Raw genomic sequence first — 69,969 nt, forward strand, 5'->3', positions numbered from 1 at the left:
TGCTTGTACGTCGTCTTGTCTTTAAGTTGTCCCAATCAAGAGATCGCAGAACATCAGCAGATCTAATAATTATTGTAACTCGCACCGACTATGATTCGGGCTGTATGATTTTGACATTTTTGGAGTTTATCCCTTAAATTTTGATCACAGACACCCCAAATACGAGAACAATAGTCAAAGTACGGCTGAATCAGAGCCCGGTAAGTTGTTTGAAGGGAGGCTGTTGGAGCGAAGGGTTTAATACGACTCAAAGTACCCAGGCCTGTACCAAACTTTTTGAAAATCGCCTGAATATTTGGATTCCAGGTAAGATTTTCATCCAATTTGAGCCCAAGACGTGTAAAAGAGTGAACTCTAGAGATCCGTTGGTTATTTGATATCAGTGAATAATCGAAGTAATTGAATTGACGATGTTTAGAGCCAATCGATGTTTAGAGCCATGCAATAAACATTATTTTGGTCTTAATTGGACGGTGTTGTAATTTATTTCAAGAAGGCATTCACTAGTTCTATTTAAGTCATGATTAAGGTTTTTGGTTAACTCAGGCAAACTATTAGAGTTACAACAAATTTGGGTATCATCAGCATATAGGTAAGAAGTAGTTTTCTGAGGGCAATCGAGTAGGTCATTGATGCAAAGTAAAAATAACAGCGGACCTATAAAATAGAAATCCCTCGGTTATTTTTAATTTATGAAGCAAAATATTATGATCAAGTGAGTCTTTACGAATATCAAGAAAAACAGTGCCGCTCAATGGACGATTGTTCATACAGGGTGTATAAAAAAAAGGTAATCCAACTTTGGCGCGTATATAATATTGTTCACGTACAATATAGCGTGTTGAAGTTGGATTACCTTCTTTTTTATACACCCTGTAATGTATATTCATAAAGAGTATCGCACATCTGAGTCAGGGTGGTATGAGTTGAGTGTTTAGGCCGAAAGCCATGTTGATATTTCGAGAACAGTGAATTGTCTTTAAGAAATTTGTAAACTTGATGAAAGATGCATCTATCGAGTATTTTACTGACGATAGGTAGTATTGACATAGGGCGATATAGTTTTCGCATTTTAACCTATCACCAGATTAGTAGACGGCTGTAACCCAGGCTGCTGTTGTTCTTGTCGTAGTCGTTGTCGTTATCGTTGTCGTTGTTTTTGTTGTTGTTGCTGCTGCTGCTGCTGTTGTAGTGATACAATGATTTGACTTGACACAATGATTCTAAACATTATTCCACATTTGGCATTACTTGGCCGATTGGAATGAAACTTGACACAATGATTCTAAACAATATTTGACGGTATTATTTAGACCTAGAGCGAGAGGGACTCGGTTAAAATATCATGAAACTTGTTGATCTAGATGATAAATAATTAAAATTTCGAGCCAGTTAAAATTTTCTGCGCGTGTACGCGTGCGTAGGAGAAACGAGATAAGAGGTGGTTTACACCACCGTCAACGTTATTAGCAACGGAATCTAAGATAATCATTCTGGCGGAAGCATGGCTTGTTTTGTTTTGTTTCATAAAGACTTATAAAATCATCCCACGCTTCGTTGAATTTCGGGTAGCCAGGCTCATTTGAACAGCCCTTAGATTAGTCAATTATCGTATTCTGCACATGTTTTTGCATGGTGATTTAAGTTGATTGAATCGAATCCTTAAGTACTTTAGTTTTGGTATTTACATCTGTTTCGTCAAATATCGATCAGCAGGCAAATAGATTTCGTAGCCAGATCAGAGGAAAAACTGTCAGACTAGAATCAAACTTGTATAGCTTCTCGCCGTAATATATGTAAGGGGTACCCTAGGGACTTAGGGAAGTCTGTTGTGGTGCAGCCCCGTTCCCAGGCGCTTTAAATAAAATAAAGGAACACTACAGGCTTTTACATAGATCGGTGGCTAAGCTGAGCGACCGCGCAAGGAACTTTGGGGAGGAACGACGGGAAAATGGAGCGCCTAGCAGAAAATGCAAAAATTTTTGCCAGAAATACGACAAATCGAGCTTTTCGGCGTTTTACTCGTGCATTCTTGCGTTTTTGGTGGTTTGTGGTCATATGGATGACCTGGAACAATCGCTGAAGAAGTTCTTTACAGAATTTTGTTGCATGTTATACAATATTTAGTACGTTTTTAAAGTAGACTGTCAGTGAATCTTTCGTGTTGTTCTTAAATATGCTAATAATAAAATTATCCTTATATCCGTCGACCATCATCGTATTCTGATGATAAAATTATCCTTACAATAGCATTTTTAAGTTCTGATGTTGATTTGGATATATCGTCGCTTGGGGAAAAAATGTCCAAGGTAAGTCACTTGGTAAGCGTTGAAAATTTATTCTCTTTGCTGAGTACATTAAGCTGATATATTTTCCATTGACATTAAAATATATGTATGCGCATGTTTCTATGTTTCTATTTCAAATACTTTTTATGCATGAAAAGTAGTACAGCTCTGCCTGTCATCATTTCCGGATAAAGAATTCAATCGAATATTTTTCCTTGGCGAAATTATTATTTGATAAGAGTAAATATCAACAATTTACATCCGAAAGCCATGTTAATCTTCGATTGTGCCCTAATCAGTAATCGTATCTGCCAGTTACTCTTGTCCCCGAGCCGGCGTGAAGCGCCGTGCGTGGGTACTAATCCCCCCAGAGATTAGGAACTACACCCTGACAGAACCCTGACAGAACATAGGCGAATCAAAAGTTGCCCAAATTTCATGGACATTCAATGGTCATGGTAGTTGTGCGCATGCGCGAAATTTGAACGAAGAAAGAACGGTCGTCTACAACTTGTTGATTGGCTAAGACAAAAAGAGAGCATGCATGAGAGCGTCAGCATTTTCAAACTATTTTTTAAAAGTATAAAATGAAATCATGGAGTCAAATATTAAAACAATAATAAAAGATTTAAAGATCATCACAACACAGAAACAGTTGGTGAAATAGGAACGACTCGTAGTTTATAATCTTTGAAGTGGTAGGTGTCTATATTTTGCTTATTAAGAATGCATTTTTATTTTGACAAGTACGAGATTTTAGAGATTTATTTAGAGATTTATTAGAAAAAAGGACACTGGCAGTCATAAGACTGAATTATGTGTCTTTTACATAAAAATATATACGATAATTTAAAATACATAATGAAATAAGAAACAATATATATTTACAACTTTTTAGTCCTTTTAAGTCAAAGTCACAATTATGTGTTCTTTAGAATAAATATATACAATCATTTAAAATTGGAAACAATACATATATACAACTTGTTATCAATTAGCAAAATTTGCTTCAGTACTAAAACTCATTATAAAAGAGTTTTTGAAACGATCTGTTCGGCATTGTGGCGTGTTAAAAGTTCTATTATTTCTCAGAAAACCATTACAGCTATTACGAGGGGGAAGTAAACCAGCAAGTTGATGGTTTCCATTGACAACAATATCTTTAAAAAGACTTCGTGATAGCATTTCTCGCCTGTCAAAGAGGGTGGGAATAGATACCTCTTTCAGTGCTTCATCATAACTTTGATGAGGGAAAATAATCCGCAATGCACGCTTCTGAATGCGTTCAAGATCATTCGAGAGGTAATTGGGAAGATTTCTATGAAACAATTGACAGCAATATTCCAGTACTGATCGGACAACACTACAATAAAAGGCTTTCATATCATCAACACTGAGTCCTGCTCTTTTAAGTTGTCTTAAGAGATATAGGCGCTTTGAGGCCTTAGCAGTTATGGTTTTAACATGATCTATCCACTTAAAATCGTCACGAATAGTAACACCGAGAAGTCTTGCAGCACTAACTTTATCAAATTTTATCCCATCTATCTCAATTGGAACGAAAGATGGAGGGATTCTCTTAAAACATGATTGGATTTCTTTACATTTGGTTGGTTTGAGTTGTAGATGGTTCTCTTTAGACCACAAGTTAACATAATCAACAGCGTCCTGAATGGAACTTTCATTAGATTGGGTTATCACTTCGGATAATGTGATATCGTCAGCGAACTTCCACATTTGGGAGATCTGATCTGGTAATCGTAGATCATTAATTAGAATAAGAAAGAGCCATGGACCAAGACGAGTACCCTGGGGAACTCCTGCATGGACATCAACCCAGTTAGAAAAAGTACCATCATATTTAACCCTCTGCTGCCGATGACGTAAGAAATCAATAATCCAATTAACGATGGTTGGCTTTACTCCTATGCTGAATAGTTTAGCGATCAATATATGATGGTCTACTAAGTCAAAGGCTTTCCGAAAGTCTAAGAGAACAGTTCTTATTGTGGACGATGTCCCATCAGTGGCAGATAACCAATGATGAAACATATCGATTAGTGCCATAGTTGTCGATGAACCTGGGATAAATCCAAACTGTCGTGGATCAACAATGGACAACATAACCGGTTTTAAAGCCATATCAATCACGAAGCTTTCCGCAACTTTCGACAGAGTCGACGTAAGAGAAATTGGTCTGATGTCGTTGTTAAAATCACAAATGAGGGACGACTTTGGCAGAGGACAAACATCTGCGAGTTTCCAAGCATTAGGCACTCTACATTCGGTAAATGAGGTGTTCAATATGTCAGTAATAGGACTTGCGATAATGTCCGAGAAGTTTTGAGCACCCAATTTGGAAGGTTATCAGGTCCACTGGCGCGAGATATCTTAATCGCTCTTAGTTTCCTTGCCACAGATTCTTCGGTAACATACAAAGGTTCATCATCAACCGCATCCACGCATGTATAATCTGTCAAAGGCGAGTAATCATTCATTACGCTGATAAACGCTTTGTTTATGTTATTCGTAAGAGTAAGATCATCACACACAAGATCAGGGTGTAAAAGGGATCTTAGGTCACGACGAGTGTTTTATTAATACCACAAAGATTTTTGACCTCTCTCCACCAATCTCTGGGCGTAGAGTCCTTCATTTGACCAATTTTGCTTTCATAATAGGTTTTCCTACAATGTTTACATTCCCGATTAACTTTATTTCTCAGCATTTTATATAGGATTCTATTTCCAGAAGAGAAAGCTTTTTGACGGCTATTTATCATTTTTTTTAACCGAGTGTTCAGCCAGGGTCGATCATTTTCATGCATTTTGATACATTGCTCAGGCATGATAGTATTTAGTCCATAGTTTATGATTTCAGTCAGTAGCTTGAGCTTTTCTTCACATGTTTGATAATTAGAGAGTAACTCAAGCCAAGGAACCTGTTGTAGAAATCTACCAACGCTTGCTACCTTAGTAGGCCGCGTTTGTCTCTACACAACTATTCTATTTCGTGGCTTTGAAGGTTTAGGTCGAATTTTTGCCTCAATAAATACTGTTCGGTGATCGGAGTAACCAAAGGGTGGTAAAATTCGGACAGAATCTGATAAGTACTCTTTACAATTTGTAAAAATTTGGTCCAAAATATTGTCCCCTCTTGTAGGTTGTTTAACCATGGGCTTGAGTTGGAAGTTTTTTACAGCAGATTTAACCAAGGGAAGAAGGGTTTTGTTGAAATCGCCAGCTAGGAAGACAGCACAATTTGGATATTCAACTTCTAAACGTTCAAGGGATTGTATAAGATATTCTTTCATTTCTACATCGTTCGCAGTTGGAGGTTGGTACACCACCGCTATTATAATATTTGAGAAACCACGAGGTAGTCGCTTTGGTCTAAGATATGCCCACAAAACTTCATGATCTGTATGATAAAAGTCAGATAAGATTTTACAGTGAATTGATTCTTTGACATACATACACACACCCCCATGAATTCTATTTGCACGGTCTCTCCGAGCCTGGTATATCGTTACGAGCTTGGTATATCGTTTTACAAGGAGCTAACCGACCGTTTAAGGCTTCACATCATCGCTTAAACTTTAAAAAGAGTTCTGAAAAGTGTACTTCAGAGTTTTGATAAAACAAATATCACTTAGCAGCTTATATGCATTCAAAGACGGGCGACGAAGTACATATTAGACCTCCCCTTCTTCTGTGAAATCAATTCTGACTATCGTCTGTCAACATTAAATCTATTGCCTCTTTGTTACTGGCACGAGTACCTGGACATATTGTTCCTATTTAAATCACACCATGAAATTATAAACTTAAGCAGTGACATACTACCTCAGCCTTCAGTTTCAAGCAGACGCACCCGTTCTTCAAATCATAACTGCCTAAAATTTCAGACTACAAAATGTAAAACATCTACTTACCAAAAATCCTTCGTAATAAGATCAAGTCGAGTCTGGAACGCTCTCTCAAGAGTCTTAAAAATTAGTTCAACGATGACTCTAAAGAAATTTAAAATGGAGTTATTAGATTATTACAAAGTAGCATTAGAGAAAAGTTATAATATTGACGATCCACGAACGTGGAAATCAATTTGCTTAAAATGCAATCAAGCACGAGATCTGACTAGACCGATAACATGTTGTTTTTAGTTTCAGTTGAGTAGTTGTTTTTTTTGTACATACCGGTGTATCTGTTTAAAATTAGGGAGCGCAGTAATTGGTGTAAGCTGTTGCGTTTCCCTGCCAGTTGTTTGTGTCGTTTACTTATGTTAATTTGTTTGTACCTGGCAAAGTTAATAAATAAAATAAATAAATAAATATAGTCGCTAAAATCATTGAATAAAATAAATAATCGAAAAACAACATTCGACGTTTAGTGCTTGTATGGTTATTATAATTATTTGTGCTGTTTTGATGTTTTGAAGGTTTAGTTATAGAAAAGTTTAACACTCACTTAAACCGCAACGTACTGCAGCAGGCAAACAGGTGATTTCTGTTTACCTTTACGACTGTCTTTGTTTCCGAAAAATTTGCACGAGTTATTTCATAATATTAGCGTAGAAAGTTAGGTCTGGGTAGCGCACGAAATATTTTGCTTCGTTTAAAATGGCGAGGGGTTGCTGCATGCATGTATTTCTAGTTAACTATAATTAAGATGTATATATATATATATATATATATATATATATATATAGATGAAATTAAGTCTTAAAATGAATTTATTTAGCTATCGCTACTCTGAGTTTCACGATTATCTCGATCTTCAGGCGATTAAATTCAGTTCGTTGGATTGCGTGATTAACGGTCGGCTCACGCGCACTGTTAATGTTTGCGCGTGCGTTTGAAATTTCCAGCATAAAATTTATCGCGATGGCGGCATTTAGCATATAGTTCTGGGGCCGGTTGTTCAAAAGCAGGTTAACGCTAACCCAGGGTTAAAAATGCTTAACCCAGGGTTAAATTTTAAACCTCGGTTAATTTGTGTTGCACAAAGCTCGGTTAGCGTTAGATCTATATGCTAAATGCCGCCATCGCGATAAATTTTATGCTGGAAATTTCAAACGCACGCGCAAACATTAACAGTGCGCGTGAGCCGACCGTTAATCACGCAATCCAACGAACTGAATTTAATCGCCTGAAGATCGAGATAATCGTGAAACTCAGAGTAGCGATAGCTAAATAAATTCATTTTAAGACTTAATTTCATCTACTTAATTCGCTCTATTATAACATCTTATAGTATTGAGCACTCTTTTGTCTTTTCGAACAACAAGATTATACTTATATATATATATATATATATATTATATATATATATATATTATTATATATAATTATATGTATATATAAGGTGTATTTGTTTTTCTGCACAAGTATAACCAACCGGGCAAGCAGAAAATTCTACTTGACCGCGGTGGGAATCGAACCCGCGACCTTTGCATTTCTAGAACGATGCTCTACTGTCTGAGCTACAAGGCCAAGTTAGGAGCAACTGTGATTTTACTTAAGTTGTTATACTTAACTTATTTTCTTCTTATACTGTTTTACTTAAAATCACAGTCGTTCCCAACTTGGCCTTGTAGCTCAGACGGTAGAGCATCGTTCTAGAAATGCGAAGGTCGCGGGTTCGATTCCCATATATATATTATATTATATATATATTATATATAATATATTATATATATATTATATATATAATATATTATATATATATATATTATATATATATATATATATATATATATATAAAGTCTTGTATAAAAGTGCGTGTGTGAATTCATCATAATTGGTTAAAAGTTAAACTCTGTTTCAATTTTTTTCAAGATGAAATATTACTTTGAACTCCTTTTCCAGTGTGACGTGTATGTGTATGTATATATATATATATATATATATATAATATATATTATATATATATATATATAATATTATATATATATATATAATATATATAATATTATATAATATATATATATATATATAATGTGTGTGTATATCTGTATATATATATATATATATATCATTTTACTAAATATTTAATATATTACGGCCCATTAAAGTAGCGCTATTTCGTTGTTTTATTTTGAAACACCCTGTACAGCAATGCAAAAACAGTATTAAAAGGTCCAACTTTGATGTGAGGCTGCGCGGCGGTCAGACGTCTTAAGTACAGAGAATTGTGAAGCAGGGACTTAAATAGATGATAATACTCTTCCCTAATGGACTTGAGGTATTGACAGTATTGAAGCAATGGCACACTATTATACGGTCTGACGCAACGGCAAACTATCAAGTTACGAGTTTTGCAAAATATTTATCGGTCGAAGGAGATATATATCGATGGTCTGGTTCGTTTGAAGAGTTACAGATATTTGTAAACAAATGTTTGGCACCCAGAGGGATTTGGAAGTCTCCTGGTAGCAATGTTAAATAGTTTGAAGATCAAGAATCGGGGCTGATAAATAAATAGTACGGTATCAAATCGATTATATTCTTCGCACGGCTATACAGGGTGTATAAAAAAAAATGTCCCCGTTTTTCAGGATATTTTGCAGAATTTGGCAATTTTTTGTGTTCCTAGAGATAGTTAAGACTTATCTGGTATACCTAGGCCAAGTTTGGTTTTTCATTAACAAAATTATGTTACCGGGGGGGTGGTTCCTTTCCACTGATATTGAGAGGGCTTGCGCGGGAAAATGTGAAGCTGAAATTGAGATATTATTTAGCTGTCTAAAAGTAGGAAAGCTTTTTAATAAACTGTCAAAGTTTCAGGAAAAATAATGCAAACTGGGAGCAACGCGCGACCTCTAAAAGTGACAAATATTTCATTGCGCGTAGTGAATTAAATGCATCGTTGATTTTAGCGTGACCAATCTCATGCAAGGCTGGGCAAATGAATAAATTAAGACGAAACGATTTAATAACAAGATTTTTATTCTTGATGTTAATCCTCAACACTTCCACCATTTCTTTCTAAGCAAACTGCGGCTCGTCTGAGCATGGTAAACACTGAACGGCGAACCACATTTGTCTGTCCTGCCTCAAATTATCCATTTCGTTCGAAATTCTTTCTTGCAAATCGCCTATACGCTACCACCAGCAAATCTAGGCGAATGGACAGACAAATGGTTGATTAACATCACGAATAAATCGCTTTGTTTTTGTGTTGAGTTTCTCGCTTTAATTTATTCATTTGCCCACCTTGTATGAGATCGGTCACGCTAAAGTCAACGATGCATTTAATCCACTGCGCGCAATGAAATATTTGTCACCTTTAGGCGTCGCGCGTTGCTCCCAGTATGCATTATTTTTCCTGAAACTTTGACAGTTTATTAAAAAGCTTTCCTACTTTTGGACAGCTAAATAATATCTCAATTTCAGCTTCACAATTTCGCGCGCAAGCCCTCTCAATATCAGTGGAAAGGAACAACTCCCCGGTAACATAATTTTGTTAATGAAAAACCAAACTTGACCTAGGTATACCAGATAAGTCTTAACTATCTCTAGGAACACAAAAATTTGCCAAATTCTGCAAAATGTCCTGAAAAACGGAATTTTTACATTTGGGACATTTTTTTTGATACACCCTGTATAGGCGGGCCCTGGCTATGAATGCTTGTTATAAGTTTGCAATGTCTCAAAACCTGTTTGCGATCGAGCCTATTGGAAATAATAGCAACAAAATAAAGTCAAGATTTCGATCGGAATACAGGAAAACCAAATTATGTCTTGCAAGTACGGGACAGAGTTAAACTAGTATTGTATCGTAAGTTGCACTTTTACGCGTGTTACGCAAGCCCAGTGCATACCAACAATGGCAAAGATTACGAACATTTTGCTTACTCATGTTACAGATCAATATAGACCGTCAATGTCATCATATCGATTACATCATTTACTAAAAGCAGCTTTAGCCTAGCATTTATAAACGCACATTATGTAAATAAGTAGGGTATAGTTAGGTAGGTAAGGTATAGGTATAAGATATAATAACTAAATTGCGAAACTTAGTGACCGCCTTCATATTGCACGAAAACGAGGCTTACTGTACTACAACGATTAAGAAAATCTATATATTTTTATATACCGAAAGTTGAAATTTTGGGTTTTAAATGTGATTTTTGCTTTCTTTGATCTCTTATCAATATTTCGCGCTCGATTATATAAATCTAGATAAATTTATCTTTATAAATCAGGCTTTATAAATTTATCTTCAATATGGTCAAACTTATGAAGTAACCTTAGATTGTCTTCCTTCAATGGCGTCATCAGGTGGGCCCTTTTAACCTATCGCCCGGTGACACTAATAACGCTAATCCGCCCCTGATTAAACATGCATTCCTAAAGTTTGGCTTGCTACTCGCTAATTATGTATAATTATACCCGGGATTCAAAATTTAGGTGATTCAAAGGGATCACGAAAAAATCTCTATGAAACGACGAGACGTGCTGAAAATGGCATGGGTGTGGCACGATGTATCCATCTAAGGTTAGTCACTCAAAATAGAATATCACTAATTTTTCGTGGGTGGGTTTCACTACGCGCATGCGCACGCTTTGCTCTCGACCCTAGGTGAGCAAGCTCAAATGTTGGCGGTCATTTAAACAAAAAAACACAGTGTCTACTAGTTTAATGCTTAATAATGGTAGGTACAAAATTTTCTATACGAATATTGAGATAAGTCAAGTCATCTATAGTAAAGTATGAAATACTTTTCAACATCTATTTGTCGCTTAATTCTAATCTATAATTCATCTATAATCTCAAATATAATATTGAACGCATAATCCAGGTATCCGACATCTATTGTCGCTAAATTCTAATCCATAATTCATCTATAATCTGAAACCAAGTTTTTCAAGCCTCGTGAACATCTTGAACGCATAATCCAGGCATAGATACCAGAGGGAGCGAATTGAGGGTATTTTTTTTACCATGACTGTCCACATAAGGACCCCTGACACAAAGTACGTTGTCCACCTCACGTTACGTAATCTGTAGAAGTTAAACAGAAACGATGTGAAAATGAGAGAAATATACAGTAGTAAAAAAAACTAAACAAACAAGAAATGAACAATCAGCACAATTTTGGCAAATATGGGTGGTAACTCAAGGAAATAGCGTAGTCGTCTGACGATTTACGGGCGATTTAAGACGGTTTTAAGGTATTGAAATAGGTCTTTATGAAACCATACTGGCGTATGTTTTCGTCGAGATGCACTAGTCTTAAATTATAAGTCGCAGTTATCTCATATAGGATTATTTGGCCGCCATCTTAAAAACCTAACATCATGCATAATCACGTTTAACAGTTAGTCGCCGCGGGCGAGGTGATTTGAATCAGAAAATCAATAGTCACCTCGTCTCACCCTTAACTCGAAATCATTTATAGGGAGACCAGTTGACGAGGCATAGTTCCAGTTCAATTACAACTAAACACCGGATCACGAATGGAGTAAAATTTCCACACAAATTGTTTTTCACATTTTGATTTAATACGTTATGATTTCTCTAACAGGGTAAATTTTTCGAAGAAATCTTTGTTCTCCAACTATACATAATACAGTCGTTCTAAACAAATGTATTATTTACCGTCGAAATAAAACGCACTTAATACCGATGTGTAAATATTGACATTTCAATTTCTCGTACATTTCAAAACAAAACTGCTTTGCTTGGCGCCTGTATACAGTATAATACTGTACACCGCAAAATAATTTAGGGCACTGCGTCGAATTCTTGTAAAGCGCAGCACAATTATTTATAATATATTGTAAACCAAAACATAGATAGCTACTCTAACATGAAATACCGTTTTATTTTTGACAACACCACTACCTCAATATTCTTGTATCAGTCCTTATATTAAATGCCCGTAATGCAGAACACAAATTTATAGAATGCGCACATTTTCCGCGCGGATTTACTCGACGTTCGCGTCTAAAATGTTTGATAACAACACTTCGTCGCCCCTTTCTCGTCGCATATTGATATATTATTCTCGTGAATATTGATGAGGCCCTACAGCACATGCGCATTTGCGCAGTTCAAGAAAAATCGAATTTTACGGGGGGAAATCCTTTATTAAACACACGCATCATGAGAAACAAATGTTTTAGAAATTTACAGAATATTTTTCGATACTTTTTGCTTGGAAAAAGCCTGAAGAATATTCAAGTAAGAAAACTAAAATTCCTAAATAACTTTTCAATCAGTGAATATGAACAATAAACCACAATGAAAAGAAAAATAAGGCACCCCTAGGAGTTTAAACTATGACTGACTACATGACTGACAAACTGCCTGATGTGAATTTTCGCCACTCGCCACAGTACTGCAAAGTTTCAAAGAAACGACAATATTATTTCACTTTCATTGCCAAATATACATCTCTAAAAGTATCAGTAAAAATTGCATACGTGGCAGAATCGGTCCATTATCGTTCCAGTTCAGCTAGAGTTCGCTGGACTACACTACCCCAAAAACATGTCATTTACCGTTATTTCACTCTTTGTTGAATATATATTACAAAAATATGTAAAATATATTACATTAAACGACGATTCAATACAGCAAAACGAACCTTTTGAATCTTTTTTTAGCCGCTGAAAGATCAGAAGGATTCTCTTTTAATAGATACTTCTTAATACCAATAACAAAATCTCTAAAGTAAATGTGCCACTCTATACGACGAACATCAAACGAAAACTCCTAGGGGAAAAACATCGTCAGTATAAGTAGGACGGTAAACTGAATTTAAATAACAGCCTGGTCATTAAAAATGCACAAAAGCATATACATGCAGGGATTTTATACTTTAAATAGTCTGACATCAACATGTGGTATTTAAATTCCCTATGCAACGAAATTTCACCCCTGATTTTTATAGTTGCACTGTAAAGAAAACTTTTAAGTTTCTTTTATATATCTTCCTTTGTACAATTTTGTGAACTTTCTTCATCATCAAGATGTTGAACATTGATATCCAAGTACATTAAGATCTGCAAATACACAACTAATGACGTCACACTGGAAAAGGAGTTCAAAGTAATATTTCTTCTTGCAAAAATTGAAACAGGGTTTAACTTTTAACCAATTATGATGAATTCACACACGCACTGTATACAAGACTGTATATATATATATATATGTATATATATATATATATATATATATATATATATATATATATATATATATATATATAATTGTTACAAAATATTTTGAGTAATTGTTCATTAAGACAACTGATTTTATAAAAACTCATTATGCAGTGTTGTGATGCAGTTCTGTAATTTGGATATCATAGAAAGTTCAATATCTTGAGAAAAAAGGGAGTTAACAAAATTCCGCAGAGGAAGTTATTCGATTTTAAGTGTTCTTTACAATGTGTTCTTTATAAAAATAAAGGTCAAAACCATATTCTCCTATAGGATAGTCTAAGCTCTAAAATGGTGTGAAAAACACTTCAGCTGCAAATATACCTGAATATCACGTCCTTGAAGCTCTGACAACAGCATATTATAATTTTGCGGTTTGAACTATACAACGACAATTATACATACGCCATCTTAAAAGAATGCAGTGCCATCATTTGTGTTTGGAGTTAATGTATATAACTATAGAACATTGGCATCGTAAAAATACATGCAGGGAAAAATGTGTTTATTTACCGTCCATCCTCTTTTTGTAAAATATTCCAGTGTTGACATCGCCTTTTCTAGCTTGACGTAGTTCTTTTGCATCCTAAAAAAAATCGAATCCAAACCTTTTAATTTCAAAGTGCTAAGTTGTCAAGTTCATCATTTATCATTAGCACAGGTATTATAGTCAACAAGAACGTGCAGAAATTGGATTTTTTATATTATTTGAGAAGTAATTACGGCATCGTAGGAATTAAGATAAAGTGAGTAAATATTTTGGTGTATTTGGGCGGCCTTGAAAAATTCTCTCATCGATAATTATAAATTGGAACTACTAAACCAACCAATGTTGTTTATTGATATCTTTTTCAAAGATCGTTCAAAATCAAGGGGATACGATTCCTTCATGCAGCATTCTGGATTTCTTTGCAATTATGCTTTATAAAATTAGAAGTTGCGGAAAAACGTCTAGGTAAAGTTATTCAATTCTTTCTGTTCTTCACAAACAGATCTAGCCCCCATCTGGCATGGATGTACGTTTATTTTGTCCTAATATAAAAGGGAAAGCTGTAGCATCAAAATTTTCGTACTGTTAGCATATGCCGAAGATATTTGCTATGAAAATGGCAAACATGCATGTACGTCTGTAGCCTTCATACGCAGGGATGAATATCAATCCTTACCTTGGTTTCTGGCCAACAAACTTAGCAAGAATATCCGCAATCCAGGCGGGAATTCTGTGACTGATGTACGTCCAGTAGGTAAATACAAGTCTAAAAAAGGGGGAAATCATATCAATAAATGAACGGGTATCCTATATGCTGCAGCGTAGTTCCACAAAGTTATATTATATGCAAACAAAGGCTGAGACCATGTGAAAGAAATGTGAACTAAGACAACTATAAAGTCACAGATATTTAAAAAACGTCTTCCGAATGTTCATTGTTATGCAGATGATGGTCAGTCAGATCTACATTTCGTTTTGCCCTAATGACAAAACAAGTGAAACTACTGCTATTGAGAACATCCAGAATTGTATTAGAGATATTCGATCATGGATGATGAATAATAAGTTATGGTTAAATGACGGGAAAACGAAATTTCTTATTATTGGAACACCACAACAATTAGCCAAAGTTGATATTGACTTTTTGCAAGTCGGAAACGCGAAAGTTAAACCAGTTCCTTTTGCAAAATATATTCGATCATGGTTTGACTAGAAACTCACGATGGAAACTCATATTTCAAAAACATATAGCTCGGCGTTATATTTGTGCGTTACCGAACGAATTTTATCGCCCATGGGACAAGAAATATTTGGAACAAAGTCTAAACCAAAATAGCCAATTTGTGTTTTAACGCTTTCCAACATGCCATAACACAGAAAACAAAAAGACCTTATCCATCTGTCGTATTGTTTCTATTTAAACTGACGAATACGTGCGAGAAAATACAAGGATTTGTCAACGCACTTTAATATACCATTTTTAACTAATTTTTACACTTTTCGATGATGCATATATAAATTGAAACTGTCATATCTCGGTCAAAACTGCATAAAAAACCTCATGCTACATATCAAAATTTAAAAAAACATAATTATAATGTATTAGGCCTCTTAGTTTTGAAGTTATACTCAATCAAACCGGTTCAATTTTTTTTTTTGCGCCACCCCGGCGGTATAACGAACGTAAATTTTTGTAATATTACTCCACTATTGATTGAACTGTATTGGCTTCCAGTTCAATACAGAATTGATTTTAAGATTATGCTGATTACATATAAAGCTCTTAATGGATTAGCAGCAGCATATTTAACTTCGTTAGTTTCCTATAAGCTACAGTCACGGTATAATCTTAGGAACTCGGTGAAGTGTGTTGGCTCATGCGGTTCACTTTTTCAGTGCATTATTTAGATCAGTGTCGCTTGTATTATAGCAACACCGTTGTATCATAACAACAGCTAAAGAAAATACTGGCGTTCAAAAATCACTCTACGAAATTAATTAATTTTATCGCGTTGGGGAACGCATTTAGCCGTCTTTTTAAGCTCCTAAAATGCGATGTGCACAAAGCAAGAGTCTTTACGAACCATCTTGGACGTGGACATTTACCGATGCTTGCCAACAAGCAAAAGAAATTGGAGCAGTAAGGTACCTAATATGCCAGAAGTATATACTTTCTTACACAATTTCAATCGTGAAAATATTTTTTCTCGGGAACATACTTGGGCATCTCATCCCTAAAATTTTGAGTGTTTATAGATCGATAAAATTTATGATGTTTTGGACTTGGACAAACATGACTTCTGAATTGTGGGTTAAATAGAAACCAAATTTTAATGATTCTCCCCTCATTTCTTAGGCGCGACGCCATATTGAATTTCTAAATTAGCGTTAAGTCACGCATGCTTGGCGGACATATTGGCCTGCATTTCTGGCCATGTTCTAAGTTCCTTAGCTATCCCAAAGGTAAAACAAAAATTATACTCCGTGACCGTGCCTTTGTCATTGTTGCTCCTAAGCTATGGAATACTCTCCCATTGGATATTAGGAACGCAAATTCAGTTGACTGTTTTAAGAGAAAGATTAAAACTTATCTCGTTTAGTATTTAAAAATTGTAAATTTGTATTATCTTATTGTATTTTATTGTACTATATTATTAATTTTTTACTATTGTAATGCGCATTTGAGCATTTTTAAGGAATTTGCGCAATATAAATTAAAATATTATTATTATATTATTATATATATTATCTTGGTGCCCGTAGATGCATTCGTTCCAATACGTCAAATAGAGTCTTGCCGCAAAAACCCCAAATTAGGAGATCGTAAGTAACAGATGGTAAATTACTTTAAAATAGAAATCTGCTTTAACATTTACTGGAAGAAAACTTACGCCTGTATTCAAAAAGCTCACTCACACTCATACTCAACGAGTGTGACATATAAATTTCGTTAATGCTGATCAATGAGAAAGTTTTTTCTGAATAGATGGAAAGATATAAGGTAAATCACTGAAAATCAAGCCCTTTTTCGGCTGGAAATACCGCCATTGAAACGTTATGAGAAGATTAAGATCTCCCACTCAATGAGTTTGAGTGTGAGTGAGCTTTTAGAATACAGGCGTTAGATATCGAAGTAAGTTTTTGTGAATAAGATTTCGTAAGTTCAGTTAGGTGGACGACCCATTTTAATTGGTTGTCTATCTCGACGCCAAAACATTTAGTGGAAAATACATATTTTATGTGGCAGTCACGACTTCTTAACTTCCGATTTTCCCGAATGAGGCGTGGGAGAATTACAACAACACCAATCACAAAGCCTTCCCAGCATGTTATTATTTTAGTGAGATCGTAACACTATCTACAGAGAGACCAATTGCATACATTGTGGTATCGTCCGCAAACATACTGAATAATTCCGTCATTCTTAGTCACATATCAGGGAAAATAGAGTCAGACCAAGCAATGACCCCTGGGGAACACCAAATTTGATTGGAATAGCTTCTGATTTGGTACAGTTAACAATAGTTATAGATCGAGAGCTACAGGAAATATGAACAATTCATTCTAACTTTGAAGTATTATAGTCATCTATATTAAGCGCAAATAGTTGCCACACAACACGGGAATATGTCCAGCAAAGGGCAAAGAGTGCCAAAAATGTTCAAAACCAAACCATTTTCCAACAATGTGTCGTTCTACACCCACGGCGGCGCGAGGTCAGCGGCAAGATCTTGGACGAGGGCAAGGACGTCATGAAAACAAACCTATTTGGCCACCTAATACCTCAGACAATGACAGTGAATTAAGTGACTCCTTGTTATGCAGTCAACAATACGAAGACAAAATTACACAAAGCTGAAGATTAATAATCGCAACGTAAAGTTAACAGTTGATACTGAATCCAGCATAAACATAATAGATCGAAACACTTTTGAGAAATTGGGACACTATACATTATACAAAACAAAAATTAAAGCTTACGTATTTAATTCGAAGGTCCCTGTTAAAATGAATGGGAAATTTACTACCATTGTGGAATCATGGCGCAAGATTACGGTGGCAACAATTTATGTTACGCAACAAAACGGTGGTTGTCTCTTGAGTGGGTCAACCGCAGAAGAGCTTGGACTAATCAGTTTGCATTTGAATGTAGTACAACCCACGCAACTCTCGCAAGCACCACCGACGTTTGCATCGATCAAAGATAAGGCAGTAAGACAGGTCGTACAAAAACATCCAAATGCATTTTGTGGCTTCGGAAAATTACGACACAAAACAGTTGAACTGCTTGTTGACAAAGATGTTAAACCAGTTACGCAACGTCAGCGTCGTATTCCATTCCACCTGAGAGCCAAAGTTGATGCATAATTAAGCCGGTTACAAGAGGAAGACGTCATTGAACGTGTACCGGACACAGAAACCGAATGGATATCTCCAATTGTTATTGTGCAAAAAAATGATAATATTCGTTTATGTATTGACATGAGAGCGGCAAACACGGCAATTAAACGAATTCGCCACCCTATACCAACAGTGCATGACATTTCACATGAATTAAACAGTGACAAAGTTTTCACAAAATTAGACCTTACCCAGGCATATCAACAACTTGAGTTAGCCCCTGCAAGCCGTCAAATCACAATATTCATCACACATGCAGGATTGTATCGCTTTAAGCGTTTAAACTATGGAACAAATTCGACGGCGGAAATCTTTCAACATGCTTTGCAACAATTTTTGCCTGACATTCCAGGCGTCCGCAACATTGTTAATTACATTTTAGTGTTTGGATCATCTTACGAAGCACATAACAAAGCCTTAGATCAGTGTATACATCGCCTTCACAGGCATGGTTCTTCGACCTTTTCTGCAACCTGAGCTTGACAGTGAACTGAAACAGTTCAACCCCGTAAAAGATGAACTAGCTATTGACTACACAAATGATGTGGTTACCATCAATACCAATACAATATGTCATCCAGCTGGCCCATGCATGAAGGACAGGCCTTCAAGGGCAGGCCCGGCCGAAGGCGCTACTACGAGAACACGTTTGGTTTCTAGAAATGGACAAAAGAGTTCGTGGTTCTCGATTGCTACTCTCGATTTCCGGAAGTAGAAGTGTTGTCTTCGATCTCAGCTAAAAGTGTAATCCCAAATCTCGATGCATTTTTTTCCCGGCACGGCGTTCCTTCGCAGGTTGTCTCAGACAATGGGCCCCCTTTCCAAGGACACGAATTCAACAAATACATGGGAATTCACCAAAATGGGAATTCAGCATACTACATCCACCCCTCTCTGGCCTCCCTGGCCAAGGTAATGCTGAAGTTGAAGCTTTTATGAAGCCATTCGGCAAGGCTATTCGAACGGCAAACCTTGAAGGACGACGTTGGAAACAAGAATTCCCCAAGTTCTTGTTGGCGTATGGTTCTACACCGCATTCGACCACAAAGGTATCACCCGCTCAGTTGTTGTATAACCGAGAAATTCGTGGAAAATTGCCGACACTTCCCCAGAACAGCAAGGTTATCAATCGGCATAGAGAAGCCAAGCACAACGACAAAGAACAAAAGGAAAGAGGAAAACGTATGCGGATTCTCGAAGGCGTGCGCGACCAAGTAAACTACGACTTGGAGATCGTGCTCTTGTGCGGCAAAAGAAAACGAACAAATTTTCAACCAATTTTCGGCCTACGCCGTATACAATTATTGCCATGAAAAAGTCAAAAGTAGAGGAAGGGAGGGAGGAAGAGAGTGATGAAGATGTCGTTAACATGGAACAAGAAAGTGACGGAGACAAAGTACAGGAACAACATCAGCAAGTACAACAAGAGCCTAGAAGATCTACAAATTTTTATGGGCACCCAGTAAACTCGGGGTTGAGATTTAAAATAAACACCCAAACAATAAGCGTAAACGATTGGATATTTGCGTAGATAGTTTTAACATTTGACATTTAGTTGTTGTTGGAAAAAGAGGGTGATGTAGTGTTATGACACTTCCGGTGAGCCTCGTGCGAGGCAGTAATAGACAGGGCAGCGAGGGAAAGAGTAAACATTGATGTTGTAAAGGGTTTTAAGTTATAAAACGAGTAGAATACAAAACATAACAGTTACTTACTCTTTGGCTTCAAATGAAAAATTTGGTCTTCTGAATGCTTTCTCAAAAGGATATTCCCAAAGGTATGGCGTAACAATACTCTCTAGTAATACAAACCACCATTTTAATGATTTCGTCATTCACTGAACAGCCCCGCCCTCCGTGGGAAAAAGCAGGGGGTATTTGGCTCACGATGCATGGGAGCGAGGCGTCCACGCCCACAGACGTAACTACTTAAAGTATTTTTTCACATCCCCTAAATCCCGTAGGAAATCTTCAAACACATATAACATATGAATATAGTTATGCTTACTCATTTCTCCCCATGTAACTGGATTGGTAGAACCAGTCGTGCAATGAAATATTGGGATACTTTGGGGTCTGCAAAAAGAAAGTTGATAAAACAAACCCCATTAATAATTACATACCATGCATTGAATAGTTTATTAAAGTGCCTATACTATGGTTGCAGATTTTAGGTATTTTAAGGTATTTTAAAAAACTTTGCAATACATTTTGTTATTGAAAAATTTTATCTTGATGGATTTATTGGCCTTTAAAGTTACCGGACATGACGTCAAATCGGGAATTTTGTGAAACTTAAAAACAAAGGAAACTGATTTTTAATTTCCTTTTTTGACGTCATGTCCGGTAACTTTAAAGGCTAATAAATCCATCGAGACAAAATTTTTCAATGACAAAATGCATTGCAAAGTTTTTTAAAACCATGGTATAGTCACTTTAAAACTTTTAAAAGTTTCTGCATTTCAGATTTCAAAATATATCATAATTGTAATTAATTGCCGAAATTATATAAGTTAAAGGCCTTGTTAAGGCCCTTTCACTAAGTGCAATTTTTCCTGCAACTTGCAATACCATTCTACTTTTGAGAGATGAGAATTACACAACTTTTGTATTCATTCACTCCATGGACGTTTCTTGTTTCTTGCACTTACACTTACACTTTGAAGACTCTTCACTGATTTACATTTCTTCAAAATAGAATTGCTATGCAAGTTGCATGAAAACTTTCGCCGTGTAACAAACTTTACCTTCAGTGAGACAGGGGCCGCCAAAGGTCGTTAAGTGGGATGACTAATATTAATATATTCATGTTCAGCATTATTAGTTTCTTTTCAAATTGATTGTTCTCTATTCTCTGAATATTTATATAATGAATATTAGCCCCTAACTTAAGGATCTTCCTCAGCCCTTATGAAAAGAAGTATAATGTAACGTGAATCGTTGCGTTTCGACCGTAAAACCCACCGTTTCGTTCCAGCGTACCATCCCACACACGCCAACATGTTGACCGCAACATCAACTGGAATGACATCAGCCACGGCATTAACGTCACCGATCATTGAACGTAAAACACCTTTACCGACCTGAAAATCAAATGTCGACGTTGTTTTTACCTGATTATCTTATTCAATTATACGTATATTATAAGGCTATGAATGCACGGAACTGCTGATTACTCACGGCTACAAATAAACCACTTGGTCCATTGAAATTATCAACCCAACCCTGCAAAAATTAGGATACATTATATACCACTCACATCAGTTTTTCATTTTTACTACAGACATCAACTTGTGCATTAGATATGATACTTCATCAGGATATTAAACAAATACTGCATACGCTTTTTTGGGTTTACGATGCCATCTTGCCAAGTGTTGCAAATACATATAAACGGGGGAACTGAATGGGTGAAGTAGGTGGAAATGAATAATAAACAAGATGTCTGTTCTGGTGGGTGAAGTAGGTGGAAATGAATAATAACATGACGCCTGTTCTGGTGTTAACGCCGGCGCGCTGCGCACGTGCCAGTCTTCAATATAAAGTTCCTGGACATAAACAATACAGTTCATACTCATTTAGATGCCTTGCCAACCTAAATGTTTTTCGACATTCAGAAGCACATCGTACTTTAAAAAGTTCAGAAGTTCCGCATGATATGTTTACGTTCATTTCGTCTTACAATTTGGAATTCGCGCTTATATTAAAAGCTTTCATATTATAAGCCTGTTATTATATTAGCCTGTAATATGTTCGCAAATGTTCATTGATAACTAGTGCCAATCCCTTGATTCTTTCAGATCACCAGGAGAGTAGCGATTTCAAAATGTAATGCATGGCGCATGTATATAACGCATAAAAGGTAATTAACTTACAGGCATTGGTTCTTTCAGAGAAGCTCCGACAATTGATGGACGAAAGACAGCAATGGGTAGACCATGTCCATGTTTGAACAACAGCGACTCTGCCAGTGATTTTGTGAAGGTGTATGTGTTTGGGCGTTTTTCAAGAAGTGCTGGAGTCACCTCATTTAACATTTGATCATTCATCCAGCTAAGAATTAATAAAAATAATCAATTTTAACAGAACAAGATCGCACATTCCTCAAATGGTATTTTGTTTGTTTTGTTTGTGTCTATTATTATTATTATTATTTAAAAATATTTGAAAACGGTAATCCTTCAGAGCACTCAGGCTTCTGTTTTTTAAAGAGACGTTTGCGAACTACACCACTTATATACAATTATACTACAAATATTATTTAATTATCACACTATATCACTCTATCAAAATTACATACTAAATTACAATTACTATACTAAATTACACAGTTTTTTATACTTTTTCTAAATTTAAATACAAGGAAACATCAGTTGCGGTCAAGAATAAATTCCTAAGGCTGTTCTGTTTCTTAGCTATACAATTGGTAAACTGTTCCATAAAGATGCAGCCGAGTAACTAATACTCTTTTTCATAAAATTTCTTGTTGATTATCCCAGAGAGAAGTTTATATTATTACTACGCAATTGATACACTTGGTTCTCTTCAATTTTAAACATTTCTAACTGATTGTGGCATTTTTTTATTTTGTGCATAATACACTTGTTTCCGAATAAAGGAATCGTAGCTTCCAAGCTAAAGTTTGAAGATAAAGTTCGATTTGAAAATTAACAAAATAAAGTTGAAGATAAAATTCAATTTGAAAATTCCACATAATGCTCGTGAATGCATAGTCGTTAATATTGGCATTTCAAAATTCTTCACCCATAACATATCAAAAAATTCAAGTTTGTCTTCTCGACCTCTAACCTCTTTGTGTGCTGTATGAGTACATAAGACAAAATATATAATTTTTTGTTTTGTTGCCTGCAAACCTTTTGGAAGTAGTGATCGTTTTTGAACAGACTGTTTACATTTTCCTTGCAATTTAGCCACGTCAGGTTTGTCGGAAATTATGTAAATTAGGTTATTATGACACGTCACGTGAGTTAGGGAGAATTTTAATTGAACAATTTTGAGGGGGTTATATGTATTTATTAGTATAATAAAAGAAGTTAATATCGAAGAGTTAGCCCTCGCGTGGGTTCCTAGCCGGGTGTTTGGCACGGGGGTATTTTCCCCGGGCCTTAGTATTTATATGGATTGCCTTGTTGTTTATCTGCTTATTATCCTTTCGTTCGCCCTGCCTTCCTCCCCTGACATTCCACCCGCCTGGGGATGGTTTCCCTTTATTGTTTTTAGTTTAGCTTCTCTAGGTTCAGTTGGTTTGCAAAGACTCCTACGGTATGTATCTAATTATTTACTATGTGTGCATCGTGTGTGTTCATGTTTTTCCTTCCACGGCTTTCACTTCTGTGATTCCGTGTGACAGTGTGATCACGGGATGGAGAGGGTACCGTTTAGGTTCCATATCTGATGGACGTATACGCATGATTGAAAATGACAGTAAAGACTACGCATCGCCAACCTCGTTCGCTTCGCCGAGCTCGTTCGCTTCGCCGTGCTGCCGTCTCCATCCCTACCGATCCGCAGCGGGCATAACTAGTTAGGTTACTATAGTCATAGTATTCACTAAGCCTCGCCTAGCCTCGTTGGGCCTAATCTGAGTATATTAATGTAATATTACTTGGGACTTTGGGGAGTAAACAAGACATCTAACAATTGTGTGATGTGAGACGTGTGATGTTTGGTGAGAGTGTTGGTTTAGTCGAAGTGTTCCCCACATTACTGGCACCTCTGGCGCGAAAAAATCAAATCAACTGTGCCTGTGAGTACGTTCACTTAAGTAAAGCCTTGCGTGACCAATTTAGACTGCGAAAAAAAAAGCGTAGACTGTTAACTATATCATGTCCATAAAAAAGCAACTCTCGGAGATCTCGAAAGGCGCAACGGTGGGCGATCCGAACTTCCAAACTGTCTTGAGGTAAAATTTAGCTTCAACAATTTTGGGTATTTTAATCACGACTTAATGAAAAAGCAAGTTCTTCACAGTGGCAGGTAAGTTCAGCAAGTAAATCAGGTTTACTACTAGGACAAGCACTGGACAAAGTGCATGGATAAAAACCCCAGTGGTTAATTAGATCAAAAATCATCTAAACACTTACTTTGCTATCTCCAAGACGTTCTTAACATCGACAGATGGTGGATAGAATTTTTCTTCAATAACATCTTCGTTGCAATTTGAATATGCCGTAGACACATGTATGAAAGCCTACAAATGAACCAAGAATACGTCAGATTATTCATAGATGGAGAACCCATTTATGATTAAAATGTTACACCTCCTGTTTGTGTCATTATTCATGGAGAATACCCCGTGATCTCATAGGAGCGGTTATCTTGTCTATGCACATGCTCGTGTAAGTCGTGCTCAATCGTGATGGAAAACTTGTGACTAAAGTTATCATATCATTGCTAAATAATTTGTTCATAAAATGTCACTGATGTCACGTAAGAATTTTAACAACCAATTCGGGAAAATGTACTACGCTTCGTTTACATGAATATACTAATTATTGAGAGTGGGTTCAATTGTGGCCTTGTACAGTCCAAAAAATTTAACAAATGATAAAAATAGGGCTGCATGCTTGCATGTTGGGTGCAAAATTCAGATTTGAATTATTTAAGTCCGGTAAACCACTAAATCGGTTTGGGCTATTCGAATAACAGAAGGAAAATAAAACTTATTTTCAAATCCCAGAAGTATAATTAGTTGAACTGGCATGCATTGAAATGGTATTTCGCAGTATCTACTTATGCATGCAAATTATAGTAGAAATTTTTCTTGACAAGTTTACGATAATATACTGTATATGTTGAGTATATTTTACGACAATATGATAAAATGCATGAGTATACGGCGGAGTCTCAAAACAAACAAAGATGTAAAACTTTCAAAAACCGCCCCATTGGCTCGACGATATTGTTGCGCAGCTTCCTACTGCGCAATTCCTTGTCAGGTTTTCCTTGACAGCCGTACACACGAGCATTTTTCCTTGTTGAAAAGCTGGCATGACTTTTGAACAAGGCCTCGGAGAATAGTGAGTTTTGTTTTCCCTCGAGTCTCAAATTTCCCTCGACGACTCTTGGAAAAACAATTCACTATTTCCCTCGGGAGCATACATTAAGTGTATAATGTATACTAACCTCTAGTTTCTTCACATTTCGGCAAAGTTCCAAAACATTTTCTAAACCAACAACGTTCAACGTTAAAGCAAGCCTTAAGAATAAAAAAGGATAAATTATATTTTTTAATGTTTTTATGTTTCGGTAAAACATCCATGTCCATATAATAAAAACAGTTAAGCGCATATCAAAAAATACTTCTCAAAATATTTGTTTGGGCTAAAAATTGGGACGAGAAATCCGTGGGTAGTTAGAATATAAATAAACCATTTTGAAACGCGGTTCATACCTTAGTTCTTCGTCAAACCTCACAGTTGCAGCGGAATGAAAGACAATCTCAACAGTTTCATGAAGCAAGTTCTGGTCATATTTGGATAATCCGAGAAAAGGCTTTGACATGTCCCCATCAACGACATGGACGACTTCTTTGTATCCGGGGTTGACTTCGGGGACTCTTGAAAAAAGCTAGAGATAAAGATTTTAAAAGATTATTAATTTAAAGATAGTTTTAAACATGTGCATGCCAATAGAGAGGAAATGAGCTATTCCGAGTTTCTTGTGGTGAAAATTAAAAAAAAGTAATCACATCGTGGCTAGACTATAAAATACTTAACACATCATAGGCAACAAACGTAAGTTACGAGCGTTGAATTTCAGTTGCTTCTTTCACAAAACTACAGAAGTGATATTACGCGCATGCGTGAAATCCGCACGAAAAAGAACGAAAACGGGAGACTGCATGGGAAACAAAAACATAAAAAAAAAAGTGAAATTGAAAATCCTAGAACAACGTGCATGTAGCAACAGTTTTTTTTATATCTGAATAACTTCATGAGTTAGCCTAAAATGTAAAGTTCGAATGTGGTTAATGTGTCTAAAATTATAGTATGCACATTCCGCGCCATTGTGTATGTGGGTTGTTTACAAACGAAAATATTTTCACAATATGCACCTAATAATCATACAATTTTTCATAGTTATACAGAATGGGTAATCAGAAGCCATATATGACACATGCACCAACCTCAGAATCAAGAATTTTCTCTACTCTCTCCTTGCTGCTGACATCGCCTTTCGGTCGGACTAACAAATATATCTTCTTTATATCAGGACAGCTGCGAAGTAACTTTTCCACCAGAACTTTGCCTAGGAAACCAGTTCCTCCAGTGATGAACAGAGATTTACCAGCGTAATAATCTACGATGGACTGATAAGCAGACATTTCCATTTCTTTATCAACAACCTATAACGTAGACTGGCAAATTGATATTTTCAGACTTTTGTATTGAAGTAAAGCAACGACTGGTACATGAGCAGTGACGGCAACGTATCAGGAAGTTGTGATGTTCATAATAAAAACAAAAGTGAGCACAAGACGCAGTTGAACCTATACTGCACTTGCACGGGGCAGAGGAACCACATTTAAGCATAGACAATCCAGAAGACTTCTTTTGTATTCTGGATTGTCCATGATTTAGGTTGGGGGAGGGGGGGGTATTAACTTTTAGGGCACTCCGGCTGGCTGAAAAGGGCATTTAAGTTTGACATGTATTATTGCCTACTGTTAAACTATGTCATTAAAATTTTCCGAAAACCTCAACGCAAAGGGGCACTTTTTCTGTGACTTTAAAAGTTAGAGGGGGCTTAGCCCCCATGTTTGTGGCCTTGCCATGTGAATGTGCATAGTAAATTTGCGACCAGTGTCATTACAAATCTAAAGAAGTCGAGCAGGATAGTGTTATTTGTCTGTGCAGATAAATTGATTGATCAAAATACTTCGCAAGAACTGAATTATCATTCACCCATATAGAGGTAATATTTCTTGGACCTTTACTCTCAAATAAGCTTCAGAAATCATCTTCCTAACTTTCTCTAATTGACTTCAATGTGCATGCTTTTTAGTATTTTTTGAATGAGTTATTTCGGAAAATTGAACAATCAAGATTGAAAATGCTATAAAGTGAATGAACACAATTCTGACGCTTGATCAACTGTATTCTATAATGGAGAGTTTCATTTAGATGAATCAGCATGTTTATTTACATTTTAGTAACCAAATCAGAGCTAATGTATAAATTTTGATTACTTTCAGTAAAAAAGCAAATTATTTACCATTTTACATGAAGTAATAAATATTTAAACATTCTGATTGGCTTTGCCTAAAAATGTAAACATGTAAATAGACTGATTAGCTTAAAACAAAATTCCACCGGAACTGAAGCATTATTAAGTAAATATTGAAGAATATAAAATTGAAGTTAAAATTTATGCTGCCTTGCCAAATATTACTCAACTTCCAATATCTATAATGCCATTTCGGTGACACTTACAAGTGACAGTATGTCACTAAACTGGACCGTAATTATTTACATTGATCAATTAGGATCAATATAATAATAATATATAATAATATATAAAATAAAATCAGGTATTGTTGTATAAAAGGGTGTTGAAGATTATTACATAGCCCTTGTACACAGATGGAAATGACATTTTTATTAGAAAAGTTCATGAAAATCACATGGCACCCCCCAATCCTGACCTGATTACCACATCCTAGGTTTTACTTTATCTTAGATGTTGGTATATAGTTTAATTCACATGTAGAGTAATGTATAGATAAATTTGACAAAATGCAAATTTAAAAAATCAAAACCAAAATTATTGAACAATTCCACCAAAACTAAAATAAATGTCCAAGTTGTAAGGAATAATTTCAAAATGTTACATCCAATGAGTCATTGAAGTTAGGGAAGACCATAATTCAAAATTTGTAAATGCCACAAAAACCAAGGATTCCAGATCCGAATTCCAAAAATTAAGTATGTTTCTTGATAGATTTAATCAAGTGGATCATTTACAGAGGGTAAAATAAAGGTGCATATACACAGGAGCATCCATAACTATTCACTTATTTGCATATGTCAAAAGTATTAAATTGAATGGAAAATCAAAAATTAGAACAATATTAGTTTCACCAAACTATATTTCTGAACAGTTTAATGTGATAATCAAATATCCAAAGATTAGTAAAGAGCAGCATACACCAAAAGAAAAGTAATAGAAGACACACTTCTTTGAAGTTTCAGGGCTTTCAAATTTTAAAAAATGCTCTTGCTTAGCACCACCTATGGTGGCACTTAGTGAATGTTATCTCATTAATATGACAGTCCCATTTCCCCCAAAAATGCTTAATTCATTAGGGTTTTATCCATGTAATCATGTTTATACATGTTTGTTAACCACCTTGTTGAAAAGATTCTGCACCCCCTAGAAAAATTATTTTGGGGGGATGTCAGACACAGCACCTTATCACACACATATACAGCATTCAGGCTTTTCAATTAAAACATGCACCTCAAGAGAGACATGTAGTTGCTCATCATTCTACTGTATATCTTGGTAGAATCTTCACAAAACCTAACTTAAAAAGTTAAGTCTCTAATACTATGCAACAAAGTTATAAAAAAAAGCCTAACAACAATGCCAGACATCCGCTTTGTAATGTGGGATGAATGTAAACATTTGCAAATCCCATGTAGAGTTCTTATTTATACTTTTTGCTGGTGATCGAATTTTAGTTTATTTCAGGCAAGATTGAATTCCGATAGTAATATGTATTCATAATATGTATAGGAACAAAACGTCCACACCACAGAGAAAGGCATAAATGTAATTTTAGCGTAGACATTCATATGATTGTCTGTGATTTTATCCAAACATGCAGAATAGCGTCAATTTGTGCACGCCAAAATGATAAATACTTCGCCTAATCATAAGACAGCGTCACGGGAACAACGATTCAGGGACATCAAAGTAACTTTAAAATTATAACTAGGAGAAACTACAACGCTAAATGTCTCACCTGTATTATGGTGAATCTTTGACTTTTCACAAGTTTTTATATCAATATCACACCCCAAGCATTCTCTAAATATCTTGTTTAGCGAAATGCACAATTATCAAAATGTCCACCTGTATTGAAGCAAAAAGTTTATTCATAAAATATTAATTTTACTTGAGAAGCGACAGCTTTGACGAGGCCTCGAAGACGCTATCAAAAGAATCTGCCCTTCACCCTTGCGCAATTAATGTTTGCCAGAATCTATCAACAGATTTAGGATTAAAGGTGCTATGATTAGGAATTGCATGCATCAGAAAAGTTGCTATTCCAGGCAGTTTGCAGACGATGCATGAAAGACTTCAAAAGTATCAGTGCCTTGCGTGAAATCTTAAATTTACCTTAAATAAAAACTGTTCCCTCAAAAACACTTGCTGATGAAAGCCTGTTATTCTGCAACTGCGAAAGCAGAAAGAAAGAACGCGGTGTAACAAGATGTAACCAAAGACACATGTGTTATTTTACCAATTTGAAGTACAGGGATCTCACAACATAATTGATGAATTCCTCAAAAATGTCTTAAAGTTTCTCCAGATTTCCGAAGAATTCCTTAGACATAAATAACGTAGTAACACAAAGTATAGCTATTGCGTAATTTACAACTTTAATTGGCCACATGTGACCAATTAGACCAAAATAATCATATCTAACGTAAAACCAGGCAAAAACAACTAACCACGAGTTTCAGCAACACTTCCCCGAAAATAGTGATTCCCCAGATCGCTCCCCAAAAATCTACCAATTTCCCCGTTTTGGGAAATTTCCCCGTTTTGGGGAAATTTCCCCAAAAGTGAGAACCCTGGACTGAAGTACGCACGACATTCAACACGCATTCAAAAACGAGTGCCACTGAGCTATATATAACTATGGACATGCTAAGCATCATGGGGCGAGCCTGAACAAGAACAATTAGAGCGAGGAAAAACATGCGATTTCATTTCTTGTTCCTTATTGAGACCTATTCTCACAGTTTTAAATTCAGGGAGGTAATTCGCGTGTTCGTTCTTTTTCGTTTGTTTAATAGAACTGTTTGTGCATATTAGTAACTTACATATTAACTGTTTTCGTCTCGTTCTTCCATGGAAATCAACCGTTGGTCTTCCTGTAGCCTTTGATGTAGTTGTCGAATGCGCCCGATGGTCGTGAGACGCTGTAGTGGGAAAAGGTGGTGTGAACAGTAAGTCTGTTATGTTTCTCACTCTTAAGCAAGCTAGCTACAAAGGTTAATCCTGCAGCAAACTCCCTTTTTCCAATGTGATTGCCTTGTGATTTGTGGATGGTTTCTACCCATGCTAATCGTAAAGGCAGTTAAAGGCGAGAACATTGGCAGCCAGACTTAAACCATGTTCGACGGATTGGTACGACGGGAACGGTACCGTAATCATGGAAGGTGGGGCCGGAATAATTTTCGAATTTTACCATTACAGCTAGAGGAAAATCTGGGGCCGGTTGTATGAAAGCCGAATAGCGCTATCCATCGGATAGTAGTTTTTTCCAATCGCTTTAAGATCGCCCGTTATTTGCTACCACTTTGATCAAATCTTAGTATTCCTAAATCGAAGATTCTCTTTAATAATTGTTGCTTCCAACTTCCAAGCTGAAATTTTATCGCTTTTCGAGCATTTTTAGAACGGTTGAAAAAATCACTATCCGGTGGATAGCGCTATCCGGCTTTGATGCAACCGGTCCCAGATGGTCCACCATTACAGTAGCAAATCGCATCAATGCTTCCCATTGCTCCGTTAACTAAGCCTACTTCGACCCATAGACTGCTGATGAGCATAACTCGGGCAGATTTAGCAAGATCAATTACTGGTTTTAGCCCACTTGCATCATCTGGTGAATGGTGATGCTCCAGATGCATTAGGTCCCGTATGTATTGCTTTGATAGTGGCAATTGGTTGACCATAATCATGTAATGGGCTATTCCATTTAAAATTTGTACCCCCCCCCCCTATCGAGGACATGGTCTCCAGCACTTCTGCCCCTGAGGAATTCCAGCTTGATAATATGCCTACCCTGAGGAATTCCAGCCTGATGATATGCCTACACCGAGGAATTCCAGGTTGATCAATATGCTTACCCTGAGGAATTCCAGCCTGATAATATGCTTACCCTGAGGAATTCCAGCCTGATAATATGCTTACCCTGAGGAATTCCAGGCTGAAAACTACCCACACCTGAGGATTTCCAGACTGGAAACTACCCACACCTGAGGATTTCCAGGCTGAACACAGTCCACATCCCTGAGGATTTCCAGTGTCCTCGATAGGGGGGGGGTACGCATATTAAATGGAATAGCCCAATTTGGCAACGTTGTGCTGTGTTACAGCTTCGGCTGTTGGGTAAAGATAAAGTGCATTAGCGAATGGAGAGAGATCTCGTATCTCGGTAGCTGTCCGTTTCATTAAGCCTTCCTAAGACGTAGAAGAATGTTTCGGAATTGAATTTGTTGAGAATCTTGTCCTGCTTGGCGTAAGACTTAATTTGAAAAACAGCCTTGTCAAAGTGTAGGTATGTTGATCTACCTTGGTTGGACCACACTGAACAAGATACTGTGGTGTAGAATGGAAGATCCATGAGAGGAGGGAATTGACCGAAAACTCCGAAAAGGATCACAGAACAACGACCAAGAACATGTTCAGCGGCGAACAATTGACGATAATTGGGGGATAATATTAATATATTCATGTTGTGTAAGATTGATTTCTTTTCAAATCTATTGTCCTTACTGGTCTGTTAACATGAATATATGAATATGCGAGTACCCAGTTCCAGCTGTACCAGAAATGATCATGTGGACGCCAGGATTAATTGTGGAAATAAGAGTGTCTGAATCTGAATGATCTCTTGTTTAACTGCATGTGTTTGAAGTTTTAGGGCAGGATAACTGGTCAACATTTGCGGTGTTTGGAAGCCATGTAAGTCCGTGGACATAGGGGCTGCCACGGTGTTGCCACTCAAATCTCAACCAATAATAATCTGTAGCTCCCAGGATGCCAACTTAGTAGCATAAATTCGTCAATTCTGTTATAAAAGAACCAATCAGAAACGGCGGTATTCTCTATTAAGGCTGTGTTGCCATTTGACCTTGAATCTGGACCATCTGGATTGGTAAGCTGTGTTAATTCAGGCCAGTGGAGATTGCTGCACTGTGTGTGAAGAAGATAGTTGGTAGACCAAGAGTGTCAACTATGGATATCAAACGTGTTCGCTGTCTGAACCAATATTGTTTGGTATCTCGTAGACTTGTAGCATAATGAAGTACACAATTTGAAAATAGCTGGCCCTCAGTGCCGACAATTTCACGCAATTCGTGCACTGATAACTGTGCGTCAGTGGGTTGTTGGTGGACGTAGATATGACCCGCCTAAAGTGTACGCCATTGCATTTCTGAATTTAAGGTGAAGAAGCGAAATCGGAGGTGTGAGGCAAAACGACAACCATTATACATAAGTAGATGCTTAAATTAGTTTTCTATTGTGACTTCACTGGAACGCTGCCCAAGAAAGTCCACCCAACGTTTTATTTTTAAATGCTTTCTTTATTTATTCAGAAACGATTTATTCAGAAACGCTTTTACAAAAGAGTTTACAAAGTGACGGTTAAATTGCTGACTTTCTCTTTGAAATACAAACTTTCTGTCTTAGCTAATCAGAACGTTGTTGATTACCAGTGGTTTCTCGCGCATGCGCATAACTTACTAAACCACACAACGTCAACCGTCAATGACATAGAATTTGGACAACTTTGGACTCAGCCATGTTCTTCCGGGTTCTGGGAATAATTCCTAGTCTTCGAGCCGAATTAGTAGCTACCCTCGTAGACGTTCCGCGCCCGCTCGGGGATAAGTTTCAATGAATGTTACACAATAATGGACCTTTTTCGTAATTACTTCACAACATTTTTTTAATTGCCCATATATATCATAACATGTATTATACTTAGATATATATTTACAATATGAATTTTTTAATATGGCTAGAGGTCTGCTGGTAATCTTTAGAGGTTTTTATTTAAGCTCCCTAGACCTAGTAAGTAGTTATACAAATATTAAAAATAAAGTTCTATTTTCAGTCAACTAAATTTTAGAAAGTTGATTATCATTGTAATTAGGAAAATATAAAGAGAGAAGAAAATACCAAAACATAACAAAACAAAGCAAAATTATTCAGTACAGTGCAATGATTGTGCTATATAGTTATTGTGCTAGTTATTGGAGATTTCCACGAAGTGTTTTCATTGATATTATTTGAATCAGTCAATCAGATATGTGTGTATTATTGGTAGATGGTCTGAGATATCACTGAATATGATTCCATTAACACTGTTTTCAATTTATTTCAACATTATTTGTAACGATGTTGTCATTTATTGTAGCAGTATGTTGAGTAATTATTCTTGTTGGTTTCGTAATGAGGGGGGAAAATGATGATTTAAGAAGTTGCTCAACAAATCTATTAGAATAATTACAGGATTCATATTTCAGTTAATCAATATTGAAACCACTACGTAAGGATTACGAAAAGATCATTGTCTACCAAGTAAAATTGTCTACCATTATAGGAAAGGCCTCCGACAACACCTACCGGGGAACGGGGATATAATATTATATGCCGCACAAGCCCGTCATTAAACAAAACGCCACTACGACAAAGACTCGGATGGTTCTTGACGCCAGCGCTAAGCCACAGCCAACATCGAACAGTATTAACGAATGTATGCATGTACCCAGCCCTCCCCCCCCCCTTTCTACAACCCCTGCTTTGGGACATACTGGTGCGAGCGCGGATGTCACGATATTTATTGATAGGAGACATTGAGAAGGCATTCCTACAAATTGGTCTCAGTGAGGAAGATCAGGACGCTTTTCGCTTTATCTTCAACATCAATGGGAAGGATGAGTTGTTTCGGTTCGCACGAGTACCGTTCGGAGTCGAAACGAGTCCCTTCAGTATGTTGGGTGCGACTTTAGAACATATAGAAAACACATATGTCGATAATTTGATGATGAGTGGGGAGGAAATTCAAGACCTTAAGAAATTCAAAACAGAGGTCACAGAAATATTAGAGAGTGGGAAATTCCCAGTACACAAATGGGAGAGCAACATATCAAGCCTTGAGAGTGGAAACATGCCGAATTCGGGAAGAATATTAGGACATGTTTCATGTTTGGGGTAAGCTTTCACTTCGTAAGACTTATTCGAGCACGATTCGCATAACGGCATAGATCATCAGATTTGCGTACAACTTTCAGACCAAGAAGTGTCGGTTAAAGAAAAGCAGCGGTCCCCTAACGACAAAGGATTGCGAGTACTATGGCTGAGATAAGAAGTAAGTGGTGGATTCATCAGTAAGGGCGGAGTCATCCGAGGAGCGATATTGTTGCACAAAGGGAACCACATAGAGCGTCCGATCCAATTACTCTGTCCCTTAGAGATTCGAAGTCCACTACGTGAAACGGAAGTACACAACGCAAGCACTGAAGAAGTTGGGGAAACACGAGAGAGCCGGAAGAAGAGGCAAGCTGCAAAAAATGCCGAACAAAGGATTAAGGAATGTTTACAGCAAGACGATGAGTGTTAACATGCTCTTAATTTGGGATCTGGGACGTTCAAACATTTGATTGAACAGTCAATTAACAGTAATATGTGGTAAAAATATAAAAAACCGTTCATATTTTTACGGGAGCGTGTGGTAGAGTGCTACAACCCTCCCAGACAAGGATAGATAACCCCCCGGCATGGGAGGTCATGTGACATTGTGAAGCGAGGGAAGAAAAACTGCTATTTTAAAATCATGAATTATTTATAAAAAATATACTAAAAATGACATTAAGTTGTGAGAATTTTGGCTTGAAACAAAAGTTCGGGTCATAAGTCATCAAACAGTTATCACATTGCCGTTTAATTTGGTTAATAAAAAGAGCAACTAAAAATAGGAATAACTAGGGACGGTTTGATTGACAAAACTCCAAGGACCCACTAGTGTGGCTTATATTTATGCATCTTCGGGGGCGCCTAATTTCTCCAAAAAGGCATTTTTCGTCACAACAAGGTCACTTTTGGTCTCCTTTATGGGATCACATAATCCGCACTTCCAATATCCGCATTTCGAGAGTGAAGCCACGGATCTGATCACATGACTTGTGCTCAAGCCTTGTGGCAGTTTGGAGTTCTTGTTGGTTATTTCGCTGTTTTGGCATCGCACGGTTTTGGACATTTATTGCCAACATTTCGTCTATTCGATGTTTTTACATTCTTGTTATAACATTTGACGCGTCTTGGATTCAGATGTACTTCGTAGTTTCTCTCGGAGTTTACTAAAAGCTTGAAGTAAGAATTCTCAATTATATTGCAGCAGAGACAAGAGTGGCTGCCCTTCCATCGAAGCAATTCGACATTTACACGTTTTGATAGTACTCAGGGATTTGAAGAATTATATAAAAATGCCGGCCGTCAAAGGGGAAGGGATGCGCGGTCTGTCTGTTTTTATATCCGACATCAGGAATTGTAAGTATTTAATATATTAAAGCTATTACAAATGTGTATTTTTCACGTATCCTTCGCTGTTGTAGTATACTTCCTGTAGTATTTTATAATATAAATCAAAATAAAGGCCCTTATTTTTAATATTGAGCATATGTCGAGTGAGATTTCTTCATTTTCTCTTTAGGTAAATCAAGGGAGTCGGAACTTAAACGGATCAATAAGGAACTTGCAAATATAAGATCGAAATTCAAAGGTTGGTTCAGTTCGATTAGCCATGTTTTACGTAATAACGAGAAACGATAACCAATATGAGATTCTCTCAACATTCATGAAGCCTGAACAGCCAGAAATGTATTCTTTTATACTCATTTATTTCTTCATTACCCTCCCTTGCCATAATATTTGCATAGTGTATGTTATATAGATTTTCAATCTTATATTGACTTCGATATTTGATTCCATTTCTAGCAATGATCCTTTAATGTACACTAAATGCATATATGTGATGTATTTTGTTTTAAACTATCTTCCTCTGGCGTAAACTTGAAGGGTTCTGATCATTTTTGTTTTTCAAGTTCATGCTTCTACAAATCCCATGCACAAGTACTAAATATAATATATTGATAATTTTTACGTCTTATGCCACCAGCTTGAATCTCTTTTGTTGAAAGATGGCCAGGCTCCAATTGCAGGCTTTCATAGCTAGAATCAAGTCATATCAAAGCATGAATAGACACAATGCTCATATAGTAAATTCATGGATACACAAGACTTCTATGACAGGCACACAATTTGTTTCACAACATTGGTTTGTCCAAATCCGGTCTCCTACAGAGAAAGTTCACTGTGAAGTGCTAGGTTTCAAATGGTTATGTTGCAAAACAGGTAGTCATGTCAAGTCAAGTCTAGGAGCCCTCTTGTGTAACCAATATGTGAATTTGGCAGAATTCACAGATTTAAATCATTACACTATGTCACGGTTCAGCCACACAGATAAATGTATTTTTGAAAATCAACCTAGAATAAAAAAGGAATAAACACTTTAACTGCATTTCACTGTAAGAATCGAACTTGCTACCTATTCGGTATATAAAACCAAAATAGATCTACTATAACATTTTTAGGAGTGAAAGTTTGCATTTGTTCCAGGCAGGCAAAAAAAATTGCATGCAAGCGAATTCAAACATTTGTTCTTGCAGACATGACATGTACTGGATAACAAGAGTGTATATGTTAAATAGGCACATGTTTTTATCCACAGCTTTATATTATATAATGAATTAGTCAAAACAAATCATCACTAAATGCATTTTAATGAATTATTGCTGAGGCCACAGAAGTGAACATTGTACACATATGATTGCAGACAACATTATGAAACAATTTATAAATAAATGACATACAGACACTTTTGTAGACAATGCACATGCAGTCATTGTCTCCTTCATTAGTAAATTTTGCTCCAAATGCCCCAAGACTTAGCTAAAGGCAAACAATAGACCTTTTGCATTGTAGACTACTTTTTTATTTATGCAAGATAATCCAATCCAAAATTAGTAAAAATGCAAAGTTTGGTTTGCACCATTTTGGACCTGAATGTGGTGACAATTTCTGTGCATTAAAGAAAAGTATACAAATTTGCGAACTTTTCAGGGCTCTGCAATTTCTGCATTTTACGACATACTAATATTGGTACGCTCTTTTCCGCTGTGGTGAATTGATTGGATTATCTTGCATAGATCAAAAGGTCAGCCTTGTGCCCAGGCGCTTTATTAGAAAACATAAAGGCTGCATTCAGCATAATATAGAGATCTGTGGCTGAGATGTGCGAGCGCACAGGGGTGCTTGGGGAGGACACGACAAATGAAGCTTTGCTCTCCCGTCCCGTCATGTTTTCCAATAAAGCGCCTGGGTACGAGGCTGTCAAAAGGTAGTCTATAATGCAAGAGTAGTTATCTTGCAAATTGTAGAGGTATATGTTTGATTCCTGTATTTTTTTGCAAGCAGCTACACGTTTTGTCCTCTCTTTCATTTATATGGTAAAAACGACCAAATCAGCCCATTAAATTTCAGTATAGGCAGAGACTACTGGTATTTTAGAGTGTTTCAAAAACACTACATTAAAGTATATTGTCATTTACACATGCCTAGGACAAGAAATTCAGTTTCACGGCTTCATTTTTTACAAAAGATTTAATTTCAATTCAAAATATGACAGTTTTGACCATTTTGGCCACTTAAAGGAAAGCACCCCTAGTAATCTTATGTTTTCACTAAATCATCATATAATATTTGTTTTGAGGTGTTTCTATCCTTGTGTTTTCTCCCTTCAAATGCAATGAATATGCTAATCACTAGAAGATCTCATGCCTGTGGGAAAACTGGTGCCACAAATTTGCCTTCATATCTGTGTTGACTGAATAACAAAATGTGGTATTTCTTTAAAAAAAGGGAAAAAACATATATATTGAATTTACTTCAGGTGATAAGCAGCTTGATGGTTATCAGAAGAAGAAGTATGTATGCAAGCTATTATTCATATTTCTGCTTGGACATGACATTGATTTTGGGCACATGGAGGCTGTCAACTTGTTGTCATCGAATAAGTACACAGAAAAACAAATAGTAAGTATTATAATTATGGCCGTTCTGTATATAAATTAATATTCTGTTAACTATCTGGGGCCAGTTGTTCAAAAGCTGGTTAGTCTAACCCTGGGTTAAGGCAAATCTTTACATTACTTTTTTTAATCACTTGTTTACAAAGTTGAATATGGGTTATTGTATGGTCACACATGTGACAATGCTATTCCATATTGTTACATGAAAAATATGAAGCCTGAAGAAACAGCAATGTAACATGTGTGACCAGAGAATTGCCCATATCTTTTTTCATAAATATTTTCTTGACCAATAGAAGTCATAAACTTAAATGCTTGATTAAGATTTAACCTAGGGTTAGTGCTAACCTAGCTTTGAATAACTGGCTCTTGCAATCTGATTAGTTTGAGATATTCACCATGTTGCCAGGTTTCAGTAGTTTCCTGATAGGTTTTGTGCTTGATAGTCAACAGCAAATACACCAATACTGTGCTGTTTTTGGTCAGCATTGCAATTTTATTTCCTATAGTGTGATTGATATTAGCATATAAATTGGATTGTATTAAATTATTCATGATAAATGTGCAATGTGGTGAAAATATGTATAAAGCTTACCACCCAGTCTTTCCTTTTACATTATGTCAAACCCAGAAACCCACTGGTAGTATAAGCAAATAACTAATTGTAAAACAAACAAGGTATATTTAATTTCAAGCAATTTAGTGGAGAAGATGAATAATCATGTAATTGTTTTCAAAATATTTTTGATAGCCTTTTGCATGAAGTGTGTGCATCACACTGCATGAGAGTCTCACAGTAATTCATTCATATTACTCCACTGAAAGTAAGATAAGGCATTATACTATGGGTGTATATTTTATGAATTGGCATTGTTTTTATTGCAATGCCACACTAAACAGCAGCCCTTTTTATAACTCCTAGTTAACAATATGAATCACTTTGTCCTTGATTTTATTGACACATTGTTGTACTGAACGTACTAAATCAATTTTATCGCCTCACAGGGTTACCTCTTCATCTCCGTTTTAATAAGTGCCAACAGCGACCTAATGCGTCTTATAATTCAAAACATCAAGAATGATTTAGCGAATCGTAATCCGGTACATGTCAATCTAGCATTGCAATGCATTGCAAATATTGGAAACACCGAAATGGTCGAGGCATTTAGTAGTGAAGTCCCCAAATTGATAATATCTGGAGAGACATCAGACAGCGTCAAACAGTGTGCAGCATTGTGCCTTTTGCATTTGTATCGCATCAAAAAAGACGTTCTCCATCAAGCTGACTGGACGTCAAGAATTGTGCAATTGTTAAATGATAAACATCTGGTATGGAATATTTTTATATGAATAAGTTTTTCTTATTTTAATCATTTCACTTTATGGTATGGATTTCATTGTGTTTTCTATTCCGCACCATTTTTTATTGAAAGGACAATGTACATGTTTGACTATTTTAGCCTGTTATAACGATAAAAACTATACCTGTAAAGAGCATACTAGGTAAAGTAAAAAACAAATTCCGAAAATAAAAGACATGTTGAGCTTCAACATATATTTGTGAAACGCATGAATAATCAATGAGGTTTATACTTAACGAGATTTCGTGAATTAGGTCACATTTAAATAGAATGGCTTTAGAAGAATGCCGGTGTCTTGTTTGATTTATTTATTGACGCTCAAGGTGTCTTCTATCCGTTTTCGGGATTGGTTTTTTACTTTACTTTTTTAAATGGGTGACTGGTCGTGGTTTTTGAGCATACTAAAATTGTAAATTTGGCCGCGAAATGTGGTAAGACGCGTAAAATATCGTCTTTCAAATTTGCATAGTAAAAATGTAAAGTCTGGTTGCAAAATGTCGAAATTATTGCCCGTGGAAATTATTACTATTTTCGCTCTGAATGTGGTAGCAATTTCCGTGTGTGAGACAAAAGTATACAAATTTTGCCGAGTAATGTGTTTAATTAATGATTAAACATTTGTGTAGGGTGTGGTGACCTCTGCGACGAGTCTAATACATTCACTTGTTCAACGTAGTCCGGATGAATTTCAAGGATGTGTCCAAGTAGCTGTGGGGCGCCTAAGCAGAGTACGTATAACAAGCCATGCAAATTGTAACTTTACCATAGAGAACAAAGATGCCCTACCGGGAGTTCTCGGATATAAGATTATTTTTGCAGAACAAAATTAGCGTGCATTCAGACCGTATGTCAAATTTGTCCAAATTCCTGAATTGTTTCATAACCACAAGCCACCTTAAGTAAAAAAATTAGTTTAATCCCCGAGTGGGCGCAGAGCGCTTGCGAGGGTGCTAATTCCGTCATGGACGGTCGACGTTGGGCGGTTAAGGTTTTGTAAGTTATGCGCATGCGCAAGTAATCAACAACGTTCTGATTGGCCAAGATAAAAAGTTTGTATTTCAATGAGAACGTCAGCAATTTAACTGTCATTTCGTAAACTCCTTTAAAAAGACATATTCAAGACAGAAAACATTTCCGTGTTTCTATACAGTTTTAGAAACACGCGTGGGAGTTTGGGAGAACGAGAAATAATCATTGGGAAAACGAACCCGTAAGGCAAATTTTTTCACGTTATTTCGAGTTCTCCCAAACTCCCACAAGTGTTTCTATTTAACAATTAGACAACGAGTCCGAGTTGTCTATGAGCGAATAGTCAACGAAGGCGAAGCCTGAGTTGACTATCCGCTCATAGGCAACGAAGGCGAGTTGTCTAATTGTTTTAGTATACACACTGTACCTAGATATATTAATTTCGAGGAAATAATCGATACACCGCAATTACACTGAAAAATAATTTAATTAATTCAATTTTATACGGTCGCGCGAGCGAATTTTTCCCAAACGTGCACTATCACGAATAGACGATGGTTGAGTAGCCAATCAGAATGTAGGATTTGTAATAGACGATAGTCGGGTGTATACTAAAACTGTATAGAAACACAGGAAAAAAATTTCTTTTATAATATAACTCAAAAAAAGATTTTGTACAAATATTATTAATGGATTCAATTACAAATTCTCATTGCATTACTTACAAGTTCGGCGGGAAAAGTCCTGTGTTTCTATACAGTTTTAGTATACACCCGACTACTGTCTATTATAAATCCTACATTCTGATTGGCTACTCCACCATTGTCTATTCGTGATGGTGAACGTTTGGGAAAAATTCGCTCGCGCGACCGTATAAAATTGAATTAATTAGATTATTTTTCGGTGTAATTGCGGTGTATCGATTATTTTCTCGAAATTAATATATCTAGGTACAGGGTGTATACTAAAAGCCTTCGTTGACCGATTCGCTCATAGACAACTCGGACTCGTTGTCAAATTGTTAAATAGAAACACGCTTCTCGACCAATCAGCACGCGCGTACTATAAATGTTATATTATAAAAAATATTATAAAGAAACACAAAGCGGTGTAAGAGAAATAATTCATAATCTGCGAGCTTATATAAGTATTTTCAAAGAGTACGCGTTTGCTTTGTTTATTTCGGATTTTGTTTCGCGGTAAGGATTTGTATAATCTCCAGAGGCTTTGTATGCTGTTTATTTGTTTAATTTTCTGCTTTGTATAATTTTCAGCTTTTTATGCAAACGCATAAAACTGTGAAAGGCTATTACACCTTTGCTTTAACTTTAAAAAGTGTTTTTGAAAGTTTAATTTGAATGTTGATATAAAAAATAGACACTATAAGCATAAAACGTTTAGCCGTCGACTGCGTGCAATCACAGAATAAAATAACATTGAGGTTTTTTCTTTATCTCTGAAGATTTTGTACTGTTTTACTTTTAATCATTTGAAACTTCAATTTTAAAAACCATTTCTTAATTGCTGCTATAGCATAAATCCATAATGCATCAAAATTGAACGGCCAATGTTTACACTAGCCTCATGATTATTTCTGTATCGAATGATGTAAATATTAGCTATAATATACTCGGTATAATATAATTTTAGTTTTGTGTCATTTCATAATATACGTTCAGGTCAGGTTAGCTCAGAAATTTATGTACTTGGTTTGAAATAGCGAGGGGTTGCTGCATGCATGTATTTCTAGTAATAGTTACGCAATGTTTTCACAAGTTAGAAGTTTTTAGTGAACCCTGAACCTGATGCACGCTATTTAAAACGATTAGTGTAAAATGTATGATTCAATAGCGTGTTTGAAATAAACTACATTAGCAGTTCGAAAATTTAACGTGTGCCATATTTCAGCTATCCTTGCAGGAACATTGTTTTGTTAGGCCAGAAACAGCAAAACAGCATGAATGCAAGAAAGGTTTTACTACGCAGTTTTTTAATTTCCATCTGTACGTCTTTAGATTGTGACAGCATCATACACAGATCTTCAGGACTACACGTACTATTTTGTACCAGCACCCTGGCTCTGTGTTAAACTTCTAAAATTATTACAACTTTATCCACCTCCAGGTGAGAATATTATTTTATGGACAAATTACTGAACAATTATGAATTATTTTAAATATTAATTCGTAATACCTGAGTCCTATATGCATCATCACTATCACTTCAAGATGCACGATTTATAGAACACACCATAAATACGAGTTTCGAAATATCACCTATTCGAACCGTCTTGGCCTTTTAGCTAACTTTTCAGCTGTTAGGAATTTGACCTTTATTTACAGTAGTTGAACTAACCGGAAATCAACATACTAATCTAATTAAAACTAACCAATTAGGAAGTAGTTCTTGCGTTGTGATTCCTTTTGGATTTTTACTTTTAAAAGAGAATTATGTGATATCTTATGAAAATTGATCGTAGTTTAGCGATATTAAATGCTGATGAAAGTTTTTTCGTAGTTGATGATCCTGCAACATTAGGAAGATTAAATGAAGCTCTTGAAGCCATTCTTAATAAAGCACAGGTTGGTTGAAATTGGAAGTTAAATGTAATCTCGTGGATTGAACTCGTGTAGTAGAGATTCACTAAATATATGTGGAATTATTACCAGACAGACGTTTTAAAACTGTAGGTCGAACTTATTGGGAGTACTGTATAATAAAAATGTTCCCCGGTCCAAGACTGTGGCGTGTATTTAGTACCTATATATTTAATTTACAAGTCCAGTCCGTTTTTCTCATAACAATGTGAGGTTTTCACATAAAATATTTTGCCCAAATTTCGAATGTTTCGAATTTTTCTCATCAAAAACACTAATCATATTCATTTAAATGCATAGCGAACCTAAATGTTGCTATATATTTCAGACCTAGAGACTTTTCCTAGTCACTGATCTATAAATATCATTATATCACCATCCACTGATCTATAAATATCCGGCTAAGGGACTGCGGAGGAGTCAATATTCAAACAGCACGTTGTAATTCAAAAAATGTAGAAGTTCAAAATGTAAACAAACCGATTGCTTACATACGGATTTGACTTCCACTTTAATCATCATGCAGCCTTAATGTTAGCATGGATAATAAAATCATAATGTTTTTTAACTATCCATGATGTTAGTACTCCATATCTAGTTGTATATATTCATAATTGTTCTAAGATATAAATCGCGTAACAGCATACCATCGCATACCAACGCTCTCAATTGTTCGACGAATAATAAAATTCTAAAGTATATCCCTTCTGCTAAGAACCTCTTTCAAATTCTTTGTTAATTCAGGAGCCACCGAAGTCGAAAAAAGTGCAGCATTCAAACGCCAAAAATGCAGTGTTATTCGAAGCCATCAGTTTGATCATTCACATGGACTGGTAAGATTATTCCGTAGTCCCTTATATAGTGACCATTTAGTGACAGAATTCTCTAATTTGGTGGACAGGAGCTTTTAGTACCTCTTATTTCAGAGCTACACTAGGGAGTTTAGTTCTTGAATTATCAATTTTCATATAACGTTTCCAGAAATTGCATATAAGGGTAGATTTCCACTTACAGAGAAATAGTTCGCTCGCGAAATATTTGCATATTTTCTTTTGAATTGAGAACAGTCATGTTGAACTAATTTATTTATGCTGTTAAATATCTAAAGAAAATATACAAATATTTCGCTAGCGAACTATTTCTCTGTAATTGGAAATCCAGCCTTAGCAAAGAAAAGATTAGTGAATACTTATTATTAATCACGATAAAGGTTAAACAATCTCCAGTGGTATTTTAAACTGTGTCAGCACCCTGCCCTTTTTCGAATGAGAACTTGAAGAATATGTAAAATATTGTAGTAGGGTTGATAGATTTTTATCTATATGTTACTCGCTATCTATACGCTTCTGGGTCCCAATAGAGTGCTTAGTCATTCAAACAATTACATTGTTATGGGTGATTTCAATAGTTTTCGTTTTTTTTGAGACACCTTGTATATATTACTCGCAAATTATGTTTCCACAGTATTTTCACTTTCCTTGATCTCTGACTTTAAATAATTAACCCTTACTCTTCCTTAAATTTACTGTCGAGAATGCCGCCTCCTCGACACAATCCCAAAATTTAATATATTTAATGAAGTAATATGCAGCATCACACACAATGAACACGCACACTGTCCCCCAACTACGTACGCTCCTTGTCTTCGATTGAAAATAAACCCCATATGATTAATAATTAACGGTGCCATGCAGTCTGCCACAATACATACATCTATTTATAGTGAACCAAGTTTACTTATAAGGGCTTGCAACCAGCTTGGACAATTTTTAACCCACAAAGAGACCAATTTAAGGTAAGTTTACAGTGATTTAGTGTGTGGGGTGTAACACAGGATGTTCACCACGTCATGTTTGTGCTTTAGATATTTAGCCTTGGAAGGACTCTGTGCGATGTCTCAGTCAGATTACTCGAGTGACGCTGTGAGAAAACATCAAGAAACGATTGTCAAGGCCTTGAAGGTCAGTAAATGTGTGCAAAGCCTCGTAATATTTTTGGCATACACGGTAAGGCATGCATGGTATATACAATGAACTGTAGTCCCGTTTACACTACACTCAATTTATTGGCACCGCACTGCTAAAATGGGTACCCGTGCCCATTACATATTTGCTCTACATTTGTTTTAGTAGCCTGAACACAATTAAAATTGGGTACGGGTTCCAATTTTATCCGTGCCGATAAATTGAGTGTAATGTAAACGGGACCTGTAATAAAACCTGGAATGCTAACTTGGCCGCCATATTCGAAGCCAAATTTGAAGGTAGCTTTTAAGACAGACGTAGTCTCTACGTAATTTCCCGGAAAATAACTCAATAAAAAATTTTGTACAAATATTATAATTCGATTCAATTACAAATTCTCATTACATCGCTTCTCTTGTCAAGTTCGGAAAATTCCTGTGTTTCTGTACAGACCAATCAGCACGCGCGTACTATAAGTGTTATATTATAATTATATATTATCGACGCCAATTCGAAAATTTTTGGATCTGCGTTATAATGTTTTTGTGACTTTTATTTAGTGCATTTTTTCATCCCACGTAATTTTCGTTAGTTCAATTTCTCCTTGTTTTAATTTTAGGATGAAAGGGATGTCAGTGTACGTCAACGCGCAGCTGATTTGCTATACGCTATGTGTGATAAAACGAATGCCGAAGAGATTGTTTCAGAAATGATAGAGTATTTAGAACACGCGGATTACTCCATACGAGAGGAAATGGTTAGCATTTAGTTCTTTTATAATGGTTTAGGAAATGTTTTAGAGAACACACATTGATAATATCCGTCTCAAAATGGGCTAATAGACCTTTTCGATAATTACGTGACAACACTACTGTCTTAAATTTAGAACCATCTTAAATAAGATGGATTTCAAGATTTACTCTCACAACTACTGTACGTGCAAAGATGCAAAAAACCTTCTTCAACACATGCATAAAGAATAATTTTTGTGAGATTTTGAGAGTAAATGCATCCATTTGCGTGCAATACATTTCATTTAAAGTGGTTCTAATTTTAAAACAGTAATGTTGTGATGTAATTATCGAAAATGTCTATTAGCAAGCAGTTTTTTTCATTGTTTCCCAAACTTTAAAAAACAATTCCATGGTGTGAGTAGTGACTCAAAGTAGTACCATCGCAATATCAGTTTCCGAAATCATGTAATATACACGTTTGTTGCATTTGAGGCTAGATAAGAGCCACTTCTATAACAGTCTAAAAAAGGTGTACACATACTTTCATGTAAGCGAATCCCTGCCACGAACGAGCCTATAAAGGTGGTTCTCCACCAGGCTGAATTTTTTGAAATTTTTCTCTCGGTTTTCTTTTCATTTGTGACCGGTCAAAGGAATTCGCTACGGTCGAATACTTACAATTGAAAAGAAAATCAGGCGAAAACTTTCGTTCCATGAAAAATTCGGTTTAGTAGAAAACCGCCCTTAAGAGGCACGTACCTTCAAAAACATATTCTCACACTCTTATATCAGAAGTCGTTCCAGGAGCTGAAAAAATCGCCTCACTACCTTACGGAAAGCAATACCAAAAAGCAATATAATTGGAAAATTTAATACCGAATTTTCCTCTTTATCTTCCGTACTAATTTGTAACCTATATAGGCATTCCGTACGTACTTATCAAGTTAGCTGGGACGAGCCTTGGGTTTTGACATTTTTATGTCGTGATTTAACAGGTTTTAAAGGTTGCTATTTTGGCCGAAAAGTATGCTACCGACTATGAATGGTATGTGGATACCATCCTTAGTTTGATAAGAGTCGCTGGAGACTATGTGAGCGAAGAAGTAAGTTATCCTGTTTCATTTGACTCAAAGCTTTATTCAAGCTAGTCATGGTAATGATGGTGCTATTGATCCGCCACATACTTGATATTTTGGCTTTGAAACCTATATATTGCTGTCGTGGTAAGCGCAGTAATGATCCATGCGGTTTTGTAGGGAGGGGGGGTGCAGGCCAGCCATTGGGTGGGGCAGATAGCAGCTGTAAGTGATATGAGAAATCATGGCATTATGAATGTTTGTTGAAAAAATTTCAGGAACAAAAAAGTGCTACTTGGATTAAAAATCCTGAGCTCATAAGTACACCAAATAAGTACTAACCTTCTTACATGATTCATAAAATGTAATTTGACACGTAAATTAACGATCCTCCTTCACCCTCAGTAAGTCTTTTCCTGAGTAAGTTAATCATCATTCTAATATACCTTTGACCAAACGCACAATGCCTGGCGCAATTGGATTATCCAAGTCGTTTTAGGTGGTGTCATATATATTCATTTCAGCGATTCAGTAACCCAAATGACTTTTATAATAAACTACTGAAACTCATCTTGCGTTACGTAGGTAAAAAAGGAAATGCGTATTGAACCCTCTACATTCATGCACAAAATGGCGTTGTAATGTGCGATGTGCCTTTTTAGGTGTGGTTCCGCGTGATCCAAGTTGTTATCAACAGAGATGATATTCAAGGTTATGCTGCTAAGACTGTTTTTGAAGCGTTACAATCCCCCACTTGCCATGAAAATATGGTTCGGGTAGGCGGGTATATTCTTGGCGAATTTGGAAATCTTATCGCTGGAGATCACAGGTCAAGGTAAAGTTACAAAAGTATACAGTGCGTCAATCTGCGATACTTCTTACTTCGTCAGTATAGATATGCAATCTTGGTTAAAACTATGGTAACGATTGTTCCGTTTAGTAGAATTAGGTATACATACACGCAACTCTCTTTGCAAATCTAATACTAAGATGTATACTTTGTGTTCGTTTTAAAAACTGGAACATTAAAATATTTTTAACCTCTATATTTTCTAGTCCGATGGTGCAATTTAATTTGCTGCACAGCAAATTTCCATTGTGTTCCTCGTCTACGCGAGGTCTTCTTTTATCGACGTATGTAAAATTCATTAACCTTTTCCCCGAAATCAAACAGCAAATTCAAGAGGTATGTGAATAAAATATCATGCATGGACCATAAAAAACGTCACATTTTCTTTAAAAGCTTGTTTCCATTAGACCCGCTTTGCCTCCGCGCTCTACATATCGTGATTTTATATCTGATATTCAAATAAAAGCATCGAATATTTTCATGACGATTCTCTGCATCAGACATTTGTGTCCTTCAGCTCACTCCACGTCGCCTGTATATACTAACTTAGCCCAGGATTATTTGTGATTCGACCAATAACCACTGTAGCAACAAAAGCACCAAAGACACCTAAGTTGGTCTTCTACCGGCCTTGTTGATTAAGCCCCGTTTACACTACAGTCAATTTATCGGCACGGCACGGCTAAAATTGGTACCCGTACCCAATTTTATTAGTGTTCAGGCAACCAAAACAAAGGCCGAGCATAGATAAAATGGGCACGGGTACCCATTTTAGCCGTGCCGTGCCATTAAATCGAGTGTAGTGTAAATGGAGCTTAAAATACGCGTATCTTCAAACCCATAAAAAATTTCCCGTTCTTGCTCCATGGTCCATGGTTCAATCATAGTTAATAATGTTCCGTGGTTCGATCGCTTGTCACAACCAGCTCGAAAGCTTATGCTCCTCTGGTTGCCGTTCACTAATAACTTGATTGAAACTGACAATCTTAAATGTGTGTAATCCAAATTTTTGTATATTTATATCCTTATTTTGTAAATTTCGCTGAACAGTGACGAATAAAAATTGATTGATTGATTGATTGATTGATTGATTGATTGATTGATTGATTGATTGATTGATTGATTGATTGATTGATTGATTGATTGATTGATTGATTGATTGATTGATTGATTGATTGATTGAAAGAAATATAAAAGCTGCAAGGAAAAGGGCCAAATGAAGCTCTTCAAATCTAAAGGATTGCGTTGAAATTTGTCAATACGACGATAGATCTACTGTAGGCAACGTTAGATATAGCAGCTAACGAGCTTTCGGATTTTAGGAATAGCACAGTTGTTCGAGAATTGTCTGGGATCATCTAAGAATGATGAGACGTTTACCGGTATACAGACGTCCTTTGTTTTGTCAGCAATTTCAAGACTGATTTTAGTATTGAACCACAAAATAATTGGAACCAGTTTTTCGGGCGAATTAACTTGAACTTTAATATTCTACGTTATACAATGTTCATGGAACAATTGAAACTTTAAACAATAAATCTTTTTCCCTTTCTTTCTGTTACAGATTCTTCAACAAAGCAGCAATTTACGCAGCAGTGATGCCGAAATTCAACAGCGAGCTTTGGAGTATTTCCAGCTGAGCTCCATTGCAACCCAGGACGTATTGGTAAAATAAAATTTAAATAATCGAAATAATTACGTGAACAAACGCCTTTAATCTACCTGAACATTGCGTATACTTTTATATATTCCATCGAAATAATTACGTGAACAAACGCCTTTAATCTACCTGAACATTGCGTATACTTTTATATATTCCAAGCTAATGCCGGTTTCCTATTGATACAAAGCACATCGGGTAATTCTTATATCGCGATATTTATTACAGTCGTGCCAATAGAAGCGTTCCGAAAAATGTTGACCAGTTCATTTCCTAGCTTGAAGGAACACATCTGAGCAATTCCTCAACAATTTGAAAAGTCTAAATCCCAGCAAACATACCATCAGGCATGCAATGAAGTAGACTAAATATGTTGGCTATATCGTATGTAGCTGTAACAACACTGGCTTGTATATTTTCCCAAGGTAATTATCTTTTTCCATATTTAAAGGCAACTGTTCTGGAGGAAATGCCACCATTTCCTGAGCGGGAGAGCTCTCTGTTAGCAAAATTAAAGAAAAAGAAAGCGCTGGCTGCAGGTATTACCGAGGAAGAGGAGGCGGAGGCAAACAAACCAACAATAAACGGCCATGTCAGTCCAGAGCCGGTTACCACACCTGCGCCAGCAACAGAACCCACGGCCGCGATTCCAGCACTTATTAACAATCAAAGTCCTCAACCAGTGGTGCAAAATAACGCTAGTGCTGGTTTGCTGGTTGATGTATTTGAAACAAGCTCGAGTACAGTCCACAGTAGCGCACCGACCACATTGTCCCCAGGCGCCGAGGGTAATCTTAAGAAGTAAGTTGAATGTTGCTTGCATGCCATTAAACCAATAAAGCCTGGTTTCCATATAATAAGGCAGTACTCCTGAGGCATCTAAGTTGACAAATACGAACATTTCTTACGATCTGCCAGGTTTTCTTAGCATTTCAAACACTCTTTACTAATTAACATCCCTCAACATGATAATTGCGTTACAAGGAAAATTGCATAGTGTAACACCGCCTTAAGTCGTAATTGTCGTAGTCATTTTCACCGATAAGAAATAGTCCGCGTCATTGTTGACTGCACACGCATAGAAATATTCTATCACATCAGCCACTTTGACATGTTGACCATCACGATTAAATAGAAACCAGGGGCCGCGGTTGTACGAAGGCTGGATAGCGCTATCCACCGGATAACGATTTTTTCAACCGTTCTAAAAATGCTCGAAAAGCGATAGAATTTCATCTTTGGAACCAACAAATATTAAAAAAGATCCTCGATTTAGGAATATGAAGATTTGATAAAAGTTCTTGCAAACAACGGGCGATTTTAAGACGATTGAAAAAACCACGTTGGAATTCCGGTGGAATGCGCTATCCGGCTCTCATACAACCGGCCAAGTCATTACTTGCCTTGACTTTCAATACTATATAATGAGTGCGGATGTGATGTGGATAGATGTGATTCCTCACGGCGTAGCGCCACATTTTTACTATGGCAAATTGTTTACATATATGGTGGTACTGAATACAACATGCAATATGGTATATATGGTACTGTATACAACATGGAAATCAATATAGTATATGGTACTGTATAAAACATGCAATATGGTATATGGTACTGTATACAACATGAAATATGCATATATCACTGTGCAAGCTTTACCGCTGATCTCTCTGCTTACAGGTTCGTGTGTAAGAATACGGGTGTGGTTTTCGAAAATGACATTCTCCAGATTGGATTAAAATCGGAATATAAGGATTACTTTGGTAGGTCTTTATGATGTATCACACGTCGTTATCTATTTAAATAATTTGTTTATACAATGGTTTTCAGTGGCTCTTAATAAAGGCTGGTATTTTTCATACGCACGTAAACGCTCGTAAAAGTCTAAATCCTTATACATGTTACCTAAGTGAATAAATCGAAGTAACTTCTGCATATTTTAGTATGTATTATTTGACCCAGATGTTAAATAATAAAAATTTAAAAGCATTTAGAATTTTCCGTACGTGTACGTGCGTATAAAAAACGCGTAAGTGGAAAGCAGCCTTAAGTCAATAGACCTTTCCGCGTGGGTTTTGTGTGGAAAGATTTGATTGGCTAATTTGCAGCGCGGGAAAAAGTTCAGACAAGCAAAACATTGAAAACAATATGTTTCACAAGCCTAACAATGGATATCACAGGAATAACAGATGAAACCTTGGACAATATGAATGTGTATAATCTGAGAAACTTACTCCTAGACAGATGAATAACTGCAGCGAACTACCAAAAGGCAGATTTGGTTGTGTTTGCAAAAGCAACCCTAAAAATGAAGCCTTTCAACCAATGTCGATTTCCACAAAGATTGCAATTTAAAGGCAAAATACTACCTGATCCGTTCAGTTTAGAAGCGTTTAGACGCCTTGAAAATAGTCCAACTTTTGGCACCGCGGATATATTCAACTTTTTGATATTTAAATCAAGCGCATACGACAGACACAAAATGGCTTCCTACAAAGCGTTTGAGAACTAAGAAGGACACTTTTTTCTAAGAAGGACACAGCGTTTTTGTTGGGAAAGTAAAACCAACTAGGGAATCCGTAACCAATGAGTGCCAGGAATTATACAATGTTTGGTTAGTCATTGACAGTGACCCTGAAGGCGCTGGTTCAGCTAATGTAAAATGAAGACCAACTCCAGGGTCTGTTTTTCTCCATACTGCCTTTTTCCTGTTTTTCCTGTGTTCAAAATGGCGCCTGTAAACATGTAGCCGCTTGTTTGTATTCTCTTCATGACTGCATGTCTATATCCCTCATCAGGTCCTACGGACAGGCTTTGGCATTAGTTTGCACTTCGACTCTCCGACGTTTTGCGACAACCAATCACATCCTTTCAAATCTTTCCACGCAAAACCCACGCTCCGCGTGCGGAAAGGTCTATTACTTGTTCTCAATTTTGACAAATTTTAAGGTGCTTCACAAAATCATCATTTTTGGTGTTCGTGCATGGCTATATTTTCTCCTTCTTATATGAGTCAATTGTGTATAATAAGACTTGGACACAAACTCAAAATATCAAATCTCTCGAACTAATTAGCAATTGATCGTCAACAAGTAATTTTCGTTTGTTTTTACTTGTCCGCATGTTTCAGTTTTAACGTGTTTTTATGTCTGAAATTCCACTAGCGAATTATTTTTTAATGGTGTTTTAAATATAAAAAAAAATTAATGTGCGAATCAATTCCTTTTAAAATTGAAGTCCAGCCCGTTCCGCGCATCGGTTCTGCCCGTAGCAATGCGCCCGTAGCAATGCGAGGGCCCTTTGTTGAGGTCTTCTCTTAATTTCCCATATTTTTTTTTCTGAAAATGAACTCTAGTTCGTATTATTTAGAAGCGTGGCTAACTTGAGATATTTAGACATCGTGTTTTAAAATTAAGCAAGCAAGTTCAAAATGTAAAAAACTTATATGTTTATTATATGTGTATAAACAGACTTGACTTTAAAGAAGATTGTCATCCCAAGTACACTGTATATGTACTTCTCAAAAATACTCAGTTGAAGTAGAAATACTGAAAAAAGTTTAAGTTCTCTATCATGAACATGCACTAAGAACTAAAAATTACATTTGAGATTGGTAAACAAGAGTTTGTCATATCAACGTGCAGCAAGAACCTCAAAGTTTAAATGTCCAGCCATCTTAATGTATGTGTTTCAATTTTAGGTCGGCTGGGTTTATTTTATGGTAACAAAACGTCGTCACAGTTTGCAGGTTGGCGAACAACTTTACATCTTCCTGGTGAACTTACAGATAATATCCTTTTAATAGTGTTTATAGGTAAATTAATTACTTTATTTACTTACTACCATCGAACCACACTATATATTATTTATGCTGTTTATTACCATTTTTTTTTAATACCTCACGCTCAAAATAGCCCGTATTTATTAATCGTTCGTATTTTTTGTCATTGTCTTAGAGGAGTAGGAAGGAAAGAAGCATGCTTTTTCGGTAGTGAATTTCATGTCCAGAATCCACGAATATAACCTCAACTTTTATCCAAACCCTGACCCTATTTATCCAGCGTTTGGATAAAATTAGGATTATATTCGTGGATTCTAAACATAAAATTATATTTACCGCTTTTTCAGCCAGCCATTTCCAATTATTCTTGAGTTTTTCACATTCCTTATTCAAGTTCAAGAATGAAGTCGACCGAGAATATGATTTTGCATGGTCGTTACCGTCGCTGAGAAAAATCATATTCAGTTAATCGTTTCTATTTTATATTATGTCTTCCCTAATCGGAATAACTGTTATTCTGGGCGTTATCATTAGCCAGAAAAAGATTTTTGCAAAAATAATGTAGAAAAGGCAGCAACTGCATTCAAGTGCGAAATTTTCTTAACAATGTGTTACAACTAAAAGTTGAACTAAAGCCGGTGGCTCAAACAGTGGAGGGAGGCGCTCAAATACAACAACAAGTCAGTGTGGAATGTGACAATGACTTTATAGAACAACCCATATTGGATATAAACTTCACGTAAGTAGTAATGATTTACCATAGGTTACGTAATGATGTTGAAACAAATCTGGAATTTTGTAATGGTTTAGCCACAAAAACACGTAAAACGTGCCGCACTGGTGCCCGTCGCTTTCTGGCGCCTAATTTGAACATGACGCTTCCAAATTAAATTGGGCACGATGCCCAAGAGCGGGCACTACCCTACCTCCAGAGGTGGTATTGAATAAGGGCACTGCGCTCAGCATGTTTTACGAACAAGTTTTGACTTTGGGCACCGGTGCCAGGCACTCCTTAGGGGCTGTTTACATGAGCCCGGTTACCCGAGATTCAACGAAGCGTGAGAGGACTTTGAGGTATTGAAATAAGTCTTCATGACACCAAACAAGCACATGCTATTGTTGTGGTGATTATACGACTACCAGAATCATGTTATCTGCTCATTTCAATACTTCAAAATCATCTCACGCTTCGTTGAATCTCGGGTAACCGGGCTCATGTAAACAGCCCCTAAAGGCGCTGTTACACTATGCAATTTTCCTTGCAACTTGCAATGCAGGTACCATTTTGAGAGATGTTAATTTGTATAGAATGCAGTAGCGTAGCCAGAACGATAATTGGGGGGCCCCATATTCATATATTCGTGATACGCAGGATTAATTTCTTTTCAAATCAATTGTCTTTACAGTCTATTAACATGAATATATGAATATGGGCCCCCCCAATTATCGATGCTGGCTACGCCACTGATAGAATGTCCGAAATGCTGAGAAAATGTGAGCAGTTCGTATTTCACAACTTTAGATGCCTCATGCAGGAGTAGAATTGCATTGCAAGTTGCAAGGGAAATTGCGTAGTGCAACAGCGCCTTAAGAATTCCACGCTTCGTTAAATCTGGGGTGGGGACTGGGCACATGTAAACAGCCCCTTTAATTTCCTGCCTAATTATAAGAATATCTCTTTTTTAGGGTAAATGGAATAAATCAGAGAATAACGTTAAAATTACCAGTCTTTCTTAACAAGTTTTTCAAACCGTCAGTCATGGCTGCTCAAGATTTCTTCTCTCGCTGGAAACAATTATCAAAGTAAGTATTGGATATGAAATGCGTGCTATAGCCAGTGGCGTAGCCAGCCTGACGATTCAGGGGCTGTTTACATGAGCCCAGTTACCCGAGATTCAACGAAGCGTGAGATGATTTCGAGGTATTGAAATGAACAGATAGCATGATCCTGGCAATCGTATAATCAGCACAACAATAGCATGTTCTTGTTTGGTGTCATAAAGACTTATTTCAATACCTCAAAGTCCTCTCACGCTTCGTTAAATCTCGGGTAACCGGGCTCATGTAAACAGCCCCTTAGTCAAGCTATGCAAATTCTATGTTATTATCATTATTAATTACTCCGGCGTCAGCGACGGAGTTAAAAATTCGCCCCGGTTTTGTTTTGTTGTTTTTTTTATTTTTCGTCGTCACAAGTCTGAAATGGCGCGAAATATTCTAGTATTTGAAATGTGTATGTGACCGTATTTATCTACGTCCCAGTCTTATCTCCCAAGAGTTGTGGTGCACAGCTTTGGCTAATTTTCCGATGCTGGATTCGATTTCGCTCGCACGATACGGCAATTTTCCAAAGAGGAACAAATAAACCTTTCTTTTCATCCTGTTCGATTAAGTTTAGATTGAATTCGGGAAAGAATATACTTAATACATGTAGATTCTGGTCCTATTTTAATAATATCGCTGCTATTTCGCCGTTTAACAAGATGATGTGGTCGTGTATGGGCGCGTTGACATGTTGCAGTTTGCACAGGATTGAAAATGTAATAACTATATAAGTGCGAATTCCAAAGGCAAAGTGTAAGACAAAGTGAATGTATCATGCGGCTTATTTTTACGAAATACGCAAATGTTTTGCATTTGCAATAATGATAAAGATATAATAATAATATAACTTTTTTTTCTTTCAGCCCAGGTCAAGAGTCGCAGAGTGTGTTTCAAGCAGCATTTCCAATGGATTTTGAAACGGTTAAAACAAAGGTAATTTATTAATATATTTGACAAACAATTTTTGTTAACGAACTATACGGGGACAATTTTCGCTAATCTAGATATTTATGACGTGCCACATTGCTCCATTCTTCAAAATTATTCCCACTCTATTACACCGCGAAAGAAGGCTTTCCAATAATTTTCGTAATATTTATATTTAGAGTTTTATTTAGCAACATAGGTAGTTTATTTGTGCAACTCCTACTATTCACTGCATGGTGGTTAATTGGCATGTTGTGTAATACTAAACAATTACGTAATGGTTTCTGTGTTTGGATGGCCTGATCCAAACACGCGGGAATGTTGCGAGAGTTAAGAAAAGCGCGCGAAACACGAACCGAAGGCGAGTGTTTTGCGAGCTTTTCTTAACTCGAGCAACATTCCCAAGTGTTTGGATCAGATCATCCAAACACAGAAACCATTAAGTAATTGTTTTATAAAATAACAAACCATAATAAATTTGTTTTTAAATTCCCGCGAAATTTCCGTTTTTGGATGGCCTGATCCAAACACGGGCTTCAACCAATCAGAACACGCGTTATATACATGTTATTTTATAAATGACTTTCAGTGTTCAAGGATTTTTCATTCGCACTCTTTTTCTTTAAACTCTTGCAAATAATTTCAGCGCCTAACACTACCATTTTGTTTCTTCATTTGGGGGTCAAGTTTAGCCATTTGTCTGTAGGATAGCTCCCCTCCCAGGCTTCTAATGAGTTACATTGTGCACAGTTAATAGAATATACATGGTTTGGAGCCCACATAAAACAACAATACAACTCATTAACTATGTTGAGGTAGATCTATGCAAAAAATTGTTCTTTTCTCATCACATGTCTATTGTATTTTACACAGTTAAACCAATGGCAATCTTATAATTAACATATTTTTCAAGTTAAGGTTGAGGAGCTTAGCAAGGCGAATGCCATTGATAAATTTGGCTAAAATACAATAGACACGTGACGAGAAAGGAACCATTTTTTAAACCTGAACAATAACATTGTTAATGAGTTGTGTTGTACTTTTATTTAGTCTCCAAACCATGTATTATCTATTAACTGCATGTGCATTGTGTCTCCCACTGTCAAAGATGCTACCGACCCACTACAGAATTTACATGCGCATTTTAATCATTTCCAAAGGTGGGCAGGGGAGAGCATTTCATCCAAGCTCTTTTGGGTCGCAAAAATGTTGCTATTGTGTTGCCAAAATGTTATTATGTCCAGTGTCTGGTTAAAACATAACAAGGGCGTTGTTTTTTCCCTTTCCGTTGCTTGATCTTTTTGTAGTATTGCTGCTTGCGTGGTATATTACATACTAGGTGTGCCTTAAAATGGCAATCAGGCGATCAACAAGTTTCTTTCTCTTTACAGTATAATAACTTCAGCCTCATTGTTAAAACCGATAATTCGGAATCTAAATTCCTAAAGTATTCGACGCCCCCGTGTGTTCGATTTATTATCTACTTCGGCGAATTAGAAATAATATAAAACATACTGTTTGAAGCACAAAGATTGTCTTAATTAAGCAAATCGATACGCCACAGTGACAGTGAAAATTCATTCGTTAAAATATTCATAAAATTGTCAAATTGTAACTTTCTATCGTATCTTTTTGTAGCTTATTGGATTTGGATGTGGCGTATTAGAGAATGTTGACCCGAATCCGGAAAACTATGTTTGCGCTGGTATAATAGGAACTAAAGCGACCCAGGTTGGCGTTCTTATTCGATTGGAACCAAATTCGTCTTCACAGGTACGTCTCGTAAAATATGTTAGGTGAAAGTGACACTTTCGAAAACAACCGTGCTTGCATGTGAGGAGTGCGAATAGATGCTGCATATAATAGTTATACCTTAGGTAGAATAGCGACGCCATCCTGGAGCTCCTGTTTACCGCAATGCATGTTGGGTGACGCAGGATAATTGACCTTTATGGAGAACCTGTAATCAGAAATGTGAGCGAGAAGAGTTTGAACAGGGAAAAACGTCAAGTTTACAATTTTATTAGGCCTGGGAAAAGATCATGATTATCAACATGTGTTTGCAGTTTGTCTGTTTAGCTTGAGGCATATTTTAAAATATGTCGAAATATTTAGTATAATCAGCCACCTTGAGGTGAAATTTGAAACCCATCAAATTAGATCGCTTTCCTTAATATCTTTACTAATATTTTTAGAAAATTCTTTTTCACATGCGCATGGTATATCCGACTACACTAAACAATGTTTTCGGTGAAAAGAATGATAACGATGATTTGACATTTTATCTGCCAGTTTCTGTATAAGTGATTATATCACGCTTCGTTAACTCTCGGGCTCGTGTGAACTACTCCTAAATGTAATTGTTTTCACTTTTTCTTTTTAGATGTATCGTCTTACTATCCGTACACCGAAACCAGCAGTCTCGTCTCATCTTTGTGAAATATTGAACAGTCAATTGTAATGAACATCAATTTTAGTACTTTAATAAGAATGACTGATTGCATTTTACGAAACAGACGTCGCGAGTTCCTGGTTTCCTAGAGCTAGCCCGACGAATTTTTATAAATACATTTTAATATGGCTTATAGATAGAAAATCTAATAATTTGATGATAATGATCTCAATCATAATGCCCAATATTATCTATGATAGTGTCATAGTAATTGATATATACATCATCCATTTGGTTAAAAAATGCTCAATATTATTCTGTGTTTATTAGATAACTCTGTCTCTGATTTTGTGTAACGAACCAGGTCGCCAATCATGAATAATAAAGTATCACTACTTGGTGTCGTTAGTTTTATACTTCATAGGGCAAATCACGAGTCTCCTGCGATTATACACCATGTAAGTATTTAATACAGCAAAGCTTTTGGTCCGTTAACCCGGGCCTTCATCAGTGCGATTACCTGAACACAAATTTACACCTCACTTAAATATCACGTTAGTCCTTATTTGTTACCTCGCGCCATTAATTAAACGGTTTCACTTACCAAAAATAGTTCTAATTAATGCGCGTGTCCAAGACAAGTATTTAGCAGGGCGCTTACATAGTATGTTATATAGTATACTAGGTATTTAGCTACCAGACATTGAAAAGAGCACGCCACGTACTACTGAGTGGCTTACCCTCTTGGGCAATAGTTTGATGTTTATATAGACTTCACTAGATTCTCTCATTTTACGAGAGACGGTATACTTATCATTCGCTAAAATGCTTGCATCTTTCCATTTAATGCGGTGATCATAAGTCCACGCATGGTGAGTTAGAGCAGACCTATCCAGTTTATCTTTCTCGCAGTTCGTCTTATGCTCTTTTAGACATATATTGAGAGATTTCTACCGGTCTCTCCAATGTAAACCAATTCACATGAAATGCGGTACACAGCAGGTTTCTGATGTTCATCGACGCCATCCTTGTGCGTGAAACAATTTGTTATTGCTTGAATGGTAAACTCGTATTCCAACTTCTTTTAAATTCCTAACGATTTTATACGAAGCTGGACCAATATATGGTAAACAGACAGAGGATAGATTTTCAGTGCATGTCTTGTTTATGTCTTTGCTGTTTCTTCATAGCATGATCTATGAATTTCTTAGGAAGACCATTCATCTGTAGGACACTCTTCAAATGCTTTCACTCTGCATGAGTCAATGCTATCTGTAAGCCATGAGATATCTGTCAGTGTGTGTTGGTTTTCTATTATCATTTATAGACCTGGAGCGAGGGGAATTCGACGAAATATTACCCCCAAAGGAAGATATATCCCGAGGGCTTCGCCCGAGGGATATATCTTCCCGAGGGGGTAATATTTCGTCGAATTCCCCGAGCGGAAGGTCTATAAATTATATATTATATCGAAACAACGTGTAGGCAGCGCAAAAGCTGGGTGAAATGACTTCTTTTGCCTCCATTTTGAAATTGTTGACAACCTCGAGTTGTGTGCGAGGCATCCACGCGTGGTACACGCAAACTCTGCAGCGGGGTATTCGACTTTTATAGCATAATGTGAAAAAATTCGATGGAACTCCATGATTAATTTACTGATCACGTGGTGCAAATCGAGCTTTCTGATTGGATGATTTACAGTTGAGATATAATATTAAACTTTATACCCAAAGTCCTGTCCTTTTTTATATGAAATAAGATATCTAAGAAAGATATAGAGTTATCTATCTGTACTTCTAATGTGAATTTAATTGAAGGCTGCATGTATACCATTAATGTGATCTAAAAATTTATTCAAATTTTCTATACCATGCGACCAACTACTTGATGTGTCATCTACATATATCTAAACCATGCAGAAACCAGGTTTTAAACATGCTGTAGCTAGAGCTTTCTTTTCAAATTCTTCCATGAATAAATTGGCCATGAATAACTGGTGATAAAGGACTACCATTAGGAGCATCATGTGTTTGCTCGTACTGAAAACTAGTTGAATTCAAGCACAATTTCAGTAATTCATATATACTTTCGGGAGAAAGGCTAGACTTTTTAGAGAGCGTATGATCTGAAAGCAGCCTGTCTTTCGCAATATTACACGCCTCATCTATCGGCACATTAGTAAATAAACTAACTACGTCGAGACTGACAAGAATTTCATAAAATGCAACAAACTCTTTAGAATTAAGTACATGGTGTTCAGTTAAACCAAAATTCTAGCAAGATATTTTGCTAGATTATAAGTCGGTGAACCTTGAGATGCAACTATAGGCCTCAGAGGTACATCTGAATTATGTATTTTGGGTGAACCATAAAATTTTTAGGACACACACTACATGAAGGTCTCAAGTAATCATGAAGCTTTTAGTTTGTTGATACACAATATTATTCATAAAGCTGGTTTTCCACTAGCGATATTCTTCGCGCGAAGCGACTTTATTCTTTAATTTGTATTTGAGCAATTTGTTCCAGATGGTTGCAGTTACACTTGTTTTCTAACGGACATTGATCAGCATTTTTGCAGTTGCATTACTTTTAGTTCCGGTTATTCCTTTCTTCAGTCCGATCTTTTCGCAAAACGTGTTTGTTATGTTTCGAAATCACGCTTTTCACGTTGTTTAGACAGCAGTATAGCTAACGTTAACGGAGTTAAGGTCGACACATGCCGCGATGTGGCAACGCGACGCGAATTTTCAGTTTTCAGAAGCAGATATAAATTAATTTCTGGAAGCAAAATTTAGAATCATGGACGCTAGAGCAGTCAAAATGTATTATCGTTAAATAATCTACAAAAATATTATGATAGTTTAAAACTTATTTGCTTTTGGAAAATCAAAAACTTTGAAAAATCGCGCCGCGTTGCCAAATCGCGTCCGGTCGGTGTTGGCCTTTACGGTTAAAAATTTTGTGAAGGGTGGATTTTGGAGGAAAATGTTTATCGATTAGCTTAAAGAAATCTTTTTCAACATTCGTGCGTACGTTTTTACTGAATGGAGGGTTAAACCAGATGATGTTTCTACCTCGTTTGCATCTTTTTTGTGTTGATAATGGTGCATATATGCATGATATGGTTGTGTTGATTCTTTGTGGTGACGAATTGTTTGTTTAGTTGCTTTGTTTCAGAGCTTTGTTGTAGATAGCGACAACCGAGTTGAATGCTTGTTGGTTGCATGGATGACAGCGATGAAATCCTTTGACTGATCACTGATGGATGAAGGTAGTTGTTTGGAATACACATGAGATGATTTGACTTTTTATGGATATACAGCGGGTCGTTGTTTGGTTTTCAGAAGGGCTTGAAACACTCAGTTTTGAGCTCAGTTCAGGGTAACGTCGAGAAAATTAACGGTTTGGTGCTTGACTTCGGAAGTGATTTTAAGTCCGAATTCTTGGAAAGCCGCGCAGAAATCTTCCGTCGTTTCTGTATAATCAGATATTATTGTTCCTGAATTTCTAACTGGGGGAATTTAGTGCAAAAATGGCAACTATGATTCGCAAATTTCTGCACCGTCATAACTGACCATGCACGGGTTAGTCAAATGTTGAGTTGCTATTTAATCTTTTTATCCATGGCTTGTGTTCATTGAATAGGACGGATTTGCGAGCATGCTTAATGATGTTGATATTTTCGTCAGAAATATGGACCTTAGTTTTGGCCCATGAGATAGCTTGGCCGAGAAGATCTTCACTGGATTGATGGGTAAAAGTCAACAACATCAAAGGAGACAAAACTATACCTAGATTTATGTACGATGTTATTGAACAAATTAATGACTGCTTGTGAATTTTTTTCATTAAATAACTGTTTTAGTATATATACTTATTATTTATATAGTAATATAGATTTATTTGATACAAGAGACGACCGATTACTACGCTTCTATTGATGTCCACAATTAACTCCTAAATTTACATGTTTATTCAAACGACCCGAAATAGTTTCGCCGCTGTTCATTGGCCTGCACAAAATCTTTAGCAATAGCAATCGTTGTAAAGATGTATCTTTAATACTAAAATCTTCTCTATTGTCTTACGTTATTCACATGCGTGTCTCTATTGTTCTCCGCTTCCCGCCTTATTCTAATTACCTAGTTACTTATTAACTCAACATTACAATCGTGGTGGTACAGACATCGTCATGCAATTCTGTTTTTATGGATTGTGCTGAACATTCGGTTGTTTAGGCTGTTATGAGACATAGTTGAACGTATCCACGATTTGATCCGACGCATAACGCTAAAACTCCTCTTTTTATTTTTTTTTTTTATTTAAAAACTTCGCCTTTTACAAAACTTTATATACATACACAGTAACAAAAGGACATACTAGGCAGGGTATCCGCAACAGCAAAAGCCATTTACAGCGGACCCGAACCTCTCTGCGGTTGCTGACACTAAAGGCACGACATTGTAAAAAGACAATAACTTGTCAATTTGGGGTAGACTTTCTTTGCTTCTTGGACAGTACATCACAAATAGTGGAAACTTTGGTGACTTTCTTCAGAGGAATTTCAGATTCTTTGTTATATAACTTAATATATACTGGAAGCTCCTCAAGTTAGTAACGGTTTCTTAAAACATTTGACTATAAAGTTCTGCGATAAAATATATTTGCTTATATACATGTTAAAAAAGGTAAGAGACGACGTTTCGACGTTAACTGAACGTCATTACCAAGTCAATAAAAATTAAAAATGGTTTTATGAATTTAAATACTAAGTTAAGACAACAGAATAATGAATACGAATAAAATGACAACAGTCCTATACAAAGAGTTTTGCACGGATGGAGTCACTTTGTATATTTAAAGTAGGATGACATTCTTTAATATAAAGCATTTCATATAAAAGACAATCGAATTTGTTCTGGCATTTTCTTAGGACTTCAAAATGGGTTGCATTAAGCAAGTCCTTACTCCCATGAGCTTCGTAAAGGTGTTTGCCAATGGTTGATGATTTATGCTCAGCGATGCGTTAATGAAGATGTCGCGCTGTATAGCCGATATAATCCGCATCACACAGATCACATTTAAATTTATACACGACGCATTGCTGATTTACGATTGGCGCTTTCACTTCCCTCGGTTTTAATTGCTGTTCCAATTTTCTGCTCGTAAACACTGGTTGTACACGAACACCAACTTTTCGACTCAGATCAGCCATTTGCTTTCTAACTGCATTAGCTGCGGTTTGATCTTTGAAGGGCAGACTAATTCTTACGACGCTGGTCTCGTCAGGAGTATCTCCACTTCGACTCTCATTATTCAAGATGTCGTTGACAACCTTCCGGATAGTGGAGTCGATGAGACTGATGGGATAGTCGAGGCGGTTAAAAATAGAGCGCAGACGAGAACACTCTTGATCAAAGGCTTCTCTTGTAGAGGAAAGAGCATATCCGCGATGTACCATGGTTTTAAGAAGGCCTTCCTTGTAACGTTTGTCTGTATGACTATTAAAATGTAGAAGCAAGCCGGTGTTTGTTGCTTTTCGATACACTTGAGTTTCGACTTTCGATCCATATCTTCTTATTTCCATGCCAACAAACGATATTTTGTTGTCGACAGGAACACGTCCCACCCACACGTTCCTGTCCCGCCTAGAAGAGAAGTTAAAACGTGACGGTATGATTCCCGAGTTTTACAAAAGATTTGTTGATGATACTTTGTTGATGATGCCAAACACAGTTGCCGCAACGGATTTTCTGGTAAAGCTGAATGATCTGCATCCCAATCTTAGTTTTACTATGGAGTTGCCTGTCGACAACAAAATATCGTTTGTTGGCATGGAAATAAGAAGAGATGGATCGAAAGTCGAAACTCAAGTGTATCGAAAAGCAACAAACACCGGCTTGCTTCTACATTTTAATAGTCATACAGACAAACGTTACAAGGAAGGCCTTCTTAAAACCATGGTACATCGCGGATATGCTCTTTCCTCTACAAGAGAAGCCTTTGATCAAGAGTGTTCTCGTCTGCGCTCTATTTTTAACCGCCTCGACTATCCCATCAGTCTCATCGACTCCACTATCCGGAAGGTTGTCAACGACATCTTGAATAATGAGAGTCGAAGTGGAGATACTCCTGACGAGACCAGCGTCGTAAGAATTAGTCTGCCCTTCAAAGATCAAACCGCAGCTAATGCAGTTAGAAAGCAAATGGCTGATCTGAGTCGAAAAATTGGTGTTCGTGTACAACCAGTGTTTACGAGCAGAAAATTGGAACAGCAATTAAAACCGAGGGAAGTGAAAGCGCCAATCGTAAATCAGCAATGCGTCGTGTTTAAATTTCAATGTGATCTGTGTGATGCGGTTTATATCGGCTATACAGCGCGACATCTTCATCAACGCATCGCTGAGCATAAATCTTCAACCATTGGCAAACACCTTTACAAAGCTCATGGGAGTAAGGACTTGCTTAATGCAAACCATTTTGAAGTCCTAAGAAAATGCCAGAACAAATTCGATTGTCTTATATATGAAATGCTTTATATTAAAGAACGTCATTCTACTTTAAATATTCAAAGCGACTCCATCCGTGCAAAATGACTGTTGTCATTTTATTCGTATTCATTATTCTATTGTCTTAACTTAGTATTTAAATTCATAAAACCATTTTTAATTTTTATTGACTTGGTAATGACGTTCAGTTAACGTCGAAACGTCGTCTCTTACCTTTTTTAACATGTATATAAGCAAATATATTTTATCGCAGAACTTTACAGTCAAAAGTTCCTCAAGCTCGCTTTTTAGCCCATCCAAGTCGATTTCCTCCGACAGACTTTCCCCCAGTTTCTTTAAAAGTTCATCGGAACTTTTCAAAACTTGCAAGTCATTCCGGTCGAAGCGAGTCTTGATGGCTTCCTTGATAGAGTCTAATGTTTCGTAAAACTGGCGTCGTAACTCATCTTTCTCATTTAACGTTACTGGTGCAACTGGAGTGCTGGAATGCACTACGTAATCGGTCATGTATGTTGTACGGTTCTCTTTCTCTTCGGATGATCGGATCCAACTAATATGACAATTCGAGGTGAGGTGACAACATATCAAGTTACAAAGCAGAAATAATTCAATTGTGCACGGAAATGTATGATGTTTTAGAAGTTTAATCTCGTATAGGGTGTTTGTATGTGCATGCAAGACTTACAAATTTGGAATTAGGACATACGTCTATTTGTTCGAAGTGTGAAAAGGGCAACCACTTGCCCACGCGCTGCCCCCGTGGCTCCGGCGCCCCTGGGTGCCTCTTTAGCTGGATTTCTGGCATAGCCATCACATTAGGATAGAGGGAGTACATGTCGTCAAACTTGTCTTGGACTGCAGACTGAGGGCAAAACGACTGTAGTTTCAATTGTAGTTCATCGGAAGTGTAGAGGTCGTGGACAGTTGTCTTGAAGAGACAACCAAAAAATGAAACAAAGTCTAGCATTGCCATAAGTAGAAGTATTGATGAGTACAGAGCGTCCGTTTCCTTCGAACCAGTCATCAGGTCGCTTCAGCACCCGTTTCTAAGCAATGTTTGTAATATTGATTGTTCTGACTTCTTCTGAGTATGTAGTGGACTGATTGAGTTTCCGAAACGTTTTGTAAGGCCGATCCTGCACCAAATGTTAAATACTTTTAATTCTATTTACGCGAGGTAGGAGATCTTTTACAATAGGTTAACCAATGTTCATTAATGTTCTCTTCTTTCTTCGTTCTTCTCTTTTATACTTCTCGATCTTCGTCGTTTTGGGTTCTTGTCTTAGATCGTTGGTTCTGTAAAGGTTGAGCTTCTCTAACGTTTCATATGCTTTTTACTCCGCTAGTCCACTCTGTTGGTCCACTTCGTTTCGGGGTTCAGTTCGAAGTTCTTGTGTCCACTGAAGGTTCTTGTGTTGTGCACGCCTTTTTTTAGTAACGGTTGAGGGAAACTTACAGACGTCATCAACCAGAGTGGGCTGATCCTTATCCAACCAATCAGCGTTGTAAGTTAGAAATGTGGGTTGGCGTTAGAAATTCGTTCCAGCTCTCATATCTTGTTTATATATTAGGCGTTGTCGCACTAGTCGAGTTGGTCTTTAGCCCTATCGATCAATACTTTCAAATGTTCACAACTTAAAATATTTATCATCAACAAGCATTAAAATTATCAAACATTGTTTCTGTGAACCTTATTTTATAACGTAACTATTTATTCTACTATTTTAATCGAATTAAACTTTCTCTGACGTAACCCTTAAAATGCTCGACCGCCCATTATAAAAAAACACAGTTGATTGACATGAGAACTTTGCAGCTGCCTAAGGCATCCTGTTTTTAAGATAAAATTTCGCTTCGCTTGGGCTTTTAAGATATGTAAACTTTACATGTTTACCCAAACCCACTGTTTACCTAAAAACGACAGATTAGCCAAACTGATCGACACTAAGACAAATATTACATTAATTATTCACTCAAACTGTCAAGCTTGCAGAAGGAAAAATAATTGATATTTGCGAAAGGTCAAAAATTAATTTACCCATGCATTTTGTGGCAATAATCAATTATTCATCCATTCATGGCAGGTGATATTTCCTATTTTTATACCTGTTTTAATATGCATGTAACTAAACATAATAAAGACTCGCGTAACACGTATAATGGCGTAGACACCAGACAGCAACATCAAAGGGTTTCGCCACGAGTTACATAACTGTATATCATTAAGATTCAACACGATCTCCGAGTTGAATTCATGATTATCATTAAAATGTTAACTCTCATTTATATTCATGATATGATGTTCAAGTCATGCGCAAAACATACTGTAATTCCGAAACGTACGCGCAGGACATGCTAATATTTTGTTATCAACATGGCCGACGACGAGTTGTGAGTAGTTTTTGATTGACCGTCGTCGAAATGGCGTTGCCTGTGCGCTTAAAGAAGAAGAAAAACCTGACAACGGAAGACGCACTAAAGCGCGTGAATGATCTTTTAACGGACCATCCTTTGTCAACATCGAAAAGAAAAAAAAGACGAAATCCTGTTCGGTTTGAAATAACAACTCATCCTAGAACAGGCCTTCGTAAATTTGAAGGAACGTATGACCCGTCTAGAAGAACCAGGTTAGCTCTTTTAGTTGTAGAAAAGTGTTTACGGCAATACAGGGTAGTCAAGTAAACATGCAATCAGTCCTTCTGCTGTTCGCTGGCTGAACACAATATGGCCACACAATATTGTAGTAGTTGGCTGAACACAACATGGCCACATGTAGGGACATTCTGTGAGGTCAATATAACTTGGACCCAAGCTGGCCTGAGGTTTAATGCCTCAACGTCACGTTGGTAGCCAATAGATGTGTTGTTGACTTGATTTTGCATCTATTGGCTACCAACGTGACGTTGACGAGTTAATTGACACACACAAACGCAACTCCTATCCTTCCCATTTTATTGACAATGTCATCAAACAATACAACGACAAAACCGACCCACACACAAATATTAACTTTACTCATCAACCTACAACACAACCTAAGGCTACTAACGATGCGAACACCTACTATTTCAAACTGCCACACATCGGCTATCACTCACAGATCACTAAACGGAAACTACACAACCTGATTAAACGCTTCTGCACTGATATATCAACTTCAAAATCATTTATTCTTCTTTTAAAATCAAAAACCTATTTTGTTTTAAAGACCCTATTCCTTCCACCCTTAAATCATGCGTAGTATATGAATTTTCATGTGCGGGATGTAATGCCCGTTATGTTGGCGAAACCACTCGTCATTTAATCACACGCATTAAGGAGCACACCACCTCTGATAAGAACTCGCACGTATACAAACATCTCCACAATTCACCACAATGCAAAGCTGCAAACACTGAATCCTGCTTCCGCGTACTAGACCATGCACAATCTCAGTTCTCTCTCAAACTCAAAGAAGCTCTCTACATCAAAAAACTCAAACCAGATCTCAATAAGCAAATACAGCATTTTAATACCATTTTCAACCTCGTACCCAGGGTCTTTACTCTACTCGTGGGGAGAAAAGACCCTGGTTGGGGCTGGTCACGTGTCACGCGGATTTCGCGTGGTAAATTTATATTCTTATCTGGGAGGGGTGACAGAGGAGTTGTATTGAAAATTGAAATTTAGATTGGCCATCATTTTGTTTTGATTATACAGAATTCGCAAAAGTTTGGATTTCTTTTTCGCTAATATGAACTTATATAAATCTTGGATTGAAATTAAATACATCCTGTTGTCAAACGCATCACACATGTAGTAATATTAAATTACACAAGTCAAAAATTCCGGTGAATACGGTCAAATTTCACTCAATCGATCTCGGGTCTCGACCGCCGAAGAAACTCTACACAAAACGAAGGGAATGACTGGGAATCGACAGCTATTTCTCGCTGTAGACGTTGTAACTGTGTCGCTGATCCAGGGCAAAGTAAAAATCTCTTTCATGAAAGGAATAAGACCATTTTACGAAACGCTGAGGTCGTTTATGGCAACGAGTTGCGACAAGACATAAACAACCTTCCACATTTGGTTTGGAGATTAAACTTTATTCAGTTCAAGAATATTGTTACCGAAACACGGCGATCATTACAAGAAGATACACGTATTAAACGTTGTGTCGAAATTTCACCTTCTGTGGCAAAACCGTCAGCCAAGGCTCGAGCGAAGCATCGATTTCAATATTGCCACTGTCGGCGATCAGTCGCCTAGTTCGAAATCGGAATTGCACGTAAGTAAATTTATTAAAATTTAACTACAATCATTTTCAAAAGAGTTAGGACAGGTAGCCAAATTACCGATTTATAAGACAAACCCAGATCCCCCGCGCCCCCTTTTCAATGTTGTGTCCCAAATAGATGGACATTTTGTTCCGAAACGTGTTTGGATTTGAAAACCAACATTGATTGGGGGGAGGGGGGGGATGTATAGAAATCATCCTATATAGTAGATTTTAGCTAAAGATAGTAGGTGTCCCAACTACTTTTGAAAATGATTGTCTGAAAGCTTAGTTAACTATATTGATTAAATTAAGGTATTTACTCAAATTAAACCAACCTAAAAGAGCTATCATCACCCTATGCTTTGTAAATTGTATATAGTTTTCATTAATATTTATGTATTCTCAATTTGCGGTTTATTTCTCGGCAAATCAGAGCTATAATTGTGCTATAAAAGTAAAATTTACTAAATGAAATGTATCACCACAATGTATATTAGGGAAAGTGTTTGCGTTGAGACATTATTGCTGCATTTGCAAGAGATAAATGCGCATTTATCTGCTAAACTAGCAAC

The 69,969-nt window shown here is 36.7% G+C and overlaps 2 protein-coding genes across 3 annotated transcripts; one reads left to right on the forward strand and one right to left on the reverse strand.

The window, feature by feature from the left end:
• Window positions 1–10,921: 10,921 nt before the first annotated feature.
• LOC114526579 (fatty acyl-CoA reductase 1-like) lies at window positions 10,922–29,846 on the reverse strand. 2 transcript variants are annotated; one of them, XM_028548178.1, is made up of 16 exons: window positions 29,719–29,846; window positions 29,342–29,451; window positions 26,501–26,719; window positions 25,766–25,941; window positions 25,498–25,570; window positions 24,456–24,562; window positions 22,227–22,404; window positions 21,532–21,576; window positions 21,316–21,434; window positions 20,360–20,427; window positions 20,068–20,149; window positions 14,628–14,717; window positions 13,975–14,047; window positions 13,786–13,842; window positions 12,885–13,012; window positions 10,922–11,296 (listed from the first exon to the last, which is right to left on the reverse strand). In XM_028548178.1, the coding sequence occupies exons 3-16, from the start codon at window positions 26,702–26,704 to the stop codon at window positions 11,137–11,139; spliced, it is 1,560 nt and encodes a 519-aa protein (XP_028403979.1). In that variant the 5' UTR covers window positions 26,705–26,719; window positions 29,342–29,451; window positions 29,719–29,846; the 3' UTR covers window positions 10,922–11,136. The 2 variants fall into 2 exon arrangements, with proteins under 2 accessions (XP_028403979.1, XP_028403978.1); XM_028548177.1 differs by having other exon boundaries at window positions 26,501–26,731.
• Window positions 29,847–35,549: 5,703 nt separating this feature from the next.
• LOC114526505 (AP-2 complex subunit alpha-2-like) lies at window positions 35,550–59,024 on the forward strand. Its single transcript, XM_028548119.1, has 23 exons — window positions 35,550–35,889; window positions 36,053–36,121; window positions 38,351–38,493; window positions 39,495–39,818; window positions 40,477–40,578; window positions 42,835–42,943; window positions 43,337–43,401; window positions 44,161–44,249; window positions 45,140–45,211; window positions 45,281–45,377; window positions 46,000–46,137; window positions 47,110–47,217; window positions 47,853–48,025; window positions 48,247–48,376; window positions 49,605–49,706; window positions 50,152–50,501; window positions 51,381–51,463; window positions 53,401–53,490; window positions 54,097–54,220; window positions 55,168–55,284; window positions 56,169–56,238; window positions 57,871–58,005; window positions 58,616–59,024. The coding sequence occupies exons 1-23, from the start codon at window positions 35,826–35,828 to the stop codon at window positions 58,691–58,693; spliced, it is 2,832 nt and encodes a 943-aa protein (XP_028403920.1). The 5' UTR covers window positions 35,550–35,825; the 3' UTR covers window positions 58,694–59,024.
• The last annotated feature ends 10,945 nt before the right edge of the window (window positions 59,025–69,969 follow it).

Source organism: Dendronephthya gigantea, unplaced genomic scaffold (assembly GCF_004324835.1).
Source record: "Dendronephthya gigantea isolate DGI-Jeju-01 unplaced genomic scaffold, DenGig_1.0 000039F, whole genome shotgun sequence".
In the NCBI taxonomy this organism is placed as follows: domain Eukaryota; kingdom Metazoa; phylum Cnidaria; class Anthozoa; order Malacalcyonacea; family Nephtheidae; genus Dendronephthya; species Dendronephthya gigantea.

Coding starts and splice junctions, on each gene's coding strand:
- LOC114526579 (XM_028548178.1), bottom strand. CDS start 26,704: ATGGAAATGTCTGCTTATCAGTCCATCGTAGATTATTACGCTGGTAAA. Junction 25,942..26,500: donor AGAAAATTCTTGATTCTGAG/GTTGGTGCATGT, acceptor CTTTATCTCTAG/CTTTTTTCAAGAGTCCCCGA. Junction 11,297..12,884: donor GCTAAAAAAAGATTCAAAAG/GTTCGTTTTGCT, acceptor TAACTTCTACAG/ATTACGTAACGTGAGGTGGA.
- LOC114526505 (XM_028548119.1), top strand. CDS start 35,826: ATGCCGGCCGTCAAAGGGGAAGGGATGCGCGGTCTGTCTGTTTTTATA. Junction 48,026..48,246: donor GCTGGAGATCACAGGTCAAG/GTAAAGTTACAA, acceptor TATATTTTCTAG/TCCGATGGTGCAATTTAATT. Junction 54,221..55,167: donor ATATTGGATATAAACTTCAC/GTAAGTAGTAAT, acceptor TCTCTTTTTTAG/GGTAAATGGAATAAATCAGA.